The sequence below is a fragment of the Zingiber officinale genome, chromosome 2B (assembly GCF_018446385.1).
Source record: "Zingiber officinale cultivar Zhangliang chromosome 2B, Zo_v1.1, whole genome shotgun sequence".
In the NCBI taxonomy this organism is placed as follows: domain Eukaryota; kingdom Viridiplantae; phylum Streptophyta; class Magnoliopsida; order Zingiberales; family Zingiberaceae; genus Zingiber; species Zingiber officinale.
The window spans coordinates 20,012,103-20,084,191 of NC_055989.1; the positions used below are offsets into that span (position 1 = coordinate 20,012,103).

General features: G+C 37.5%; 3 protein-coding genes and 1 long non-coding RNA gene across 5 annotated transcripts; 2 read left to right on the top strand and 2 right to left on the bottom strand.

Moving 5' to 3' along the window:
* Window positions 1-14,663: 14,663 nt before the first annotated feature.
* On the bottom strand, window positions 14,664-16,231 carry LOC122045454 (heavy metal-associated isoprenylated plant protein 33-like). Its single transcript, XM_042605680.1, has 3 exons — window positions 15,861-16,231; window positions 15,704-15,779; window positions 14,664-15,613 (listed from the first exon to the last, which is right to left on the bottom strand). Exons 1-3 carry the CDS (start codon window positions 15,900-15,902, stop codon window positions 14,898-14,900), a joined length of 834 nt encoding a protein of 277 aa, XP_042461614.1. The 5' UTR covers window positions 15,903-16,231; the 3' UTR covers window positions 14,664-14,897.
* Window positions 16,232-16,848: 617 nt separating this feature from the next.
* Window positions 16,849-36,761, bottom strand: LOC122045453 (serine/threonine-protein phosphatase BSL1 homolog). The gene is made up of 15 exons (XM_042605679.1): window positions 36,692-36,761; window positions 34,226-34,327; window positions 27,592-27,673; window positions 27,342-27,512; window positions 20,802-20,985; window positions 20,489-20,693; window positions 20,246-20,416; window positions 19,936-20,174; window positions 19,013-19,097; window positions 18,837-18,935; window positions 18,571-18,770; window positions 18,393-18,468; window positions 17,701-17,836; window positions 17,481-17,620; window positions 16,849-17,157 (listed from the first exon to the last, which is right to left on the bottom strand). Exons 1-15 carry the CDS (start codon window positions 36,728-36,730, stop codon window positions 17,074-17,076), a joined length of 2,013 nt encoding a protein of 670 aa, XP_042461613.1. The 5' UTR covers window positions 36,731-36,761; the 3' UTR covers window positions 16,849-17,073.
* A 9,972-nt stretch (window positions 36,762-46,733) lies between these two features.
* Window positions 46,734-55,141, top strand: LOC122045455. Of its 2 annotated transcripts, none has more exons than XR_006129986.1 (2): window positions 46,734-49,406; window positions 54,837-55,141. It is a non-coding gene; the product is annotated as an uncharacterized LOC122045455 (long non-coding RNA). The 2 variants fall into 2 exon arrangements; XR_006129987.1 differs by having other exon boundaries at window positions 46,734-49,402.
* Window positions 55,142-65,125: 9,984 nt separating this feature from the next.
* LOC122049026 (protein DMP5-like) lies at window positions 65,126-65,879 on the top strand. Its single transcript, XM_042610524.1, has one exon. The coding sequence runs from the start codon at window positions 65,155-65,157 to the stop codon at window positions 65,767-65,769; it is 615 nt and encodes a 204-aa protein (XP_042466458.1). The 5' UTR covers window positions 65,126-65,154; the 3' UTR covers window positions 65,770-65,879.
* The last annotated feature ends 6,210 nt before the right edge of the window (window positions 65,880-72,089 follow it).

A 72,089-nucleotide genomic window follows, 5' to 3' on the forward strand; every position in this document is an offset into this window, starting at 1 on the left:
CGGCTTCACTCACCGGGACTTTCCACACCGCCTAACATCCCAGTTAGGACTTTCCCACTTGCCAAGCTCCCTGCTTGGACTTTTCCCTCTCCCTCTTGGACTTTTCCAGTGCCAAGTCTCCATACTTGGACTTTTTGCGTGCCAAGCTCCCTGCTTGGACTTTCCCATGCTAAGTCTCCATACTTGGACTTTTCAGGTCAACCAGGTCAATCCTTGACCTAGGGTTGGACCAATAAACTCCCAACCATCTATTCTTGTCTCACATCAAGAATAGAACTCTCTCACGAGTGTCAAACATCAACATGCAACTCAACTAGGTCAACCTTGACCTAAGGTTGCACCGACAATCTTCCCAAGTCAAACATCAAAATACAACTCGAGTCAAGTCACCTCGAGTCGGGTCAACCAGGTCAACCTTGACCTAAGGTTGCACCAACAATCTCCCCCTTTTTGATGTTTGACAAAACCCATAATCAAGTTAGGTTAACCCGATAACCTAACTTAGGTTTTCCAACCATCTTCCAATGTCCAATGTTCTTTCCTTGAACATTCTCCCTGGTTAACCCGATAACCTAAATTGGGTTCTCCAATAATTCTCCCCCTTTTTGACACACATCAAAAAGAATTCCGATGTTCTTTTCTCGAACATTCCTTGACATTCTTCCCCTAGCTTAGGTTAACCCGATAACCTAACTTGGGTTCTCCAATAATTCTCCAATGAACACTCTCCCCTTTTTGACACACATCAAAAAGAAAAAGAAGGGTATCAAGGTCAAGAGTTTCTTCCTAATGAAAGTCCCATACCTTTCATTGAAACTCTTAATTTCCCCCTTGATACTAAACTCAACAATCAACTTAGTGATAATCCCATATCACTAAACCTCAAAAATCTTAAGGAGTAAAAACTCCCCCTAAAAGTCAACTCCCCCTTGACTAATAGGTAAAACTCTCCCTAAAGGTCAACTCCCCCTTGACCATTGCACCAACAATGTCTTGGAGAGTTTCAAACCTTTAGAAACCCGAAACTCAACTCCCACAGCTGAAATTTCATACCACAGTCGAAATTCAGCAAATTCAGCACGCCTGACCTCTCTGGATCGGTCCCCAGACCGATCCAGCCTTCCCTGGATCGGTCCAAGGACCGATCCAAGTTCAGATCAGGCGGTTTCTGATTTCTTCTCGCCCGAAATTCAGAAACTCACAACAAATTCCAGAAAATTCGAAAAATTGTGAAATTTTGAGGATACATTCCTCATACCATATTCTATCAAGGAAAAATAGTTTTCTATGAAAATAGTTTCTATTTTTCAATCTTGATACAAAGTTCAAAAACTTTGAAATAGTTCAAAGTTTAACTCAACTTTGTATCACAATGTTCAATGATGAATGCTATCACTAGGAAAGCTTCATCAAGATTTTTCAAATCAATTTTAAAATACTTTTAAAACCATTTGAATTTAGGACCATAATCTTAGGGCTAGATGTACATGACTTGTACACAAGCTTTCCCTATGATCCTTAATTTCTTGAATTAGGGTCATCTAGGTACAATGACAATGCACCTTGATCCTAACTCATGATCCTAATATCTCACATACATCTAAGGTGTATCAAACCACATTCAAGTCAATTTGATGTGAGATATGGGTTAAGGTCAACTTAGGCTAAGTTCTCATGCATTTTCTAAACACCAATTTGATCTCAATATCAAATTATATGTTTGTCCTCAAATCAATTTCATTGATTATAATGCAAGAGATGATGACATGGCATAAAATGATATCATAAGTAAAAACATGTGCCAATGTCATGATGTCATGGCATAAAGTTTGAAAACTTAAATAAACATGACATATAGATAACCTAAGCATTATCATGACATTTCAAATGATAATAAAATAAATATGATGTCATGGCATGGCATATGGCAACCAATCATGGCAGATTAGCACAAATAAAATACCTAAATTCCCTATCTAAGTATCCTTAGCCTTTGCTAACTTAAAATCTAACCCCTAGATTGCCCATATATCCCTAAGAGAAAACCAAAATCCCAATTATGGTATTTCTCTAGGTTTTCTTAAATTGTGCCAAATAAGATTAAAAATGAAATTTCCAATCTTTAGGCACATTTAACTCTTCAAAGGAGTAAATGATAATTCCATTTCATTTTCAAAAGTTCTCAAAACCTTGAAAATGCTCCTTGAGTGTCAATTTCCTCAAAGTTGGGTTAACTACCCTTCTTATTGGAGTTGACACTCTCTAACCCATTTATGGGGTAGAGAAGATGCTCCTAGGAACCCAATACCTATTTAAGCTCATTGGGTTCACTAAATATTCACTAGGGATGACTTCCCTAGCAACCCTCCTAATGACCCTCTTAGGCTTTGTAGCCTTGGTCGTTTGGGTCTCGTCAAGGTCAACTATAGGGGTGACTCCCCTTGTAACCTTGGTAATGGTCTTCCTAGCCCTAGGTTTTGTTCCATAATCGAATGGAACATTGTGGTAAGTGGGCTTGACCATTTGGGACTTAGGTTTGTGACCCAAACCTTTCTTGTCCTTGGACTTGGGTTTTTGACCCCTAGACCCTAGAGTCAAATCCTCAAGAGCCTTTTCTAGAGAGTCAATTCTTGACCTCAAGACTTGATTTTCTTTCTCTAATACCTCAAGCTTTAATTTATCATTTTTCTTTGAGGTATTCCTAGGCATATGTCTAGATGATTTTGGATTCCTACCTAGGTTTTCCTTAGCCTTAGATGGGCTAATTCTAGGGTTGGCTTTCCTAGTGTTATCCTTATCTAGGCTCACATGTTTGGCACCTAAGCATGTGTATCGATTTCTATAATTAACATGCTTATCATTCTTGACAATAGCAATAAGGCTACTAGCATGCATCCTACTAGAATTGCAAGAATGTGCCTTAGAGATTACCTTAGGGTTTGCCCTAGCTCCCCCTATACATGTGCTCGATCTCTTGTCCTTGTGAGATTGCCTCCCTCTCGGACATTGGCTCCGATAATGTCCCCTTCGCTTGCATTGGAAGCACACCACGTGCTCCTTGCCCTTGCGTGTTGGGACTCCGGCTTCCTTGACCTTTGGCGCCGGTGGAGTCTTTCTAACTCTCTTTGGACATTTACTCTTGTAATGTCCATACTCCCTACACTCAAAGCACATTATGTGTAATTTGCTCGAAATTAAAATGCTTGAGTTACCTAGGTTTGAGGGTGGATGAAAGCTCTCTTCTTCATCCCTTCCGGAGGTAGACGCTTCTTCTTCTTCTTGCTCCGAACTTGAAGAAGAACTTTCCTCCTCTTCTTCTTTAGATGTTGAGTGGCCCTCAACTTCTAAATTCATTCCTTCATGAAGTGAGCTCCTTGGCTCACTTGACTCCTCTTCATGACTTGAAGTGGAGTTCTCCTCATGGAGCTTTGCCAAGTTATTCCACAACTCCTTGGCATCGTTATACCCACCTATCCTACACAAAACATCATTAGGTAAAGAAAATTCAATGATTTTCGTTACCTCATCGTTGATGGTTGATTTGTGGATTTGCTCCTTCGTCCACCTCTTCTTCTTGAGAGGTTTTCCTTCTTCATCCTCCGGAGGAGTGAAACCTACTTGCACACACCTCCAATTCTCAAGATTAGTCATAAGAAAATATTTCATTCTTACCTTCCAAAACGCGAAGTCGTCGCAATCGTAGAAGGGTGGAATCGTGATGTCCTCTCCGAGTTGATCCATCTCTAGTTTGTGCTCCCTCGGGTGTTAATCCGGCGAAGAGCGACCTCGCTCTGATACCACTTGTTAGGATCCTTTGTACGGCTAGAGAGGGGGGGTGTGAATAGCCGACCCCAAATCTCTCGCGTTTCTTCCTACACTTCGTTAGCGCAGCGGAAAAATAAACTAGAAACGAAAGGAAGAATATCAAACCTTAACACAGCGATGTACGAGGTTCGGAGATGATACTCCTACTCCTCGGCGTGTCCGTAAGGTGGACGAACCCTGTCAATCCGTCGGTGGATGAATCCCCGGAAACCCGGCTAAAATATACTCCTTCTGGGTGGAGAAACCTCGCCACAAAATCTTGCAACAGCAAGCAAAGAGTACACGAGATACAACAAGAAATACAAGACAATATGAATGCAACAACACTAGCTTGCCTTCTCGTTGTCGACTGAAGTCCCAGATGAAGCAACAACTTCACGGACGGATGCCAACAAGCAACTCAGCAGCAGCTGATCCAGTCGTGGAATGAAGCTCACGCGAAGCTTGCGAAGAAGAGCTCAACAAAGCTCAAGCACCAGAACAGCAGCTCTGTCGCAGAGAAGAAGAGGAAGAAGAAGTGTTGCAGCAGCAGCTCTCGACCCCTTTATACCTGTGAAGAAGACAGCGAAGAAACTAGCCGTTGCTACGCAACGGCTAGTGCGTGGACCGATCAGGCTGAAGCCTGATCGGTCCAGATCCTCTCTGATCGGTCTTGGGGACCGATCAGTACCTGTGCTGATCGGTCCCCAGACCGATCAGCACTCTTCACAGAGAACTCGGCCAAGTTCTCTGATCGTCTCCTGATCGGTCTGTGGACCGATCAGGGTGCATGTGGATCGGTCCACAGACCGATCCCCTCCTTTTCTCTTTGCCTTCTGTTCGCTTTCTGATCGGTCTGCAGACCGATCAGAAGAACCTCAGTAAGCCACTGATCGTTATCTGATCGGTCACCAGACCGATCAGATACCCAGCGTATCGCTGGATCGATCCACTGATCGATCCAGAGCTTGGGTTTTGCCCAAACCAAGTTCCAAGTCTTCCAAACCAATATCCGGTCAACCTTGACCTATTGGTATCTCATGCTTAGCATCTGGTCACTCTCTTGACCTGCTAAGACTCCCTACCAAGTGTCCGGTCAATCCCTTTGACCCACTTGGACTTTTCTCTTCGTGTCAAGTATCCGGTCACTCCCTTGACCTACTTGACCTTCTCAACACCAGATGTCCGATCACCCTTGATCCATCTGGATTTTTCCTTGCCCGGCTTCACTCACCAGGACTTTCACCTAGCTTCACTCACTAGGGTTTTTACCTGGCTTCACTCACCAGGATTTTCAATCTGCCCAGCTTCACTCACCAGGACTTTCTAACTGCCTGGCTTCACTCACCAGGACTTTCCCACTGCCTAGCTTCACTCACCAGGACTTCCACTTTCACCTAACTTCACTCACTAGGATTTTCACCTGGCTTCACTCACCAGAACTTTCCACACTGCCTAACATCCCAGTTAGGACTTTCCCACTTGCCAAGCTCCCTGCTTGGACTTTTCCCGTGCCAAGCTCCCTGCTTGGACTTTTCCAGTGCCAAGTCTCCATACTTGGACTTTTTGCGTACCAAGCTCCCTGCTTGGACTTTCCCAGTGCCAAGTCTCCATACTTGGACTTTTCAGGTCAACCAGGTCAATCCTTGACCTAGGGTTGGACCAATAAACTCTCAACCATCTATTCTTGTCTCACATCAAGAATAGAACTCTCTCACGAGTGTCAAACATCAACATGCAACTCAACTAGGTCAACCTTGACCTAAGGTTGCACCGACAATCTTCCCAAGTCAAACATCAAAATACAACTCGAGTCAAGTCACCTCGAGTCGGGTCAACCAGGTCAACCTTGACCTAAGGTTGCACCAACAAGCATCTGGTCACTCCCTTGACCTGCTCAGACTCCCTACCAAGTGTCCGGTCAATCCCTTTGACCCACTTAGACTTTTCTCTTCGTGCCAAGTATCCGGTCACTCCCTTGACCTACTTGACCTTCACAACACCAGATGTCCGATCAGCCTTGATCCATCTGGATTTTTCCTTGCCCGGCTTCACTCACCAGGACTTCCCAACTGCCTGGCTTCACTCACCAGGACTTTCCCTTGCCTGGCTTCACTCACCAGGACTTTCACCAACTGCCTGGCTTCACTCACCAGGACTTTCACTTTCACCTAGCTTCACTCACTAGGGTTTTCACCTGGCTTCACTCACCAGGATTTCCAATCTGCCTGGCTTCACTCACCAGGACTTTCACCTGGCTTCACTCACCAGGATTTTCACCTGGCTTCACTCACCAGGATTTTCCATCTGCCTTCCTGATCTAGAGAACGAGCTACCGAGCCCTCTCTGACCTAGTCCGAAGAACGAGCTACCGAGTCCTCTCTGACCTAGTCCGAAGAACGAGCTACCGAGCCCTCTCCGTCTTTCACTTCCGGTCTAAAGAACGAGCTACCGAGCCCTCTCTGACCTAGTCCGGAGAATGAGCTACCGAGCCCTCTCCGACTTCCACTTGCCAAGTTCTCATACTTGGACTTCTCCGTGCCAAGTCTCCATACTTGGACTTTCTCCCGTGCCAAGCTCCCTGCTTGGACTTTTCCCGTGCCAAGCTCCCTGCTTGGACTTTTCTGTGCCAAGTCAACTCACCTCGGGTCAACCAGGTCAACCTTGACCAAGGGTTGCACCCACAACCTCCCAAGTTTCTGTTCTTGTCAAACATCAAGATACAACTTGAGTCAGGTCAACTCGAGTCAGGTCAACCAGGTCAACCTTGACCTAAGGTTGCACCAACAATCTCCCATCAAAATACAACTCTTCTGTTCTCGTCAAACATCAAAATACAACTCGAGTCAGGTCAACTCGAGTCGGGTCAACCAGGTCAACCTTGACCTAAGGTTGCACCAACACTTTATAACGAATTTCTTGGACAACCATACCCTTACTTCCGATAACACCTTGATATTGTTTCCAACTATCAAAAATGTAATCTACATATAGTACAAGAAATACCACCACGTTTCCATCACACCTTTTGTATACACAAGACTTATCCAGTTACTAAATAAATCCATAGGTCTGGATAACTTTGATAAACCGGATGTTCCAAGACCTTTGAAGCTTTGTCTCAGTCCATAGACTGATTGAGCTTGCACACAAGATGCTCTTAGCCCTTTGTAATGAACCCTTCTGGTTGCTTTATATGGATGCTTTCTTTAAGACTTCCATTAAGGAATGCTGTCTTGACATCCACTTGCCAAATAGATAAAAGAATCTGGATAGACTTAAGCATGACTGCTAGTGACAAAGTTTCCTTTTTCATCAAGCCTTGCTTTGAAAGTTTCTACCTTCCTGTCTATCCCTCTTTTCCTATTATAGACCTTTTTACATCCAAAGGCTTTTACACCATTTGGTGGTTCTACAAGCTTCCAGATTTTATTAGAATACATATATTCTAATTCATTTTATTCATTACTCTTTGCCAAGATGCTGCATCTTTATCTTGGAGTGCTTCGTCATATGTCCGGAGATTAGGTTCATGTCCTCCAGGGATCGAGTCCAAAAACTCTCCCAAAACATGAATCTTTTTAGGTTGCCTAACAACCCTCCCACTACGACGAGGCATTTTCTGCAATTGTGTATCATTTGTGATACGTGTTGCAGTTTTCTTGTGGTATCTCATCTTGTGCAGTTGGTACTAGATTAGACATGTCTTTTATTATTTCCTTAAGAACAAATTTTCTTATGGGCACGAGGTTTATTACATAGTCCTTTTCTAAAAATCGATCATTGATGCTAACAATGACCTTCTGATTTTAAAGACTATAAACCTACTTTCATTTCTCTAGGATAACCCACAAACAAGTGAATTCCTATCCAACTTATCATTGTCTCTCTTCAGCATATGTGCTGGACTACCCGAATTCGAATATGCTTCAAAATAGACTTACGCCTATTCAGCAATTCTATATGAGTAGAGAGTTCTGACTTTGAAAGGTATTATGTACACTTCTGTTTCTAGTGTATATCCTTAAAACGAATTTGGTAATTCATCATCAATCTACTTATTTCTATAAGAGTTTTATACCTTCCTTTTTCTACACCATTCTGTTGGGGTGTACCAGGTGCAGTTAGTTGGGATTGAATCTCTACTTCTGATAAGTGACTCCTAAATTCTCCCAAAGAGGTACTTGCCACTACGATCTCACCGTAGTGTCTTGATACTTTTACTTTGACTTTTCTCCGCATCAGCCTTGTACTTTTTGAACTAATCAAAAACACTTAGTCTTGCGGCACATCAAGTAAATGTATTTGTATCTTGTATAGTTGTCTATAAAATAGACGAAATATTCGATACTACCTCTTGTCTGGATAGTCATAGGATCACACAAATCAGAATGAATCAATTCCAACATATCTTTGGCTCCATACCCCTTAGACTTAAAAGCTTCTTGGTTATTTTTCCTTACAAGTAAGACTCACAGGTTGGAAAGATTTCCACTACTAATGAACCCAAAAGTTCATCAGCTACCAATGAATCCTACTCAAGTTAATATAACCTAGCCTTAGATGCCAAAGATATAATTGGTTCATTTCCGAAAGTTGCTTTCTCTTAAAGTTAGAAGATGTATTATAATTTCCATTTATTGCATCGTGAGAGTTATTGGATTATAAATTGTCAACCAACATACCAGAATAGATAACTTCTCTATTTTTCTTGATAACAGCTTTGTTATCAAAATAGACACAATATCTATTCTATAATAGTTTAGAAACTGAAATCAGGTTCTTTCTAAACTTAGTATGTAAAGACAATTTCTAATAATCCATATTTTATTCCTATTAAAGGATAAATATCTCCCACTGCAACAGCTGCCACTTTTACAGCAGTGCCCATGTGGACGGTGTTTTTATTTTCATTTAGTTGTCAGGTTTCCTGGAACCTGCAATGAATTGCGGACATGATTAATGGCATCTGTATCTACACTCCAGGTTCTGGTAGATAACACCACTAAACATGTTTCAACTAATGAATTAAATACACTTATATTGTTCTTTAGTTCTAAAAAGACAGACTACCTTAATATCCAAGTCCTATTTCCAATTATTACAATCGGGACTACTAAGTCTTTTCTATAGTATAACTACTAGGGAATTGACAAACATTTTAAATCCTAAGAATCACAAAAATATTTGGTCAAGATCAATTCCTTAAAATCTCCATGAATTTTGTATGTCACGATAGTGTGGATGTATACAAAATCAAAGAAGAGATTTTATCCATTAATTTTATTATCTCGTCAACTTTACTTTATGACGAATAAAATTAATAGTTGATCTTTCTTTGATCAAATATTTGGTCAAAACTTTTGAATTTAAAATAACATTGATTCCTCAAACAATATTATTTAAATTCACCAACACCTCAAACACCGTGAATTTTGCATGCCACGATAGTGTGGACGTATACAAAATTTAAACATTTGTAAGAGGAGGGGTTTACCCATTAATTATCTTGTCAATAAATCTTTATGACAAATAAAATTACCTCAAACATCGTGAATTTTGTATGCCACGATAGTGTGGACGTATACAAAATCAAACATTCGTAAGAGGGGTTTTTAATTTTATTATCTTGTCAACCTATTTATTTGACAAATTAATAGCTGGTTTTCTTCGGTCACACAAATAATAGCAGTGACTCCGATGGGGAGGATACTATTAGACGTGCCTAAGTGTATACCATTACTTGACACTAAGTCCATTAATAAGATTATGCCCCTTCCGATGGGGAAGATCACACGCTCTTAATTAATTTCCTATAGTCATCTAAAATGGAAGTTTAATCTAGTGATCTGTAAATAAGCTCATCCGATATGGAGGAAGGCACTCAGAGCCAACGCGCAAACTTGTTACATCACTTATAAACCAGTAATGGAGACCGTGGAATTTATTTAAAATAAATCTCTCTCCCACTTAGTTATTTAAAGTGAGGAATTTTGACTATGCTAGTCTACCTAACATGCAAGCACACACAACACAGCATAAAAAGCAATAAATAGAAAAACTAATTTTCAACTATTATGGCTTTTATCTATTGCTGTCCTCCATGTGTCGCCAACCCTAGCTGCTGCCATCTTTGGCCACCGCCACCGGGTCTAGTTGTTGCATCCATCTTGCTCCTTGTTCCGCTGCGCCTCTGGTCCTCAAAAAGGTTCCATTCCTTGCAAGATTCGATCCGCGACATAAATAGAATTTTACATTTTTCGATCCTATATTCCTCGAAGGAATGTACATGTAAAGTAGATCGAACATAAAATAAAATTTACATCCATCGATCCTATATTCCATAAAAGGAATGTACATGTAACTAGATCAAAATAAAATCCTAATAAATATAAAATACAGCTCCTGCTGTATTTTATAATACAATCATGCACACACAATAAATGCCCTTGACATGTCCAAGGGTCCAATCACACATATAATAACTATAAGTCATAATAGTTGGATCCTGCATCCACAAAGTTAGCACATCCTACTATTATCCTGCCTAAATTATGTATGACATGTGCATAATTAAACTAATACCAAATACACAGAGGTAAAACCCTAGCTCTGATACCAATTGTTGGTTGCTACTCGGAAAACCTAGAGGTTCCACTGTACAAAAATTTTGTACAAAGGTCTGAACCTTTTCCTAGCTACCATGTGTTTTTTTAAATTAAATTTTGGATCGCCTGCGAAACTTAACACGTTTGATCCAAAACTTAATTTATTTGTTCTTTTAGGTTTTGACTTGGATCTCCTGCGAAACTTAACACGTTTGATCCAAATCACCTAAGTTATTAATTCCATTAAATATTAATTTCCAAAATTGGTTCCCAGTACTGACGTGGCGAGGCACATGGCCTTCTTGGATATGGGAGCAACCACCACCGACTAGACAAAACCTTTTAAGGAAAGCTAATATTTAATTTCCTAAAATAACTTTAGGTCAACCGAAAAGAACAATCAAATCACAAGGAAAAGAAAAACAAAAGAACACTATATCGAAAACAAATTCGAAACACTAGAATCGTATGCCTGTTGTATTTAGTATTATTTCCAAAAATAACTAGTATGATGCGGAAAGAAAAATTACTAGTTATACCTTTTAGAAAGACCTCTTGATCTTCTACCGTATTCCTCTTCTAACCTCGGACGTTGTGTGGGCAACGATCTTCCAAGATGAGAACCACCTAGGCACCTTCTTCCTTCTTCCTTCAAGTTTCGGCCAAGCACAAGAACTTCCAAAGGATAAAGAATTTTCCACCAACCAAGCTCCAAGGGATGCATGCTTTCTCTCCTTCTTCTCCTTCCTTGATCCGGCCACATCCTCCAAGCACCAAGAGATGATAGATTTCGGCCACAACAAGAGGAGAGAAGAGAAAGGGAAGGGTCGGCCACCACACCAAGGAAAAGAGGGAGAAAAATAGAATAGAGTCCTTAGCCTTGAAGCCTCCTCTACCCCCTCTTTTATAATCATTGGTCTTGGAAAATAAGGAAAATTTAATAAAACTTCCTTAATTCTTTTGCCATTGAAAAGGAAAATTTATTTAATTAAAATAATTTTCTCTTTTCAAATTACAATGGCCGGCCACAATAAATAAAATCTCCAAGCAAATAAAATTTTAAATACCAATTAAAACTTCCTTATTTGCTTCCGGAAATTTATAAAAATTTCTCTAATAATTTTTATCCCTTCATGATTGGTTTATAAAAAAGAAATTTAATAAATTAAAATCTTTCTTTTAAACATGTGGATAAAAAGAAAGTTATCTCTATAAATTAAAATCTCTTTTAATCTACAAATAAGGAAAGATATCAAATCTTTAATCTTTTGTAGAAGAGAATATTTAATTTTAAACTCTCTTTTAAATCATGAACATAATTAAAAAGGAAAGTTTTCTTAAAATTTAAAATCCTCCTTTAATCAACAAATAAGGAAAGATTTCAAATTTTAAACTCTCTTTTAAACATGTAGATGATTTACAAATAAGGAAAGTTTTTACCAAAAATTAAAACCATCCTTTTAAACTATAAATAAGGAAAGAGATTAATCTCTTCTCTTAATCTTTTGTAGAAAGCTATAAAAGGAAATTTTTAATTTTTAAACTCTCTTTTAAATCATGTTATCCACATAAGAAAATTTTAAAAAATAAAAAATCTTTTATTTTAATTTGGGCCGGCCACACCAAGCTTGAACCCAAGCTAAGGTCGGCCACCTTGAAGCACCCATGAACCAAACTTTGACCGGCCCTAGCTTGGTCTCCAAGCTAGCTTGGCCGGCCCCTATGGGATGGGTAAGAAGGTGGGTATAGGTGGGTATAGTACTCTATAATTAAAAGGCTACGATAGGGACCGAGAGGAGGAATTGGTTTTGGTCTCCCGATAAAATTAAGCATCCCGTGCTCGCCCCGAACACACAACTTAATTTTATTAATAATAATTCATTCCACTAGAGAAATATTATTGAACTACCGCACCAATCCCAAATTACATTTTGGGCTCCTTCTTATCATGAGTGTGTAAGTCTCCCTGTGTTTAAGATGTCGAATGTCCACTAATTAAGTAAGTTACTGACAACTCACTTAATTAATATCTATCTCCAAGAGTAGTACCACTCAACTTCATCGTCATGTCGGACTAAGTCCACCTGCAGGGTTTAGCATGACAATCCTTATGAGCTCCTCTTGGGGACATTCTCAACCTAGATCACTAGGACACAGTTTCCTTCTATAATCAACAACACACACTATAAGTGATATCATTTCCCAACTTATCGGGCTTATTGATTTATCGAACTAAATCTCACCCATTGATAAATTAAAGAAATAAATATCAAATATATGTGCTTGTTATTATATTAGGATTAAGAGCACACACTTCCATAATAACTGAGGTCTTTGTTCCTTTATAAAGTCAGTATAAAAGAAACGACCTCAAATGGTCCTACTCAATACACTCTAAGTGTACTAGTGTAATTATATAGTTAAGATAAACTAATACCTAATTACACTACGACCTTCCAATAGTTTGTTCCTTTCCATCTTGGTCGTGAGCTACTGTTTATAATTTATAAGGAACCGATAACATGATCTTCTGTGTGTGACACCACACACCATGTTATCTACAATATAAATTAATTGAACAATTACATTTATCATGAATGTAGACATTTGACCAATGTGATTCTTATTTCTAGATAAATGTTTATATCAAAAATTAGGCTTTTAGTATACATCCTAACACCTATGATATCTTAGGCACCAAATGTATCTTCTTTTATCATGATATTTTCTTAGTTATGTCCTCTGTTTTAACAATTTAGTTTCATTTACCATAATGACAAAGGTGTTGTACCATGAGTATGACATAAATAAATCAAATGTTCATAAGTGAGTTTGGCATAAGATTTGATAAGAACTTGCTAATATTCTTTCAACGTACACAAGGTTAATTAGATGAACAACTCATTAAATTAAATAAATAAGTTTAAATACATATGTATTTAAGTTATTATTTGAGAATGGAGATTATGAACATTTCATGAATAATAATTATGAACAATGCCCATAAACAAAGCTTTTAATTCAAGTTCATCAACAAAACTTTTATAGAAATTCTAAATAAACTTATAAATAAAATAAAAAGTTCTTAAAATGACCACATAAGATTATAATTTACTAACCATCCAAACTGACCAAATAAGATCACTAACAACCCGTACAAGTTCTAAAATGTAAATACTTAAAATGATAAAATAACCTGAAATTAACTATCCAGGTTAAAGTTAAAAGACAGTAAAAGAAGCTTGAATAACTAATTTAGTAGTATAGTGAATTTTAGGTTCGATTTGACTTAATAATATTGTTGAGGTTCAATCAAAATTTTATATTAGAAAGATTTGATAAAAATCATGAGGTTAAAAGGATGTATGATATCTTCTTTGGCATAAGACCTTTTGAAGAGCCCAAGAGTAAAGTCATGAGGGTCTAGGTCCAAAGTGGACAATATTATGTCATTGTGAAGATATATAGACATCCTTTTACACGACAAATAGTATCAGAGTCATGGTCCAAGCCAGATGTCATATGACGCGGCCTTGAACGAAGTTGAGGGTGGGCCCAGAGTAGGTCAGGGTAATCGTATGTTCGCGGGGAACCCGAAGTAGTCAAAGGTGATCAAATGCTTGCGGGGAGGCTTGGAGCAGGTCAGGGTGATTGGATACTTGCGGGGAGGCAAGTAGGTCAGGGTGACTAGATGCTCACGTATAGACCTGAAGTAGGTCATAATTGACCGGATCCAGCTACTTACGGGAAGGCCTGGAGGAGGTCAGGATGACCGAATGCTTGTAGGGAGACCCCGAAGCATGTTAGGGTAACTGGATGCTTGCGGGGAGGCCTGGAGCATGTCAGGATGACCAGATGCTCGCGGGGAGGCGAAAGGTCAGGGTGATTGGATGCTCGTAAGGAGGCCCGGAGCATATCAAGATGACCGAATACCCGCGAGGAGGCCCGCTGTAGGTCAAGGTGATCAGGTGCGGATGCTTGCGCGAAGACCCAGAGCAGGTCAGGGTGAACAGATGCTCGCGGAGAGGTCAGAAGCATAAGAGTAATTGTGATCCTTCGTTTGAGGAGAGGATTGTTGGGTTCAATCAAAGTCTCACATTGGAAAGATTTGGTAAAGATCATGGGGTTAAAAGGATGCATGATATCTCTATTGGTATGAGACCTTTTGGGGAGAGCTCAAAAGCAAAATCATGAGGGCCTAGACCCAAATTGTATAATATCATGCATTATAGAGATATATGGAACATCCTTCGGGCACACCACATGTAAACTTGACTTGATTTAGAGCCCTAATAAATAGATTGTGATACAAAAAAATTAAAGATTTTGCTAATATACTGTCTGATTTTACCAACATGTATTACAATTCTATCATCCTGATTTTGCCAACATGCATCCCCATTTATTGACATTCAAAACTACACAAGTAGCAGTTGAAGCTTTACCACAACCATGACACTAAAACAAGAGCTTTGTTCTGTGTCATCACATAACATAGCAAGCGTTGGCATTCTCTTCGCTGAATATGTAATAAGATCCCGCCGACGCCGTCGAGTACACGTAGCTGCCCTGCTGCACCGGCGACGGGTCATGGATGTACGCCCTGCCGTGGCCCATGACCGGCTGCACTGAGCTATAGCTCACCACGTAAGTCGGCAATTTGCCAGTATAAATATTAACCGCCGGCGAGCTCACAGACCCTCCGCCCTCCACCTGCACGGCCGTCTCAGCTTCATTTCCGCCACCTCCGCCACCGTTGCTGTGTCCGCCCTTCTTCCCCTTTTTCTTCCGGCCACCGCCCCCACCGCCCCCGCCGCCCCCGCCGCCGTTGGCTGCGGCTGGCTCCGCTCCGCCCTGCTTCTCCAGCGCCGGCGGAGCGGTCGCCTCGGTCTTTCCGGGAGCTTCGCTCGGGTTATCTTCCTCGTCGGAGGAGGTTCGGTCGCCCTCAGGTTTCTGCGGCGGTGGCTCGTTCGCCGGGGGGGCGTTACTGCTGCTGTTCTTGTTTTTGTTTTTCTTCTTCTTGTTCCTTTTCTTCTTGCCACCTGCGCCGGCTCCAGCGATGCCTTCTGGCGGCGTCGGCTCTGGCCAGAGCTCCGCGTGCTTCCCGGTCTTGTTCAGCTTCTTTATGAGCGTCTCCGCCGGGACGTTGCAGGTCACCACCACCTTGTGCTGCGGCAAGTCGATGCTCACCCTGTAAACCCCTGAGAAAACCTCTCACGACTCAACATATCTCAGACCATAATTCAGAGAATTCAACAAGGAAAACCAAAAAAGGAACAACCAATTTCTACCTTCGATGTGATGCAGCACCCTCTTCACCTCCCTCTTGCAGCCTTCGCAATGGATCGAGACCTTCAAAGCCACAGTCTGAGGCATCACAAACAAACAGAATTTAGTTCTCGATACATCAAAGGGAATAATCAAGAGCAAGACTGATGAAGCAGCAACCTGATAGTTAAGTGGCTCAGGGACCTGCTCAGCCGCTGCCATGAGGAGAAGAAGAGCAGTGGAATCGATCGAACCTCAAAGAAAGAAAGAAGAAAAACAAGAAGAAGAAGAATAAATAAAAGGGAAGAAAAGGGAGAATGTGCTCGGTTTCTGACTCGATGCAACATGGAGGAGGCATATTTTCAGCACTTCGTTGCCTGAGATCGATTCATGAGGACCACCACCCCGTTGCTTTGTAATCTTTATTGGTCAGTGCTTGATCACTGATTTCTAAAGATAAGTACCGTTACTGGTCCGTACGGACTCCTCCGCAACCTAATAAATAGTTCAGGTATCTAAAATTTACAATCCGACTAATTCCGGTCCATCTAAATTTTCACTGACTATTAAAATAAATCCAAAAGTGCAAGTGACAATACGACACAACAATCCAAGTAAAACAAAATTGGAATGAGAATTTCTTGCTCCTTGAATGATATTTATTGTCCATGTTAATCGCATCGCTTTAACTCCTATCCTTTCCATCCCACCCCATTCAGGTGAGTGGTCAGGGAATATATGTGGGGAAATTAATCATCCTAAAATTTTCAAGGAATATATGTGCAAATAGTGCATGGTGATTGTCCTTTTTCTCCTTTGTTTATCTAAAATAATAGTAAATAAAAACAAAGAGGATCCCTTTGTGGGTGATGATACATTCACATTCCCTTCCCATATATTGTTGTCCCCCCTGGTAGCATCTCTTCTTGGCCAACACAGCAGCAAATTAAAGGAATCCGCTTTTGAAGGAAAATGTGAATAATAAATGGCTAATTGAGATCTTCATATATATTCCACAGGATTTACTAGCTAGCCTGAGAATAATGACGGCAGATGAGAAGAATCACTTTAATCACAAGTTACTACAGGCAGTCATCAGAAATAATCGAAAGAAGAATTTAGTTCCCAAAGAAGCATGATCGTTAATCAGAAAGAGCAAGAAAGAACAGATCAGGAGGGCATGGAGACAATTTTTATATCTCCATCGCCTGCACAAAGCTTTATAATTTAAGGGATGTAAATTCCACCAAAGCCTGTTCGTGGAATTTGGAACAAAGTCATACAAATAAACACGGGATCACCTTCATGGCTTACAGATCATGTACAGATGGTACGCTGTAACAATGCACAATATACGTTAATAGATACGGAAGAAATTTCAACCAAACTGCAGTTAAATGTAAGCCAGAGAACTCCGGTCATTAGCTGATTGGGGTCGGCCTCGAGTTGGAGTCGGTGGCCTCTGAATGTTAAGTTCCTACGTAAGGCACCATTTCAAAAGGGTTAGAATCGATCCAAAGGAATTGTTTGCATCAACAAGATGTAGCATATAGTGAGGGATAATAACAATGGCTTAAATCATGAACGACTTGATAATAAACTGGTGCCTTAACCAATAATTACTAAAGCAGTAGTGTGTTGGTCTCTTCAGATTTGTTACCACATCACATTTAGTTGACATTTGGCTTCATAATGAACAGCTAAGAAACACAAATCAAGATAGTTGTCCCATTGATAATAGATCTAAGCCAAGTTCACTTAGTTAATGATGCATATTAACATAATACTGGTAGTTTGGACCTGCATCCACGTGTCCTCTAGGACATGCTCAGGAGAAGACTCTGGCGATTGAAGCGGTGGCGGAAGTGGATGAATCAGCTTTGGAACAATAACCAACCCTCTACCAACTACAAGTATCGCCCCAGCATTGTTAGCAGTCCCTGATGCGGGTCATGTATCAGTGGGTAAGACATTTTTATTTGCTAAAATCACAGGAGCAAAAAAGTTGAGGTAATGTTACCGCAATAATTAGTTGCTGAAAATAAGGTGATTAGTTGCCCTTGGGCAAACCTTTCAAAGCCATCCATGACACATTCATGAGCTCTTATTATGAGTTGTAACTTGTTTCTTTTGCAAAACTCAGTGACACGGTCAGGCTGCAAGATCAGAAACTTATTCAAATAGCATAAATGAGAAAGAATCCTGGCCAACAGACCAAGCACTCTATTAATTTTCTTAACAGGTAAAAGAACAAGGATGCAAAGACACAGAAATACATTAGTGCATATCACTATATGCCTAGATAACTACACAGGATGAGTACATTTAATAACCTTTTGTTGACTCATACTCAAAACGATAAAGGAAAAGCATGGCTAGCTAAAAACCCAACAAGGGAGACATAACATAGAAGGCCAAAACTGGAAAACCAAAGAAGTTGAAATCCGAAAACACTTCCTAGTTCCTATAAGTAGTAACTGCCTCTGCCAATAAATAAAGATATTCTTCAAGAGTGTATCTACAACTCAACAGACTCCAATCACCAAGGTATTCACGTTGGAAAATTCCTAATATGAAGTATCTGTATGGACAATTTATCATGCACGGCAATCTATTCAATATATTTACTCCGGATTGGTGGCCAGTGTATCTAAAATCCGTTCACCAATGAAAAGTATTAAGTATTTCAAAGATTAGCATCCGTCCATATACCCCAAATGTGACAAGCCCAGGTCCTCTTGCATTTGGTCTCAAACCCTCTATGCTATCGTTCTCTGTGGGATCAGACCTGCAAGTTCAAATGATACACTCAAGATAAAAGAATGATAACCTCATAAGTTACAAAAGCATGACAGGTCATGCATTGCAATTGCACAGGAACTACAAATACCAAAGAAGATCCATTAAGACAATAGATCCAACATCCATGTTAATAGGCCTTTCAAGCTTCTCTATTTGGTCAACAGAATTTATGGACCTCCCAATACCACCATGCATACAGATAATCTTCTTCTCTATGAGAGCTGCAAGTGGAAGGTAGTTGAAAAGTTGATTAAAGCGTGTCCATGCCCATATCCCGTCACTTTCCCCCTGCAAAACTTTCTGCTGAGCAATATCTCATACATAATCCAGAAAAATACTAATCCGTCTTCCTACCATTCTCTCAATGCATTCAAGACGAAAACCAAAAAGGGCATTGATGTCAGCTGCTTCGTGGTTTCCTCGGATCAGGTGAATGTTCTCTGGATTCTCTATCTGTATAAAAGATATCTGACTTACAACACAATATATAGAGGGAAAACTGTCGTGTAATTGAATAGCACAAAGCTTACTTTCAGAGCAAGTAGTAGAGTTATTGTCTCCAAGCTATGCTGACCCCTGTCCACATAATCCCCCAAAAATAGATAGTCTATGTACCTGAAATGCCAACTCTTTATGAAAGGGCAGACTAACACTGTACAAAAACATGCAAGCTATCCATTTACATTGTTAAATATTTATTCACCATACTATAAGGATAAGTGCAACTAATTCTAGTTCCCAGCTCTAGGATTAATAGCATCAATAAGTTTTTCCCGAGTATGCTGTATGAAACAACCAGTGTAAAGCATATGAAAGTACTTGGAACTCGTAGGATAGTAGAACTGACTTTGTCAAAAAACAAGTAAAATATTTCTTTATTCAATTATGTAGAATAAAGCAACAAGTTCCTAGATGAAATGATGATGATGGCACACCAAAGCAGATTAGCCACCTAAGCCATCCTCAGACAGACTTTCACCTTTTGAAATGTATCTCTAATCAGTAGGTGCACACCAAAATCAGCATGCTGAAATCCTTACTTTATTCTAAGTTTGGTTATCATACTGAGCTGGAACCTCAAATATACCAGGATGCAGAATGCTTGTCTGATACCTAACCCATGTTGGTCTAGAATGCTCTTAAGAGTTTCCTGAGAATGCATGGCCGGACTTCTAGGATTCCTTTCTGCAGGTTTATATTGTCCTGAATCTACTTAATACAACGGAAAGTTAACTAAATACTGTCTAAGATTCTGAATCAGAGAGTTTCATTTTTATATTAAAAAAGGCATACTAAAGGCTTATTATTGCCATTGCAATAAAACCCAGGGTTGCATAAAACCCAGGGTTGGATCCCTATCTTGTAATATTGCCATTGCAATTCCTTAATTACACCAATTTTTTTAAAAGATTTTTTTTAAAAAAAGCTTATTACACCAATGTCTGAGTCTTACGTTATGTCTCCGGCGGTTGAGGGAGAGCCATACTCATCAAATAATCTCATAAGATCACCAAATTGACCATGAAGATCACCAAATACTTTAACTGGAGCTTTTAGTTGCAAAACTGTTGGTTCCTGCCTAAAAATCTGTTCCGCGGCATGACAAAGTTCACCAACTTCATAGGAATCAAGGAAAAATCTTCTATTAGCAGGAGGCTTCCAATTTCTTGGTCTGAGCAAATGTGATATAACCTACAACAGAAGAATATATAACAATATCATTTATGTTATAATCTTGAAACATTAGCTAATTGTATGCTTGCCTTCTTATGCAAGCCTTCAGGAGATTTCTGCCTGTTCAAGAACTTTTTTGTTGGATAAGTTTGTTCAACATTTGTTGGGTACATTCTTCTACTCTCATTCTCAAACTGATCCAGTGAAAGCTGCCTTACAAGCCCTCCTAGGTTGCCGACAGTCTCTTTAGCAACCACCACCTGAAATGCTAGAATAAGGATCACTTTTAAAAAAAAAAAACAAAATGGTAAAATGTAAAGATGAAAGTATACCGCTCGAGGATGAAGCCGTACACCTGGCTCAAGGGAGTCGGGAACATCTGAGAGATCATCTTCACCTGACGTTTCATCAATGATAGGAAACTCTGAATCTCCATCATCTGAGATATTTTCCCTTGCAGCCCGCCAGACAGCGCTCACAGCTTCAGCTTCAGCAGCAGAAGCCTGAGTGAGCATTTCAATTGATTTCTGATCCACACTGATAAAAATAAATATTGTTCATCATCTTTCAGAAATCCACTTGGTTTCATAAAATGCATTAAGTACCATAGCAAATAATATGAGCATCAAACTAGAAAGCTTCAACCTGGCAGAGGAAGCTGAATCTTGCTTCTTATTCAATGGTTGTTCAGCAAACTGGGAATCCAAATTGACATTTTGATTAGGTTTGTAATTTACAGAAGGGACACTACCAGAATTGGACATTGAGGAACTGACTTCAGATTGAAAAGTAGAATTTTCAGCAACCAGAAAATCATCAAGTAGAACATCTGCAAAAGGGGTGTGTGTTGCAAGTTCATAATTTGCAAAGAGTAAAGAACAGAAAAAAGATTCAGATGTAAAATAATTAGAGAGATGATGCAATAGGATCAAATTAAGTAACAGAGTTGTTTAAGTAATGGCATAATAAGTGTAATGTCTTTTGTTTACAGGCTTTGGTAGGTGGTTTTTATCCTTTTTTCTGAAATGCAAAGGCATCTCGGATAATGAACTGGACAAGGTATTGTTTTATGAACTAATCTACTCTGGATCTTCTTTCTCTTGCTTCTAACCATCATTTTCTCCAGCCTCTCACCTCTCTTTTCTCTTCTTCCCTGTCTTCCCATTTCCTCTCTAGTTGTCCTGATGAAACAATTAGGGCAGAACCCACTCTCTTCTAACCATCCACTCTCTGGAGTATTTTAAAGCCTAGCAAACCTGAGGAACATTTGGAGGTTATGAGAAACCATGTTGCACGAAGAGAATTTTCCTTGGGAAAATTTTGGTGCCAATGAATGCTAGAGGCGAGCTTTTCAATTTTTCTCCATAGGTCTTTGGCGGATCGAGTGTCACTTATATATAAAGCTTGGACATCGATATCTCTATGTCATTATGTTTTTCTCTCAATATATAAGAGTTAAATTCCCTCCATGGACATAGGCTTACACCAAATTCCGACAAATTGTTCTTATCTCTCGTTGTGTGTTTGTGATACTTTATCAAGGCAAACACTTCATCATGTGCATTTATGAAGGGAGATTATACCTCGTTCTAAAAGTACCAAGTTTGGATCTATTAGTGTGTTTGAGGTTAACAGGAACTAGAAATGTGCTAGAATGACTCCAACCTCATACAACGGTATTAGGGGCATTTGTCATCCTAACAAGGGGTAGAGCAGTCAACAGAGAGAGTATTTGAGGTTGGCAAGGACTTCAACAAGTATAGAAGACTAGCTATTTAGAAGTTCAATGGAAGTACTAATTTCTCTTATCGAGAATATCAATTCTGTTTACAAGCAAAATATGTGAGGTACTCTAAGAAAAGGAAAAATTATCAAATACCATAAAAGTGATTGGAGATTACACAGGCAAAGGTAGTCAGTATCATCAAATTATGATAATGTTATTCATATAATTGCTAGTAAGACTACAACATGTGTGTTTTGTGGCAATTAGGAGCATATTACCAAATCCATCCCATGAGCTGGGTTAGATATGGTAGGTAACAATGATATTTAAACAAATCTGAAGGAATCATATGTACTAGTTTATATATGGTAGTTGGTAGGGATATTCAAACAAATTCCAATGTAAGTGTACTAGTTACAGACAGAGCAATAGAAAGGAAAGTTTTATGGGCAATGATTTTAGTAACATAAATATAGATCCAGGCTCAAATCATCAAAGGATGTGCACAAGGCATGTAGTCACGCTACAAAGAAAAGCCCAGACAATTGATGCTAAGGACATTGCTATTGTGTCTCAAAGGAAAAGAATATGTTGGGACTAGTGTGTTGAGATGGTCAGATACACTACAAGGGGTGAATACTGATTGTACCTACAAATAAGAATTATAATACTCTTGATAATAGTTTAGCAAGGTCACAAATACAAATTATACAGCAGAAATAAATTCATACAAATTCAAAGCATATCAATCTCACACACAAGGATGAAACATGGTTGCCCCCGAACAATGGTGCAATAGTTATGCCCTCCAATAAATAAGCTAAGGTTTAAGTCTCAGTTGTAGCGCACTGCAGGGATTTCTCTTTAGTGAGAAGTGGGCCTAAGAATGTTGGCCATCTGGATGGGCCCTCCATGAGCGCTTCCCAATTTACCAAGATGGTTGAAACTTTCATGGGTCGGTCGATCACCTCCAGGATTAGTTGGATTAAAGGGATTACCCAAAAAAAAAAGGGATAAAACATGGTTCCTCGTTCCTATTCCACAACTTATGACTAGTAAGTCACCCAATGAGTCACAATCTTTCTCCTTTGTGGTGAACTACTACTAGAGGTGGATAAACATCTTACAACATGACCAATTACAAGCACTTAGAAGAGGACGACCTAAAAATACAAGGGAGAAGCTCAGTTAGAATCTAACCAATCATTATTTTTCACGAACTTCAAGCCACCACCTAAGTCCCTTTTTATAACCTTCAATTTCCTTTATTTTTCACTTGTTATTTAGTTGATTTGTCACCAATCAGTCGATTGGATCCACACTTAACCTAAGTCAATTGGAATCCATCATCAATCAACGAAGGCATTGTAGCCCTTATTTCATCTAACCATTGCAGTATTACTTTGTCGGATCAACTGACCCTAGCTCAATCGACTGCTTAATTGATTCAATCGCAAAAACAAACATTTTATTCAATCGTGGATCGCTCTGAGTCAACTCCTTAGTTAAAATCATTCTCCTAGGTACTATCCTCTAAAAATAATGGTTGTGGATCAAAACATTTGACGTATCAGTTTCAGGATCAGTACTACCCTCTAAACCTTTAATCTTATGAGCAATTATGTTATCACCAAAAATACCTACCGTGAAGCCATCCAAGCAACCGATCCCATAGAAACACCAGCAGTAGGCTTTGCCAAACGAAGTGATTATCAAGGAGCCACCTCTGCATTATCAGCTATCCTTAAACAAAACAATACCCAAATTCAGCTTCTTGCCCAAATTATTGAAAGTCTAGGAGACATTCAAACAAGCCTAAACAATATCCTCGAAAATTCTAAACATAAAATTTCCACAACAATACCTGAGAACTTAATCTCAAAATTACAAAACCTAACCCTTGGCAAAATTGAAAAACCTAAAGAGGTAGTGGGAAAACTAAGAGTCTTCCAAGACCCATATCAATTACTAAAACAAGAGCAGGCGAAGCTCAAGAAGTAATGGCGGAACAACAATTAGTAAGCCAGACCACAACTTCTGCCCCAACTCCTCTAGTTGAAGACCAAATACGAGAATACAGAAAGAATCAATGGAGGCTTCATAATACTCAAAGAGCTGCACAACGCATCGACAGAAGAATAACGGGAAGAGCCCCTCTGGTATATACACTTGAGCAACAATTGGATCCACAAGTCCAACTTCAAACATCCATGAATGAATGGGCCTCAATAGTTCCGGCAGAAGTACTTTATCATTCTAGAAGAGACGATGAGCATCATCGAGTCTAAGATCAGAAGAACCGTTACTAGTGATCAATTCTAACTAGATAGACCAAAATTTTATACAAGAAGAAAGTTTTCGTCGACTTCGAAGAAGCCGGATGTAGTATATTCATATTGGAATTCTCCAAATAAGAATACAAACGCTCCACCGACAAGAAGAAGGTGTTCTGGCACTGGTTATTTTCAGAGCAAACCGGTGGATGGGTGATCAAGCTATACTGACTACCATGGAAGTTGGCTTAACACAAGGAAGTCAAATGGTTTATGTTAACACAAGGAAGTCAAATGGTTTATGTTAACACAAGGAAGTCAAATGGTTTATGTCAAATGGCTATATCTGTTTCAAGAATAATAAAGCAATCTTCGGGAGGTACCTCTAGGTTAGGGAGGTTTCTGACTGTTTCTTTTATTTTTTTAACCAAGGCCCAATCTTGGAAATTCATCCGTTTATCACCTGTCGGACTGGTCTTCGCATATAAGGGGCTTAGTAATTTGCCAAGATTAGGAATATAATTTCGATCATAATTTAAAATTCCTAATCATGATCTCATGCCTTTCTTCGTCATTAAGTCTTCATCCTGAAATTCTGTAATCTTGGTGATAATATGCGGTTGTAATTTTATCATCAGGTATAACATAAACCATTTGACTTCCTTGTGTTAAGTCAACTTCCATGGTAGCCAATATAGCTTGATCACCCATCCACTGGTTTGGCTCTAAAAATAACCAGTGCCAGAACACCTTCTTGTCGGTGGAGCGTTTGTATTCTTACTTGGAGAATTCCAATATGAATATACTGCATCCGGCTTCTTTGAAGTCGATGAAAACTTTCTTCTTGTATAAAGTTTCGGTCTACCTGGTTAGAATTGATCACCAGTAACGGTTCCTCTAATCTATGAACATAGATCCGATGATGCTCATCGTCTCTTCTGGAATGATAAAGTACTTCCGCCGGAACTATTGAGGCCCATTCATTCATGGATGCTTGAAGTTGAACTTGTGGATCCAACTGTTGCTCAAGTGTATATACCAGAGGGGCTCTTCCCGTTATTCTTCTGCCGATGCGTTGTGCAGCTCTTCGAGTATTATGAAGTCTCCGTTGATTCTGTCTGTATTCTCGTATTTGGTCTTCAACTAGAGGAGTTGGGGCAGAAGTTGTGGTTTGACTTACTAATTGTTGTTCCGCCATTACGTGAGCTTCGCCTGCTCTTGTTTTAGTAATTGATATGGGTCTTGGAAGACTCTTAGTTTTCCCACTACCTCTTTAGGTTTTTCAGTTTTGCCAAGGGTTAGGTTTTGTAATTTTGAGATTAAGTCCTCAGGTATTGTCGTGGAAGTTTTATGTTTAGATTTTTCGAGGATATTGTTTAGGCTTGTTTGAATGTCTCCTAGACTTTCAACAATTTGGGCAAGAAGCTGAATTTGGGTATTGTTTTGTTTAATGATAGCTGCAGAGGTGGCTCTTTGATAATCACTTGGTTTGGCAAAGCCTACTGCTAGTGTTTCTATGGGATCGGTTGCTTGGATGGCTTCACGGTAGGGTAGAGTATTTTTGGTGATAACATAATTGCTCATAAGATTAAAGGTTTAGAGGATAGTACTGATCCTGAAACTGATTATCGTTAAAAAGGGTAGTTCCTCACCAAGCTAGACTCACACAAGTGTTTGCTTGGACTTATAAGGTCATTTGCCTGTGATGCCAAGGTAAGACTTGTTCTTTTGTTAGCTTAGTTTGCATAATACCAACATTTTAACAATAATAGTTCATGAAAAGAACTAACCTGGAGCCTATTAAAATCATTCTAATGATCAAATCTCACCTAAGTTAACAGCTATCCTCGCCCAGAAGTACCAAGTCTCTTAACTCTCACAGCTCACTACTAGAGCTTAACTTCGTAGCTTAATTTTATCACCAAATCTCTCATTTGGTTACTCATCCATCGAATGCACTGAGCTAATGTTTAAAATTTTGAGTCGTACCAGAGTTTCGATACATGACCGGAACTATACGACTTCAGTATCACACATGAAATTATGACATTTGGCATCACCTATGAAGTTTTGGCATCTAGCATCTCACATATCAATAGGGCTCCGAGTTTATTGGCAAAGGCTAAGGAATAAGGATCAAGCTGAAGGCTCCATATAGACAGTCGAAGTCATGGCGAACAATCTTAGTGGGAGCTCTGACAGAAAGACTAATCACCGACACTTAGTGGTTGGCTGCAGGGGGATCATTGCAAGAATTATGCAAGCGCTAGTGGAAGAGGTAAAGATTGAGCATAAGATTCTTAGAGGTTGTCAAGGTCATGGTGGATGATCTCATTCTCAAAGAGAGATCCAATGTGAGGGAACCAGAAATGCTCAGTTTGGGTGATTGAGAGAAGTTTGTAGAATAGTTGATCTCTTGGTCACAAAGTGTTGTTGTTGTGTTAACGAGGACTAACTATGCAAGTTCAGGGATGAGAAGGTTGGCAGTGGCTTGTGTCAGAAAGGTTCAGGATTGAACTCAAGATTGGGATTGAGAGATTAAGATGGATAGATAGACAAAGCTCCAATATCATATAATGGGTCGAGTTGATCCTCCAAGTAGTCTCCTTTACCTATAGATATTCTTTGTCAATATAAGAAATTATACATAGGTCTCCAGTATTATGTGGTTTTCCCATTTAAGTCTCTAGGTTCATATAAAGGTCACAGTACAAGAAAAGATCATTTTAGTTTAGATCAAACTGAGAAACCTCCCATGTGAATTCCTACAAGAGACATTAGGCTATGACAGTTAAATTAGAAAGGTACAATGACAGTCTACTAGCAACATAGTACCTCTAACCTTTTGCTCAGTTTTTTTTAATAGCACAAATTGAACTACTAAAAATAATCAAAAAAGAGCTATGTTCTTCACGAGCAAAATTTAATATTAAATCAAGGTTAGGAACAAATGACAGTAATGAAAAATGATAACAGAAATCATAGTCATCACAAAGGGAAGAAAGAGGAAAATTTTACATAAAAGAAAAGAAATGTGACCCTAGCCTATATGCTCCAATTAAATAAGACAGACTATTCAACCTACCATATTCACTTATAAACTGAGTCATCCATCATTCAGAACAAATGACTCGTTGCACAGTCAATAAATAATTAAAGCCACAAAGGCCATAGATTCCAGTTTACCTCCCTTTAGACCACCAAAAACATATACTTGAGTCCCAACAGAGGCCAATGCATGCCGACACCTGCGTAGAAGTTCTAAGGAACCATCATTATCAGTCGGTGACTTATGAGTCCGAGTAGATGTGACAACTCCATTTCTGTCCAACCACACCCCAGCAGCAGTGTCCAGAACTGCAAGCAAGAGGCCCAGTTCAAGAGTCTAGGAAAAAAAACAATTTCCCAGTTATGGTATAAGGTAATCAATTCTTACCAGCAATGGAAGCTTCACCTTCAACATTTCGTCCTCCCTTGAGAGCCCCACCAGTAACATGCAATCGAGCCCCTACAAAAACCTAGAACTTGCATAGTCACTCCAACTGAGAAAGAGTGTCAAAAGTACTTGAAGATGGTAAAAGCATGATGGTACCTAAGTCCTATCAAATGAAAAACTAGAGAAAATGAATGAGAAATGAAATGATTACTTCAAAGGAATTGACCTCATTGCTAGGCTATTTCATTTCATAAATGATACATGAGGATTCAGAAGGGTGTTCATTTATGGCATTCAAGAGGCCTTGTCTACACAAAAAATACTAATCATAGAGAAAATAAAGGAACAAATTCTAGAGCAAATAAAGGATGAATTTAAGTTGCATAACCTAGTCTAAACGGGAAAAAAGGACAGTAATTAAAACTTCATTGATCTTTTTTTTTTTTTTTTTTTATGTTATGGCTTGCATAAGATTCCATCTTGTTAATGACTCTGAAATGCGACTTGTGTGGACAAAGATGGGCATGTCGAGACTTTCTTTGACAAGGGACTGTTTTGCACTAAGGCTCCACTAAGTGGAGATAAGCATGTTGAAACTTTCTTTGACAACAGAATGTCATGCGGTGAATCTTCATTGATTGGAGGCAAGCAACTCAAACATCCTTTGTTGAGTTTCATGCACTGAGTATTCATATAGTCAAGGTGAGCATGCCAAAACTTCCTTAGGAATAAGAAAGCATCATGAATCAAGTCTTCATCTAAGGAGGGTGAGCAAATCGAGACTTCTTTTGGATTGCATCTTGTATCGAGCCTTGATCAAACGAAGGCAAACATGCTGAGACTTCTATAGGACTGAATGAAGATAGGAAAGCATCTTTCGTGGAATCTTCATACGATGGTGTAAGCACACCAAGACTTCTTTGTGGTCAAGGGAATAATATGTGAGCATCTTAAACTGAGTGTCCGTTGAGTGGTGAGCATGCCATTATGCCAATTTCTTTTGAATTGAATGTGGATAAAAATAAGTCTTGCGCCAAAGTCTTCATCGAGCAGAGATGGGAACGGCAAAAAATTAATTTGAATCAACTGATGGCAACACAACATATAGTGACTCATCATCAAGTCATTGCAGAGACATGAAAACTTTAATAAAAGAGTTTGGACAGAATATTTTGCGCCATGTTCATTGAGTGAAAGTAGGTGCACCAAGATGTATTCAAATAAAGTGAGAATAGGTCAATGTCATGCGTTAAATGTTAGATATTTTTTTGTCCTATTTAAATTTTTGCATCATAAATTACCTTTTTTCAAATTTAGACAATTGCTTAAGGAACCAATATTTTAGGTTTTGAGGTTTGAGTCAAAAGCAGATTAGGTTTGGATGAAACCCATCAAGAAGACATGGTAATCGGCATTCTATGGGTCTATACCAAGCTTGATTTGGACTCATTTTGACAAGCATAGAATTAAACCAAATTTATATCACTTTTTGGTTTAGTGGAATTTTTGGGAGGTTAGAGATTATTTGTATTCCCTCTCTTTCTCTCTCCATGTATCATCCCTTCTGATCCTTCTCTTCTCCTCCTCTTGTAACATTGTTGCCCTCACATCCCTTCTCTGTGCACACCAATCACCCTCAACCACTATCATCGACTAGTCGTTACTCCCAATTCCCTCTTCGCCTCCTTCAGCAACTTTCCCACTATTTTTTCTTTGTTGCTGCAGACTGTCGATGTCACCTGTGCACCACAGCATTGACACCAACACTTGCACGACCCAACACCATCACTGTTTGCATACCCTAGCACCAACATCGATACTTGTAAGCCTTGCATATCAAGTCACACTATCGAGGACCCTTTTCCCACAAGTGTTCTAACCTGGCTACATATGTCACCAATGTGCTTGAGCACTAGCATTTGACCCTTGCATGAAGCATCGTTGCCCTAACGTGAGCTGTCACTTCCCAAAAGGAAACATCAACAGTCAATTTGGAGGTAATAAGGATTCAAATAGTAATTTCCTTATTGGTATTGGGAAATGATTGCCTAATTTGGACTAATAATTAGGTGTTATTCAGGTTTGATTGATCAAAATGTTTCACATCATTGAAGCATCTACTCTGTTTCATCAATTAAAGGGAATTGCTAGGTAAGAAGTTGTTTAAAATGGTCCTTCAAATAGGATAGTTGTCCTTAAAATTGAGGTATAATGAGGATTAATGGATCAAGACTAAATCCATTAGCCTCCGAAATAGATGTTTGGATTTAATATTTATATCACATATTAGCTATGTTTGGATTGTTTTAGGGTAATTAGACTAGGGCTGGATCCATTAAGCTTGAATTTTGATTATTGTGTTATTATTGTGTTTAGTTTATTTTGAGCTTTCCTAAGTTGTTCATCCATGTGTGTTTGTAGATACACATGCAGGGGAAGCACACAGCACACTGACATTGTAAAGATTTGAATCTTCCTCAATACATATTTGAGATGGGTAAATTTATCTGAGATTAACTTATAACATTGTGCGTGAATTAAGTATGCAAATGAATATTTATTGTGCTACAACTATTTGAAAAGGAGAATAAAATAACACTAAACTAGTAATGGGTTGGTTCTCAAAGAACTAGATTATTGATACTTCAATAAATGATATTCTTATATTGTTATTCACATATGGGTTATCATGGGGCAATTTAGAGGGGTTATTTCAAGAACAACAAACTTAAATAAAATGTGAACCAAAGTAGAATAATTGTTAGGTAAACAACAACTATTATAAATTGTGAAAATGAACACTAAAAAGTGAATCCGAGGTTGAACCTAGTTGTACCAGTGTATCTAACCACCCACATTCACGTGGTAGCATGAGTCGCTCACAGCTAATATCTATCTATGCAAGTGTTATATTGTTGTTTATAACTAGTGAGGGATTTAGCCCACATATCATATCATTATAATAACCTAACTCCAATGATTCCCATTTTAGCGGATATGCCAGTGATGAACAAAAGATGATAGTTAAAAATAATAAATGATGAAAATTAAATGGATTTACTTGTGGAGAATAAATAATGATAACTGAAATGACTTGTGATAATAAACAGAAATTATAAATAAAATGATTAGTAATAATAAATGGTGAAAATTAAATGGCGTAAAAATAAGAGCTGACTTTATATTAAAATAAAATCTCCAACTTAGAACTTTATGATTACTTATATGATTTTTGAACTGTTAAAATTAAAATCCAATTTCATTATTACTTGGCAATTTGTGTTTATTCCCTGCTTTCTTAACCTCTACGGGCTCTAGTTTTATCGGTATGGATTGATGTTAAAGCCTTGATTGATTTCAATCATTATAAGATCCTTGAGAAGTTCAAAATCAGGTATAATTTTACTAGTTTTACTTTTCGTTCAATTCATTTGTGTTTTTGTTATTGTACAATAAAAGGAATGAACATGGTTTAAAATTTCATTCTATGTCGGGCAAAACAAGCGAAATTTACCGTTCCGCCCGCCTACCAACACCGGCATCGCGAGCCGCTGCATGGTCGCAGAGGCGTTGCGATCCCGCGGCAAGCTCCGTGGGGTCATGGAGGTCGCAACGGGGATGCCCACAAGCACACAAGGACTCCACAGGTCACTGGGTAACACTGAGTGAGTGCACGGGTTCATGATGGGGACACCCACGGTAGCAGCGGAGACTCCTGCTAGTCACAGCGGGGGGCATTGGGTGCATTGGGCGCGCAAGTAGTGGCAGGGGTGCCACGTGGACGCTCGGGTCGCGTGCAGGAGTGCATTGGGTGTGATGCAAAACTTAGATTAATAATTAAACTTAGGTTAATAATTTCAATCAATTGTTAGTATAATCTAAACAAAATTAATCAAACCCTAATAAAAGTATCTCATTAATTTAATATATATATATAAAGGCACCGTGATCTTGTATTTTTCCCTTTTTAATACAAAAAATTATTTTATTTTTTGTATTTTTAATTTTTTTTAATATTTAGATTAAATTTTTCATTTTTATTTAATATATTTTATATTTAAAAATACCAAAACTATATCAACATGACACGATACGGTAGTGAAACTATATCGCCTAGTCATACAGCGAATCTCCGACACGGATTGATATTTTAAATCATAGGAATAAATATATTTGTTGGATACCTCTAATTTAACCTGAGTTATCTACTGTTATAACTCTCAATTACCTTTGGTAAGTTGTCAAGAAGTAGGGTATGTATTGGTAAGTGGAATTACACCCCTAGATTGTGACAGTAAATTTGTTCCTTAAGCAAAGATGAGCAATATTGATCTACAGGTGATGTTGAAGGTCGTCAACTGGGATAAGATCTCTTATCTAGACGACCACTAGCCTATTCTAGCAGTCAACAAACCTGTGAGCATTGAAGAAGGTGTTGCACTGGCAATGCACGCATTAGAGTGGACTGTATTAGCATTGAGGAAGGTGTTGCACTCAACAATGCACTCATTAGAATGGAATGTGTTGGACAAGGATGATCACTTGGTGTATAGAAAAGAGTGCCATAGTGATTGCACCGGATGACTAAAATGTTATATAGACAATAAAGGCTCAAAGGGATGCTTCAATTCACTTTGTGAACTGGTGTCACAACGGCTATAGAGGATTTCTTGTATGTTCATATAGAAATTATTCTTTATTGTACATCTCGTCCTCTAATTTTGTCAATGCTTCAAACATAATTGAGTTCTGGTGGACCACCTCCAGTGATTGAGTGCTCACTACCTTGTTTGTTCTCCCTCATAACCCGGTCTTCTTATCACTAGATGGAATAGCACAACCATTATGATGTAAGATTTACATCTCAATGTCCCATCGAATATGAGCAACAAGCCCTTCGATAAAACTACTTTTGTCAAGTCATGAGTTTGGTTAAACAGTTGCAAAAAGCAACTATAGTATTACTATCGTGATTTGATGAATGCTGGCCAACTCGCCATCCACATTATCAAATGTAATGGGTTGATAAAAGGATGAGAACTCCATCTACAAACACCTCTCATGATAAAAGCTCATGGAATCACTTGAGTTAATTATACTATTGGATGGCGTCTCCTTCAAGGTTCACAGAGGTAGGTTCGACTTTAGAACTATCTGGTGTGTGATGAATTTTTTTTCTATGATTTTTTTTATTCTTGAGGATGGTGAGCCCTCATAACTCCAGAGTGAGGCCACCTCTAGGTTTGGTGTATCTTGTAGTTATGTACTTAAGGTTGTCTAGTTGATTCTTTATTACTTTTAATGCCTAAGTGATGCTTTCTGAAGAGTTTTGAAATTGCTCAAATTAAGTTTCTTGAACTAGGTTCAAGATTTTGTATCCCACTTTGCATCTGGTTGATACCTACAGGAATGTGCTAAGATTCCTTCTCATTTTTTTCTTTGCAGTGAATCATGCACATGTTTTGCACAATATTTATTTTGTATTGTCATAACAAAAATAAATCAATAAGAAAACTTTAAAAATGACAGGTGCAAAAGATAGAATCATTTATTGGATTATGGTGGGACAATAACTTCACAAGCTAGCAATGGACTTAATGTAGCAGTAGTGGAAGTGGAAATGACAACAATGTTGGAAACAAGGTATTAAAAGGTGGTTACAGGTGCTAGTTGGTCAGTCCAGTACCTCGTGCATAAGCAGGACCCAAGAATTCAATATTAAAAGAAGAGAATTATATTAAAAGTTACGAATACTTATATATAACAAATTGTGTCCTTAATAATCAAAAGGAATTTACAATCATAAACAACCGGCTCATAGTTGATAATTTAGCACTAAACCAACAAACAAATCACAACAAAATATTTCATTTCACATTCAACCAAGAAAATAAAAAATCCCAATGTAGCATAAAATTCAATAAATCAAACACAGATTCAAATTGAAAAAAAAAAAATCATATAACAACAACCACCACCAAGCCTTATCCTACTAGGGTGAAAATATCATAACTAATTTATAATTACTGTCATACTATAATTCCAAAATATAAATAACTAATATCAAATGAATCGATTACATATTAAAAACTACCTATTTTTTCTCTTGAGACTTGTCAAAACTAAATATATGAATTACCGGGCCGCCTAAGTAGTCTGCCTAAGCCACTTTCAAAAAGAATCACCTAATAAGGGACACCTTGCAAATAGGTGAACCAGCCCCTTGATGAAATTGGCTACGTGGTGGCCTGCCTTTTATTTTTATTTATTTGTATTTTTTTTAGTTGACACCAGATATTTAGCTTACGCCGACTAATCCTGGGGTTGCCTACCTTTTTGAACTATGGTTGGAAGGGAAACAAAGGTAAATCAAAGTAATCAAAAAGATCCATAATACCAAGTAGATGGAAACCCAAATCCAATCAAGATGGAGAACTAGAAAAAGGTTAAGGGTAAATAGTTGATCACTTGAAAGGGATCAACCTCCAAATTGCCAGTAGTAGGATATTTTATTTCATAAATTTGGAGATTTCCAAAGGCTTTTATTTCTAGGCATGAAGGAGGTTCTTTGTCTATGATAAAATAATTAATTCAAGAAAAATAAAGGGAATAGCTATTGACTTGAATCACTTACTGCTGCATGCTGATATCTTGGAGATGGTGACACACCAGGAGCAAGGGTCCACTCCCATTTACCATTTGTATGCATAAGCAGTCCATAAGCATCAGATAGAGGCTGCAAAAGAATTTAGCAGGTTTCTTAAGCAGCATTCTCTGTAAAGTAATCCTTTGACTGTCTTGTTGCTTGTAGGTACTTAGCAACAGAAACCAAGTTTGAAAAGCAGACAAAAGAACATATATCACTTAAAGAACAAACCAATGTGAAATCAAAGCAATAAATACATGTTTAGCTCAAGTTACAAAATCTCAATTCATGCTGAAGTGTCCGACTTTACTGGAATATGATATTGTTTTGGGTGCCATATCGATGTTTCAATGTATGGTGCTAATGAAAAATTGGATGGGGAGAAGGAAAGAGATGAAAAAAAATAAGAAAAAAATACATCTATATTCCTAACTCTCATACAGATTTCACACAATTTAGACATTATATTGCATGAACAAAAGCTAAAATAATAACAACATCCATTAACTTAACGCATTTTGTAGCATGCCAAAGGGTGTTGAATGTAGTATGATAGTATACTCATTGGCATTATTGATACAATAATAAGCGAGTAGTTTCGAGTTTTGATAATTTTTCAGAACAAGGCTTCGACTGTACCGCCCAGTACAATACATTACAGTATGAATAGAAAGCTAATGCAGTACACCAGCTCATGCCAATTTGTTACACAACTTTGAAAATGGGAATCTTTCAAAGGCTTTAGTGAAATTGTTTGCAAATTGATGCTTGGTGAAGATATGAGGAATCACAATCTTTATAAAAGAATTTCAAATTAACAATCCTCCTCAATCTGCTTGGTCATGAAACAGTACTAGCAACATAAATAACTACTTTACTATCAGAATGAACAAAAATAAGCTCCAAACAAAAATTGCCAGAGTTTTCAATAAAGGTCTTTACTCTTTAACTATTATCTCTGGAGCACATTAGGTCATAGTAACACTCAAAAGAATGACATAAGTCCACCAAAAAGGATGACTTGGTGTATGAAGTTGCCATCAATAACGGTATTATGAGGGGAAAAAACCATGGGAAATCATCCCTTTATTGCAAGCAAATAGGTTGCTCTGTTTTTTTTTTTTTTTTTGGGATAAGTAAAAGTGGTGATATATCAATATCCAAAGTGTACAAAAAGAGGTTTTAGGATCAATTCATGTCTGATGAAGTATCATATCTGAATAGATGCCTAAACACATGTATACATGTATTTGCACGCTCCTTAATATTCTCTCCACATCTAACTATTCCTCTCCAAAAAAATTATGATTTTGGGCCCTCCATACATAACGTATCAATGATGACAAGGCATAATACTGAGCCTTTGTCACAACCCTACTCCCACGATAATGTTGTCCAAAGACACGAATCGTCCTTCGATAGGTGGACATCTCTAGGTGCATATGAAATCAGCCTCGAATCCTCCTCCATAGGTCTACAATAGGCAGACATGCCCCTGTGTCTCCGGCACATGCCCGCAAAAGGTGTATTGTCGATCCTCCAAATAATCATGTCAATCTGTGTTGGGAAGCCTCCGTTGTGCCAACACCTAGAAGGTAGTCGCATGACTTGGCTGAACGTAAGACTTTCACACTATTTGGACCCATGGCACCCTGGGACTAGGGCATCTAAATAAGTCATAAGCCCGAGCTACTCCTCCCTCCTATAAAAATCACACTGTCAATCTTTGTCTAGTAGCCTCAGGTGACCTGACGCCTCCAGGATGAGATCATGTATGTATAGCAAGCGCTTGATCAGCGGAGAATCTGAATGAGATGTCTGCCATGTTCTTGGTGATCAAACCCTTGACACCCATGTCACAAATAAACAATCTTATAAAAGAACAAGAGCTCACTATTGTCATACTGCAGTTCAAGATTTTATTATAAGAGATGCATCTTCACTTTCCTGCCAACTTTGTTTGGGGTTTATATTGGAACCAAGGACAGTAATTTTGTACTGCACCTGTGAATATGGAAAAAGAATTTCTGTCCACCGAGTTCCTGAGCTAATATACATAACTGACTCCATTGAGCCAATGTCCATCAATAATTCTAGGACTGACATCCCTTCTAATTGCATCTTCATTTCTTGGTATTTTTCATCAAATTTATGAAAAGATCCTTTGATCTTTCAAAATTAATAAACGTTAGCATGACTTTAACACTGCTCTAAGAAGCTACAAAATAAAACTTCCTTTAGTCGGTGATAATTCAGTAGCATAAAAATTGTTACACGCCAATAGTAAATCAACCAAGATGATGAGCTTCACGACATCTTTAAGAGAAAGCATCTGATCAACTCAAATATTAACCAGGCAATCTCAGTAAGTTAACCTAATCAAATTATTCAAAAAAGTGCAGAACATTAGAACTGTAGATTCAAAGAAAAATGACATATAAGAACAGTTCACACCATTCCAGAAGAATCTCTCCCCCCACATAGCAAAAGCATGCCATCAGAGCGTGCACTTGCAGTGGCATACCTGTGAATGGATGGGGAAAAAATGTCAAAACATAGAAGCCAAATTGAATGTGTCAATTTAAGATAACATACAATGTGGCATACACTCATGCCAACTGATTTTATAGAATAGAGGTTCTAAATCAATTCGGATCACACCTCAGATAAATGGTAACTTGATGTGGGCGTGAGTCTCTAGAGTAATGTAAAACTGAATGCATAAAAGTTTGACATATAATAACAAAACACCATTACAAAGGTCAAATTGGTCTCTTATACATAGAATTATTAGTTTCTAGATGTTATCAACATTCCTTACAACAAAAGCTACTTGAAATGAAAGAAAGAGAAGACCCTCAACTTTAGGAGTGGGATATTTACTAAATTGCAATGAGAAAAGAAAAGAAAATTTTTATCTTTTATTTTTCTAATTTCATCCAGCATAATATAATTCAAAATTTTATTGTTTTTGGTTTCTAGAATTAACAAATATTGTAATTTGCTACTGCATTAAGTGATAGCTATACTTATTATTGTCTCATATTAGAGACAAAAGTGTAGGTATTACTTCTTCTCTGATTCATAAGTATTGAGAAAAGAAGCAAAAGTTACACATGACGTAGAGGGTCAGCTTAACATATATTAAAATAACTAAGGATATGTACAAGGATGTAATGACAAGAACAAAAACTCTAGACAGATTAAAAGAAGTGTTTCTAATAAAAATGAGGTTACATCAAGGATTAGCTCTCATATATTTTTACATTAATCATGAATAACTTCACAAGACACACCCAAGACACGTTACCATGGTGCATATTGTTTGCATATGACATTTATTTTATCAATGTGACACGTGAAAGAGTAAATGCTAAGCTTGGTTTTAGACTTAGTAAAGTAAAAAAATATATATATGAAATTTAAGTTAGTAGTACTAGACGTAGCAAGGCAGATGACGAATTACCCGTAACTAAGAGCTTTAAATATCAAGAATCGTTTAAGTATTAAGGATCATTTTTGCAAAAAAATGAAGGGGTTGACAGAAATGTTTTATATATGATACAAGCAAGATAGCTGAAATGGAGTAGGGTGTTTTGTGTTTTTTATGATAGTAAAGTACCTCTAAGACTTAGAAAATTTTAAAAAAGGCAATTAGATCTAGTTTATATGGAGTTGAAAATTAGGCTATTAATCAAGCATGAGCAAAAGATTAGAGTCATAACAATGAGGATATTAAGGTAGATAAGCAGATATACGAGAATAGACGGGATAAGAAATGATAATATTAAAACAAAAGTTGAAGTTGCGTCTAGTATGAGAAAACTCCGAGAGGAGCATTTAAGATGCTATGTACATCATGATTTAAAATGTCAATATGTGTCAGAGTTTCGGTTTATGACCGAAACAATATGATTTCCCTACCGTATTATGCCATGTCGATATAGTTTCGATATTTTTAAATATAAAACATACTAATTAAAAATAAAAAAAATTAATCTAAGTATTAAAAAAATAAAATAATTTTAAAAAGGGATCGAAGCACCTCTATATGGTAAATAAATAAATAAATGATTTATTATATATTTTTGAAATTAAAATTAATAATATATATATATATATATATGAAATTAATGGAATAATTTTATTAGGGTTTGATTAAGCATCTTTAGATTATCCTATTTATAGTTAGGAGTTAATTAAAATTATTAACTTAAGTTTAATTATTAACCTAAGTTATACATCACACCCGTGGGCATCCCCGCCATGACCTGCGAAGGTCGCAACGGCCTCAGCAACCTAGCGGAGTTCGTCGTGAAATCGTGGTGCCTCCATGACCCTATAGCAGCCAGTGATGTCGGTGTCGGGTGGCAAGCAAAACAAGAGATTTCGCATGTTTCACCCCAGACGAAACGATATTTTAAACTATGATGTACATATAGTTAAGTGACCAATAAATGCCGTAATTAGGTGATGTGAGTTCATCGCAAAAACGCCCATTAATCGTGGAAGAGGGACATCAAAGAAGACTTGATTATCAACAATAAAACACATAAAATTCATTTAAATAATATAGATTAGGATATAGTAGGGGATCGAGCCCAATAGCTTAAAAGCATAGAAGAATGCATATAGCTAACCCCACTTAATGGAATAAACACTTGGTGGTTGTTGTTATTATTGTTATTATACTTATTGTATCAAATTATAGCAATGTTGCAATAAGTAGTAATATCAACACAAAAAGGCACCGTATAGCAACTTAGCGGGAACATCCTTGATGAAAATAGTATTCTTTTGTGACGAACTTTACGACTAAGTTTGAATGTTGTAGAAATTGAATATTTGTGACTAACGTCACTTGATCTCATGAAATGGCTTTCAAAACCCTAGATCTTAATCTTCATTTTCTTTCTTCCTATCAGCACCAACGCCCTAACTCAAGCCCTCTAACAAGCAAACACTCAAATAAGCCTCCTCAAGTACTTCAGTAACTTCTACTCCTCAAATAAGCCTCCTCAAGTACTTGTAACTTCTACTCCAAACCGCCCCCCCCCCCAAAAAAAAAAAAAAAACCCGACACACAACTTTATACCAACATTGTATCATTGGTGTCCACCATATTCCAATGCTAACATCCTTGCAAATCAAAGTGAAACCCAATAGAGGCAATTGCCCCTACTTAGTTTCTCAAGTAGAAGAGATGATACATGTAATTGTATAAACTAACTGTTAGAATAATTATAGGGGTATTTTTATCTTTTGGTGTATATCTTCTTTCCTATATAAAGACCTAACTCGTGGTTCCAATACACGAGAATTTAGGGTTTTACTTTGAACATGGTATCAGAGCCAAGTTAAAACCCTAATTTCTTTCCTCCTTGTGCCGCCGTAGTTCTGCCCGTTCACGCCTTTCTCCTCCCCTTCCTCTCTGTTTTTTCCCCTTTTCTCCGTCGTTGTCCCTCAAATTGCAGGAGGGGTTGCGATCCAGTTCTCCGGAACCCTACAACTCCCTAGTTCTTCCGTCTCTATCCGATTCCGAACGACGGGTCCGTCTCGCGCCGCCTTCAATTTCGTCGGATTCGCCTCTCGAAGGATCGATCTAGGGTTTCGTCTCCGATCGATTTGAGGGAACTTAGACCCGGAAGGTCCCCCTCGTACGTTGCGATCTGCTTCCGATTCCCGTATTTTGGTTTGTCGGTGCCATCCACTCGAGTGAAGGGGCTTTAGCTTGGAGAAACTTTTATCCGTGCAGCGTCAAGAGGAGATTGCGTCTTCCAAGCGGCGATCTAGGGCTCTTTTGTCATCTTCTGCGGATAGATGACTCTGCTGCGTCCACCGTTCAGCCCGTACTAGAAGGCGGTCTTTTGTACTATTTTCACTCGGCGTTCGAGATATTCACTCGGCGTTCAAGACAGACCCCTCCCTTCCAGCATAAGCAAGCTCACTTCGTATCTTCCAGCAGCCTGGTTCACAATTCTATTCATGGCTACATCTAGCGGCGCCCCAAAGCCAGATACCTCAATCTTTACCAATTATATCACTGCACCTCTTTCTTCCGAGCAGTTGGATGGTAAAAATTATATATCTTGGGCATCTCACATTGAGCTTTGGCTTGTTGGACAGGGTTATGAGACACATCTCACTCAAACTGAAGAAGATGTTCAAGTCGTCGATCGTCCTCTGTGGAAGAAGGTTGATGCTTAGTTGTGTTGTATTATCCGAGCCACCATCCATCCATCTCTTAGGAGTGTCTTCCGTACTCACAAAACCTGTAAAGCTGTTTGGACACAAGCTCAACAACTCTTTACAAACACCTCTCGGCGACTCTATCAAGTTTGTGAAGATCTCATGATCATCCTCAGCACCCATCAGATTAAGGATTCAATGTCAACTTATCTGGTTCAGTCTCTAGCCTTCTTTGTGACTTTAATGAACTGCTCCCACCTGCGGCCGATCCTGTTGAAGAGTTTGAAAATCGGAAGAAATTTTTTATGTCTCTGGCTTTATACGGTCTGCCCACAGATTATTCTCATGTCCGTGACCAGATCCTGGGCAGCCCTACCGAAGCTACTATGGAGAATACCTGGGCGACTCTTCTCTGTGTCCCGGCCAAAGTCTTGACGTTGCCTTCTTCTGTTCCTGTCGACTCGTCAGCTTTGGTCTCTCGACACAAAGGACCTCCACCTCGCAAGGGTGGCAAAGGCCGCCCTTGGTGTGATCACTGCCACTGACTGGGACACACGATTGATAAATGCTGGAGTCTACATGGTCGTCCTCCTCGTGCTGCCCAGGTCGTTCAGAGTTCTGTTGCTTCTTCAGCTTCCACTTCACAGTTGACACCGGATTCAACTCCAACACCTTCCTATACTGACTTTCTGAAATGGTTTGAGGATCGTCAGGCTTCGGGTTCCACTGCTACCATTGCACACGCTGGTACTTCCTTTGCTGGCATATCTCGTTCTTCGGGTCCTTGGGTTCTTGATTCTGGGGCCACCGATCATATCATTGGTAATAAATCCCTATTTTCCTCCCTCAGTACTTCTGGTAATTTGCCAATGGTCACCATGGCCAATGGTTCCCAAACCCAATCCCAGGGTATTGACATTGTTCATCCTTCTTCATCTCTGTCCATTCATAATGTTCTTTATGTTCCCGGCGCTCCCTTTAATTTATTATCGATAAGTCAACTTACTCGATCTCTTGATTGTATCATTTCTTTTACTAATACATCTGTTTCTTTACGGGACCGGAGTACGGGGAGGATGATTGGCTTTGGATGTGAATCTCATGGCCTATATCGACTTCAACAACCCTCTTTTGTTGGTTCGGCTGCGGCATCTCCACTACTTATTCATGCTAAGTTGGGACATTCAGGTCTTAATAAGTTAAAACAGTTACATCCTAGTCTTTCTCACTTAGAGTCTTTATCTTGTGAGTCGTGTCAATTAGGTATGCATGTTCGTAGTTCTTTTTCTTCTTGTATTGAGAGTCGGGTTATGTCTCCTTTTGCTTTGGTTCATTCTGATGTTTGGGGTTCGAGTCGTGTTTCTTCTACAATGGAGTCAAGGTATTTTGTTACTTTTATAGACGATTTTTCTCGTTGTACATGTTTATATCTAATGAAGGATTGTTCAAAATTGTTTTCTATTTTTGAATCTTTTTTTCTAGAAATAAAAACTCAATTTGGTACTTCCCTTCGAACTTTGTAAAGTGATAATGCACGCGAGTATTTATCTACTCAATTTCGTATCTTCTTGACATCTCATGGTGTGTTGCATTGCACGTCTTGCCCTTATACCCCTCAACTGAATGAGGTTGCAGAACGCAAGAATCGTCATCTTCTTGAGATCACTCGGACTCTTCTTCTCCATTTTCATGCCCCTCATCAGTTTTGGGGTGATGCCATACTTACTGCATGTTATCTCATCAATCGCATGCCTTCATCCACTCTCCAGGGTAAAATACCTCATCAGGTACTTTATCCGCATCAGCCTCTTCATCCTCTACCACCTCGGGTCTTTGGTTCTATATGTTTTGCTCATGCTCTTGATCCCGACATTGACAAACTTTCTCCCCGGTCTCATAAGTGTGTCTTCCTTGGTACCCTTCCGTAAAGGGTACAAGTGTTATTCCCTACTCTTCGTCAGACTTCATCTCTGCGATGTCACATTGAGTCGGTTTCTTTTTCGTCCTTCCGCTCACAGCCGAGGTTTCTCCCTCCACCGCACCAAGAACTATCTTTTGTCCTCCTGAGGCGCCTATCATCTCCGCCTCGCCTCCTCCTTCAGAGTTTATCATCGCCGCCTCGCTCTACTTCGCCACCGACCAACACCACACCCGGCCAAGCACATCTGGAGCCAAGTCCTTCACCGCTTCCTCCCGGTCCCATCTTCGCGGTGATCTAAAAGAGGCTCCCCAATTCGCGTAACTCGACATTAGGATTCATGGATCGCCGATCGCCTCGAGTTTAACATTCCTATTTCTTCCGAATATTCATCATACTTCTTTTGGGATATAACGATCCCATCTTTAGACTACGCCACTTCTATCCCTAGAAAATATTCGAGTTCACGAAATCGGAAATGTTCAAAAGATGTTTACTCAGAAATCCCAAGACGATCATTACCGCGATGACAATATCATCAACATAAACCACTACATCGATGCAACCAAGAGACGAGTGGCAATAAAAGACAGAATGATCAGCCTCGCTTCGAGTCATGCCAAACTGTTGAATTACGGTACTAAATCTACTGAACCATGCTCTGGGTGACTGTTTGAGACCATATAAAGATTTCCGCAAGCGACATACAAGACCAGAAGACTCCCCCTGAGCAACAAAACACGGAGGTTGCTCCATATAGACTTCCTCGAGCAGGTCACCATGTAGAATGAAGGGGCCATTGGCGAATTGCAGAAATAGACAGGAAAAGACGCATAGAAGATATCTTGGCAACAGGAGAAAAGGTGTCTCCATAATCCGATCCAAATACCTGAGTATAGCCTTTAGCGACAAGACGAGCCTTAAGTCGATCAACCGTGCCGTTTACACCAACTTTCACTGTAAACACCCATCGACAACCAACCACTAACTTCCCAGGAGGTAGAGGAACTAGGTCTCAAGTCCCACTACTCTGTAAGGCACTCATTTCATCAAGCATAGCCTGTTTCCATCCTGGATGGGCAAAGGCATCACCTGCATTCTTTGGAAGAGAAACAGACGACAAGGAAGACAGACAATAATAATAGAATGGGGAAAGACGATGGTAACTCAAAGAAACATAGTGAGGAGAAGGATTACGAGTGGAACGCATACCCTTTCGAAGTGCAATAGGAACATCAGAGGTAGAAGATGGGATTATTATATCCCAAAGGAAGTATACAATGGATATTATGGAAGAAACAGGAATGTTAAACTCAAAGACAGTCGACAATCCCATGGATCCTAATGTCAAGCTCCTGCCAAATCAGGTGAGCCTCTTTCAGATCCTGAACGGTACAGACGATTGGTAAGGAAACTAAGCTACCTTACTGTCACTCGTTCGGTATCTCATTTGCAGTAATTGTAGTAAGTCAGTTTCTTAGCTCTCCGTGCAAAGAACATTGGGATGCCGTAACTCGCATTATTCGATATATCAAGGGTGCACCAGGAAAGGATCTTCTATATGAAGACAAAGGACATACTCAAGTCGTGGGGTATTCTGATGCAGATTGGGCAGGATCTCCTCCGATAAGATCCACTGGATTTTATATATTTGTCCGAGGTAACCTTGTTTCTTGGAAAATAAAAAAGATCCAGTGCAGAGGCAGAATATCGAGCTATGACTATTGCTAGTCAAGAACTTATATGGTTAAAACAGTTGCTTCAGGAACTAAGGTTTGGAGAGGTTACACAAATGTCACTCATATGTGACAACCAGGCCGTTATGCATATTGCCTCAAATCCAGTCTTCCATGAGAGGACAAAGCATATTAAAGTTGACTGTCACTTTGTCAGAGAGAAAGTCATATCTGGAGAAATATCTACTAGTTTTGTCAACTCAAATTATCAGCTAGCAGATATATTTACTAAGTCACTCAGAGGTCCTCGAATTGACTACATATGTAACAAGGTTGGTGTATATGATCTATATTCTCAAGCTTGAGGGGAAGTGTTAGAATAATTATAGGGGTATTTTTGTCTTTTAGTGTATATCTTCTTTCCTATATAAAGGCCTAACTCGTGGTTCCAATACAAGAGAATTTAGGGTTTTACTTTGAACACTAACATTTCAATTAATGGCATCTCTACATTTGTACCTGCTCTTGCTTATTGATCAATTTGGCAAACCCATAATTCAAATTTCACCTCTTAAATGTTTAAATTAGTTTAATTTTTATTTATCTTCCTCAAATATTTTAAAACCTAATTGCTAATCTGTTGATCATAGCCACAACTTTATCTATTTAGCATCATTCCTACTCTCTCTTGTTCTCATCTCCTACTTCTCATGGTATTTCTCGTCCATCATTCCTGTCATCTCTCCAAACATTTGTTTTCTAAAAAACAATCCTATGCAACATAGACAAATCCAAGCACCTCAAGTTATAAAAACTTTGGTGAATGACTTCTATTTAATAATAAGATTAACTTGGATCATGAATTATTAATAGCATATAGCTGCTGTGAATCGTATAGTTTCCTTTCTAAATTCATTTTTTCACTACCTCCATGGTAAGTTTCAATGTCATCACCCATCCTTTTTCTACAGTTATTATGAAAGAAGTCATAGATGCCAACTTGGAAATATTGCACCAAGCCTTCCCTCCTCTCACTATCCTGTTTGCTTTTCTTCTCTTACCAGCTTTTCTCCTTAATCTTCACCCTCATTCTGGATCCATCTTTGTCTCAACTATTTCAGATCTAGTAAATTTTTCTCTCCATTGAGCTCTATATAAGAAATATCATTACTAATATTTAAATAAATTAAACATTTCTTACATTTACTAATTTTTTTCTGTTCTCCCTCTACGCCTTGCGCCTTCAACTCTAAAAAGATATGTGAATCCTTCAACTCTAATTATTTGTGTATTTTGTACTGAAATGTAGGATTCTTAAAGTCAAATTCAAAGCTTAGACCAAATTGGGAATTAAGTTCAACTAAATTGTCACATCGAAAAAATCACCATATCAATATCTTTTTAGATATCATATACCTTCTGAAGAAGGTCGATGTTATCTATACAACAATTTTTGCATGGTTAAAAGTGGCAGTTCCATGTTTATCAAAATCAATAAATTGTCTGTATTGGACAGTAGAGGATCATAAATTTTTATACCATTGTTTGTGTTCTGATTACTGTGTTCGAAGTAAGAAATTTCAACTCATCTCCTAATTTGTTCTCTAAGTGGTATCTAAGATTTGGAGAGGTTACACAAATGTCACTCATATGTGACAACCAGGTCGCTATGCATATTGCCTCAAATCCAGTCTTCCATGAGAGGACAAAGCATATTGAAGTTGTCTGTCACTTTGTCAGAGAGAGTCATATCTGGAGAAATATCTACTAGTTTTGTCAACTCAAATTATCAACTAGCAGATAGAGTGAGGTCCTCAAATTGACTGCATATGTAACAAGTTTGTGTATATGATCTATATTCTCAAGCTTGAGGGGGAGTGTTAGAATAATTATAGGGGTATTTTTGTCTTTTGGTGTATATCTTCTTTCCTATATAAAGGTCTAACTCGTGGTTCCAATACACGAGAATTTAGGGTTTTACTTTGAACACTAACATTTCAATTAATGGCATCTCTACATTTGTACCTGCTCTTGCTTATTGATCAATTTGGCAAACCCATAATTCAAATTTCACCTCTTAAATGTTTAAATTAGTTTAATTTTTATTTATCTTCCTCAAGTATTTTAAAACCTAATTGCTAATCTGTTGATCATAGCCACAACTTTATCTATTTAGCATCATTCCTACTCTCTCTTGTTCTCATCTCCTACTTCTCAAGGTATTTCTCGTCCATCATTCCTGTCATCTCTCCAAACATTTGTTTTCTAAAAAACAATCCTATGCAACATAGACAAATCCAAGCACCTCAAGTTATAAAAACTTTGGTGAATGACTTCTATTTAATAATAAGATTAACTTGGATCATGAATTATTAATAGCATATAGCTGCTGTGAATCGTATAGTTTCCTTTCTAAATTCATTTTTTCACTACCTCCATGGTAAGCTTCAATGTCATCACCATCCTTTTTCTACAGTTATTATGAAAGAAGTCATAGATGCCAACTTGGAAATATTGCACCAAGCCTTCCCTCCTCTCACTATCCTGTTTGCTTTTGTAGAAAGCATGTTGATTTGGAGATAGATTTATTTTATGGTTTGAACCTTAAGCTTATTGGATTAATAAGTTAATCTAATTAAATTTGGACTTATTCGATTAATGGGTTGGTCAATTAGATCTTAAAGGCTTATTGGTTTAATGAGTTAATCTAATATTCTTGTTCTTTATTTTAAGCCCAACCTAACAAGAAAGCCCACTACAAGAAACCCTAATGGCTAGGTTTTCTTTTTGATCTTCATCTTAAATAGTCATCTCTTTAAAAAGGGCAAGAAGGTGAAGAGTTAGTAGGAACGAAAAGGGGTGTGAGACTCTCCAAATTTTTGAATTCGTGGGAGGAACGAAGAACGTGCTTGTGTGGATGCTGTAGAGGTGCGGACATTCTGATCGCGCTTAGATTGGTCGGACTAGCAGTCTTGTAAGGGTTGTTCATGCATCAATGGAAACAATCCTATTCGCTAGAGTAGTTTTGCATTCGCATGGATCTCTAGAGGGATCCATTTCTGCTGCGTTTTAATTTATTTTTCACTATAGATCCCACAATGGTATTAAAGCCACTTGCGAATGCGTTCTCCGCCTTGTTTTATATTTTATATAAACGAATGAACATGTGCTTATTATGATTTGCTTGGAATGATTCATGGGTGGCTTTGACAGGTGTTGTTTTGAATTGATTGGAATGAAATAATTTGTGTTTGATCAAAATCAGTGATTGTGGCATCTTCATGTTAAATATGAATGTGTGTTACAATTCGGTTTCATTCGACGAATCATAAATCCTTGGGCCAGGACCCGTGTGGTTTCGTCATATAAATCATTAATCAGAATTATAATAAAATGATGTCATAGATCTGTTACATGTGATGTTTGTTATGGTACATGGTTATGACCCATTACCTAATTTGATTGAATTATGTGTATGTGTTGTAAATTCATAATACGACCTGCGTGTTGTGCCTTTTCACTTCATACTTCAAGTTGTAAAAGGATTTCTCTTCTCACCAAACTCCCTTCGAATATAACTCGAGGTTTCTCTTCTTTATAATGTACAAATTAGAATAGTGCTAGTATAATATTGGGCGATGATTGAAAAGGAGGCTAACAATACATCACAACCAAGGAAGCACTTGTAGAAGATGTAATTCCCTAGGTTGACTTTTCGATCCTCATTGGCTTGAGAAGATCGTAATAGACGGGCCATAACTATGTCACATTTATTTGCTTGTTTTGCATATATGTTAATGTATGTCATGCTCTAATGTGATGCATTTCTAATTAGTAGTTTTACCATAATTAGGTCAATTTAATATGTCTACTAAAGTTTGATACTCATTACTTTCTTGATCAATTATATACATGTTTGCTAAAGCAAAGCAACTCAATTTAACTTAGTAGAGTGCTACAGGACAATCGTGATGTCTAACTATTGAACTTTGGGTGCGACTTAACTAAATTACCTCAATTGGATTGAGAACTTAGAGGCATATGATCATTCAATGAGCAAAATAACAAATAGTCATGTTCACTTAACTATCCAAGAGTTGTATACGATGCAATTGATAAACATTACTTACCCAAATATATCCAAGTCTTGGGCGATTAGCCAAAGCTAACTTAAGATGCGGTATAATATAGATCTTGTCCCACTTGAATGTTATTGTTATTGGAGTTTGTAGCTAGTAGTGTGGGTAAACTATGGTTGTCCACATTCGTGACTTACTCCTACCAAGCTTTACATTTTAGTAGAAGAATCATTTAATTAAAGACCTAATTAAGTGATTTAAATATGATACTTATTTTTGCGTTTATTATTGTTGTAGATAACCATGTCAACACACACGTTTAATACCATCTCATTATGATCTGTTCTTGATAAGGAAAAGCTCGATGGAGCTAATTTCCTAGACTTATACATAAACTTAAGAATTGTTCTCAAGTAAGAAAAAAAACTGTACGTCCTAGAATAACCTATTTCTAAAACACCTGCCTCTAATGCTACTCGTACGGATAAGGATGCTCATAAGAAACATCAGGATGATGCGTTAGATGTATCATGCCTTATGTTTAGCATCATGAATTCAGAGCTTCAAAAGCAATATAAGAACATGGATGCTTATGATATGGTTGAACATCTTAAATAACTATATCAGGGGTAGGCAAGACAAGAGAGATTTGAGGTATCTAAGACTTTATTTCAATGCAAGATGCAAGAAGGAAGTCTGGAACTCATGTACTTAAAATGATAGGATATGTTGAGAAACCTTGAAAATTTGAGATTTCTATTGGGCCAAGAGTTAACCACTAACCTTGTTCTACAATTGTTGCCAAAAAGCTATAGTTAATTTATCATGAACTATAACACGAACGAAATTGATAAGTCGTTGCCTGAGATGTTAAGCATGGTGAGAACTGCAGAACTCAATCTCAAGAAGACTAAGCCTAATACCATATTGATGGTGCAAAAGGGCAAAAGCAAACGAAAACCCAAAGGTAAGGGTAAGTTCCAAGCTAAAGGTAAGGCCAAGTCTCATGCACTGAAACCTAAAGGTGGGGTAGCTAAGGAAGGAACTTGCTTCCACTGTGGTGCGACCGGACATTAGAAGAGGAACTGTAAGTTGTTACTGAAGGAAGTAAAAAAGAAAAGAAGTGAGCCTTAAGTATATATATTATAGAAATTAATCTATCTATTTTTCTTTATGGGTATTAGATATCAACTGTGCATCTCACATTTGTACTAATATGCAGGAGCTAAGAAAGAATATATAGTTGACAAAGGATGAAGTGGACCTACGAGTAAGCAATGACGCAAGAGTTGCTGCTATAGCTGTAGGTACATATTGCCTATATTTGCCCACTGGGCTTGTTTTGAAACTTGAGGAGTGTTATTATATGCCTGGTTTGACTAGGAACATAATATCTATTTCTTGTTTGAACAGGAAAGGGTTTCATTTATAATAAAGGACAAATATTATTCTATTATTTAAATGACACGATCTATTATAGTGCACAACTAATAAATGGATTCTATGTTTAGACCTTGAAAACTCAATGTATAACATAAATACAAAACGGTTAAAATCTAATGATTTAAACTAAACATATCTATGACATTGTCACTTAGACCATATAAATGAGAAACATATATCAAAACTTCATAAGGATGAATTTTTGGACTCATTTGATTTTGAATCATATGAGATATGTGAATCTTGTCTACTATGCAAGATGACAAAAACTTCTTTTAGTGGACATAGTGAACGAGTTAATGATTTGTTAGGACTAATACATAGTGATGTATGTGACCCTTTCAATTGAGTAACTAGAGGAGACTATCATTACTTTTACTGATAATTATCTACTTAAGTAGATATGACTATGTGTATCTAATGAAACACCAATCATAATCTTTTAAAAAATTCAAAGAATTCAGGAATGAAGTACAAAATCAACTTTGCAAAAGTATTAAGATACTTTGATCGGATTAAAATAATGAGTACCTAAGCCAAGAATTTCATGATCATCTGGCTGAGTTTGGGATAATATCCCAACTCCACGTGGCACAGCACAATGGAATGGTGTTTCAGAACAAAGAAATTGTACTTTATTAGATATGATACGATCAATGAGTCAGACATATCTTCCTTCTTTTTGGGGACATGTTCTGGAGATGGCTACATTCACTTTTAACCACGTTCCGTCTAAGGTAGTTACGAAGACGCCATATACGATATAGATTGGGAAGAGTTCTAAGATGTTTTTTATGAAGATTTGGAGTTATAAGGTTTATGTTCGACATCAAATCTAAGATAAACTACGAGCCAAATCAGATAAGTGTTATTTTATAAGCTATTCCAAGGAAATGAAGGATATTACTTTTATAATCCCACACAAGGCAAAGTGTTTGTCGTCAGAAATGATGTTTTTCTAGAAAGAGAATTTATTTCTAGAAGAACTAGTGGGAGAAAAGTAGATATTGAAGAAATCCGAGATACACAAATTAACACTGAAGCCTTGATGGTTGAATTGGCACCACAAAGTATTGTGGATCATGAATCTGTTACATCACAAGAAGTTGTGGAGCAATAACCTGTTCGAGTAGAATAAGCTCTACACAAATCTAATAGGATAAGTCGTCAACCTGAGAGATATTCATTTCTCCTATCTGACCATAATGATTTAATACTTGTTGATTTGAACGAATCTACATCATATCGGGAAGCTTTGATAAGCCCAAATTCTGAAAAATGACTAGAAGCCATGAGATCCTAAATGAAACCTATGTATGCCAACCAAGTATGGACTATGATTGACCCACCTGAAGGGATCAAACCCATTGAGTGTATATCGGTTTTCGAGAAAAAAACTAACATGGATGATCCTGTGCATACCCATAAAGGATAATTAGTAGCTAAAAGATTCAAGCAAATTCATGGTATAGACTATGATGAAACATTTTCACCAGTTATAATACTTGAGTCTATTCGGATCTTGCTTGTTATTGCAGCTTATTATGATTATGAGATTTGACAGATGAATGCCAAAAATACATTCCTTAATGAAAATGTACTCAAGGATATGTACATGGCACAACCTAAGAGTTTTGTGGATCCAAAGGACGTTGGAAAGGTATGTAAGTTGCAAAGGGACATTTATGGATTAAAGTAAGCTTCTAGAAGCTAAAATCTTCGTTTTGATGATGTGATCAAAAAGTTTGGTTTTATTAAAAACAAGATGAACCTTGTGTCTACAAAAGGTTAGTGGGAGCACAGTTATCTTTCTGATCTTGTATGTATATGACATGTTTCTTATTGAAAATGATATCTGTGTCATACAGTATGTAAAGATTTGGCTTGAGAATTATTTCTCAATGAAAGATTTAGGTGAAGTAGCATATATTTTAGGCATAAAGATCTATAGAGATAGATCTAATAGATTGTTTGGCTTGAGTCAGAGTACATATATTGACAAAGTACTTAATCGTTTTGCAATGCAAAATTCTAAGAGTGGATTTCTGCCAATGTCACATACTGCGAGCCTTTCCAAGGCCCAATGCCCTTCTATTAAGGAGGAGAGGGATAACACGGATAAGATTCCTTATGCATCTGCTATTAGATCTATCATGTATGTCATGTTATGTACTCGTCCTGATGTCTCGTATGTATTAAGCATGATGAGCAGATACCAGTCAGATCCGGGTGAAAGTCACTAGGTCGCGAATATTCTTAAGTACTTGAGAAGATCTAAAGATTATTTCTTGATATATGGAGGTGATGAGGAGCTTGTTGTAAATGGTTACAACGATGTAAGCTTCCAAACCGACAATGATTATTCAAGATTGCAGTCAGGATGTGTTTTGCTTAAATGGTGGTGCTGTGAGTTGAAAGTGTTCAAAGCAGAATACAGTTGCTGATTCTATCACAGAGGTTGAGTGTATTGCTGCTTCTAATGCAGCAAAAGAGGTTATTTGGATGAAAAAGTTTATCACAGAACTTGGTGTGGTTCCTAGCATCTTTAACCCAATAAACCTCTATTGTGATAATAATAGAACTATTGCATAGGCTAAGGAACCCATGCCTCATCGACAATCCAAACGCATACTTCGGCATCTCCATCTTATTCAAAAGATTATTGATAGAGGAGATGTAATGATATATAGAGTACTTAATGATGACAGCATTGCGAATCACTGACCAAGGCTTTAGCATAGAGGAAGCATGATGGTTACACTAGGTCACTTGATATTAGATACTTCAGTGATTGACTCTAGTGCTAGTGGGAGATTGTTAGTGTCAGCCATAAGAGTCAATCATAAGTTGATTGACTTAGGACATATTGTATCATATTTATTAATAAAAGACAATGTTTTGGTTATTATATTTGCTTCATATTTATGCTTGCTGAATAAATATAATAATGCTCTATAATAGTAGATTCTAATGTACAACATATCAATTGGTTGAATTGATTGTAGGAGACTGTCGATATATACATAGAACACTTCTTTTAAATATTCTTAGTCAAGTGTTAATAACAAGGGTAATATTAATGCGTTGAGACTAGCATGTAGGTCAACTGATGACTCATAAGTTATGAATATCAAATATTAAGTTGACACATGAGTATATTTTAGAGAATATGGATTGAATTGATCCGCCATGAGAAGTTTCATGGATCGTTATATGAGTGCCATAAACATTCTCATAGTGACCATTAATTTAATAGTCCTTAGACTTGAAGTTACTACGATTCTCTAAATAAGAAGTTGTGTACTTTGGAATCGACAAACATCACATGTAACAAGGTGAACTATAAAGTCGTTATGCAATAAGTTATGCAGAGGGATATAAGTGATGTAGATGGGATACGGAAGAGATATCTGTAAGTCCCTTGATTGAGTAGGACTATTGAAATGCATGACCATACTCAAATAAGTTAATATGAGATATTAAACTTATTTAGTTAAGTGAATTTACTTTGATATCAAGAAATTGATGAGAGGATGATACAGTCTATGCCTTATGAATCAATCTAAATATCAAAGACAAAAGGAATGAGTTATACAAGATAATGATCACAGACAGGTTAGGTCGGATCTCAACATTCTCATCACTTGGGTAGCAATGATGCATTGCTAGATGTCACTCATTGCTTGTGTATCTAAAATAATTTTAGAAACACTGCCAATGTTATGAGAACCTAATGGGTCACACAGAGCATGTTGATTTGGAGATATGTTTATCTTATAGTTTCAAACCTTAAGCTTATTGGATTAATAAGTTAATCTAATTGAGTTTTAGACTTATTGGGTTAATGAGTTAATCCAATTAGATCTTAAAGGCTTATTGGTTTAATGAGTTAATCCAATATTCTTGTTCTTTCTTTTAAGCCCAACCCAACTAGAAAACCCACTACAAGAAACCCTAATGGTTAGGTTTTCCTTTTTATCTTCACCTTAAAATAACCATCTTTTCAAAAAGGACAAGAAGGTGAAGAGTTAGCAAGAATGTGAAGAGTTAGCTTCTTCTTTGATTGCCACCTTAAATAGTCATCTCTGGCAAGAAGGAAAAAAGGTGTGAGACTTTCCAAATTTTTGAATTCGTGGGACGAATGAAGAACGTGCTTGTGTGGATATCGTAGAGACACGAACATTTTGATCGCCCTCAGATCGGTCGGATTAATAGTCTTGTAAGGGTTGTTCACGCATTAAAGATAACAATTCTATTCGTTAAAGTAGTTACAAGAATAGTTCTACTTTGACATGGATCTCTGGAGTGATCGATTTCTGCTGCTTTTTTAATTTTTTTTCGCTATAGATCCCAACATTACTATCCTTCGTTATTCATTGTGGGTTTGTTATTCGTTAGCACAGTTTAGCTTATGATGTGTTTGGAAGTCAACAAGAGATTCCATTGATAATTTTAGATTCTTTGAAACAACTCAATGAATTTATTAAATCCTTTTAGGAGGCTCTTAATGACCATAGATCCCATTTTTACCATGGTTGGCTATTCACGGACTAGTTGGACCTACCTTTTCTTTTTTGGGTCAATATTTGCAATGCAGTTGATCCAATGAGAAACCTAATTTGAATTATAGAGCTATGACAATCAAATCCAAATGAACAAAATGTTGAAACGAATCATTCGGGGTGGGAGCAACAAGGTTAAACCCTTTCCAATAATTTTGTTATACAGATTCGAACTCCCTTTGGTGGGAAGCCCTCCAGCTCTATCTCACTTACCACTAAATGAACTATTGGTGACATTGCATATTGTTATGATTGTTAATGAATACTGATGGCAATTAGAGTTTTTGGTTTAGATAGAAGTACTTTTCTTCTTACTATTGTCACTTGAATCTATTGTTCTGTTCGAAAGATTACTTAATCCTTTGCAGATATGAACCCCACCTCCATGTACTTGCAACACTAGTGGCTCTGCACAATTATTGGAAATGCTAACCGTACATACTACTCGCTAGGTGTACACGTTGACACAATGCTGTAATTGGTTGACAGAGTGTTCCATATTATTATTATCTCGATATACTGTTTATGCTAAACTTGATTATTACTATAATTTGGAAGTATAGTTTCCAAACACTTAGCAGACAAATCAATTGTGCGTGGAATATTTGGCCAATTTTTCTGGCACAAAGCCAGCTACTATGGATGAAGCTTTTCTGCATATTGATAATATTGTGAAGGTCTCCTACTCCACATTCATATATATTCATAGTTATTAATTTGATTATTCTACAGATACAAAACTGTTGCTGTGTCGAAGAAAATGGTTGCAACTCTTGTTTCCCTGTGCCAAATCAAGAATTCAAGATCAAATCTGGACAAATCAAATGTGAGTTCTGTGACAGTGCCTGCATCTCTCTTCTTCCATACTGAACACCATCCCAGCTGTAAATATGTAATATATGCTACAGCATTTTGATTTAAACAATAGTTTTCCTGATTGAAATGTTGTTACTTAATCAACAACCTTATTGGTAACTGGATGTTCGTACATTTCTGGAGAAGTAAATGATTCATTTCCAATGGGAAACTCTGGAATATTTATCAAGTGTTTATTGCTTTATTGCCACCTGCCAGATCTTAAGCTGCAGATTTTGTCTGTTTAATCTATTCGTCGAGTTTTAAGTTGTAATTCAGTCATATAACATCTCTAAATTTACTGTGTTGGTTGTCTCACACAGGAAGTTGAGAGACAATTCATTGAGTATTTGAAGGACAAATCAGAGCCACTATAAGGTTTTTTGACACTGTAAGGTTTATACATGTTTTATTACTTATTTCCTTAGTCTGAACTCTGAATTGAGATTAAAAGTATTATGTTTCTCTGTTGGATATCTTTAGCTATACATTAACCCTAACTTTCGTATCTTGTTTATTATGTTCTGGTTAAATTGGAGAATGCCATTCATCTTGAGTGCATTAGTTTTGTGACTCTAGTTTAGTTGTTTTGAAAATGGGACCATTCGACTTCTAGGCTACCTAGTTAGTTCATATGCCAAGGAATAGGATCTAAGATCTAAGCCCGATCTGTTTGACGAACAACAGATGAATTTAGCTGATTATTTGCTCTAGCCCGTGTCACACGGTTCTTGGTTGTGGGAGAATGTTTTGTGCGTCTTCACCCTCGGTGACATAAATAAATTTATCTCGCCCTTTCTTACCAATTTGAAAGGCTTTTCGACAAGTTACTTCTCTTCAGACTTTGATGGGTTGGCTACTAATTCTCACAATATTCAAGAGTATATGAGAAGTTATTTTTGGATAATTCAGGTGTCCAGTTCTTGTCCAATTAATTTTGGATGAAGACATCCCTCCTAATTCAATTTATATATATATATATATATATATTAGAAGCCGTTCTCTAGAATATTCATTCTTTCCTTCGAATTCTGATGTTTTTATTTATCCACTATACCACACACATGAGGGCGCTTTCATTCATCTTTCATTTGACCTTTAAAATCATAATTGTGTTTCACCTTGAAGGATTTTCCTTTGAGTTGAGTTTGATGTTATTTTTACATCTCTTGGGAGGCTCTTGCCTCAAAGAGGGAGAATATTTGAAGCTTGATCCTTAGAAGAAAAACCTTATCCCAAGCCTCTAATTACCAATAAATTATTATATAAATCTTGAACCTCAGAAGAAAAGCCTTATCCCGAGCCTTTAATTACCAAGAAATTATTATATACCATGGTTCGAAAAAGTAAAAAAAATGCATTATTCAAAGTTCTTACCTCATGCTCTTGCCTCCGAAGGTTTTTCCAAGCAATCCTTTCCTCATAGTCTTACATTACAAATACTTACTCATTTCACCATCAAAGTTAGTTAACTACTGATTAGTCTCAATGATTTCTTTATGCTTTGCTCTGCCAATGAAATTCGATCCATAGGTGGTCGTTATCATCTAATTGCACTTGCGTGATGCTCTTAATTGTGAAAAATCCTTTATAATGTCCACGAAAGTGTGTGTTTGAATAAGTTCCTTTGAAAACACGTATCCTCACGTAATCATCTATGTCACCAGAATACGTTCGGAATTAGTAATTAAACGCACATATATAAAAAAATACAAATACCAAGTCTTCTCAGCAGTGACACCTACTCCCTTATCTCAACATCTTATTTTTATTTTCCCCCAAAATACGTGACGCCATGAAAACAATGCACGTAGTTATTGTATATTCCAATTGAATTGTGGTAGTATTAATAATTATTCAATTTTTTTCTTCTTTGAACTAGGGAAGGCATTACCTAATAATAATAATCATGATAATTCGATTCCTCTTGTTCACGTCATATACGTTGGAAAATTGGAAGGGGTTGAACCTGACGTTGCTGACGTGTTTAAAATATATATTAGCAAAAATAAAAGAGCACCTTATGTTTTAGAATTATGAAATGAGCCTCTCTTTTTCTTATTTTATCACAAGAATATCCCACCTTCCATTAAATGAAATGACACAATTATTCTCAAATATACTATTTAATATTATTATCTTTTGTCATAGGTATTAAATTCTAAACTAATCGATATTTATATGTATATGATAAGTTTATATTGTAGTAACTACGAAATTATAGCTGTTACAAATGTTGTAGCAGCTGTGTTTTTATAACTATTACATTATAAATGTTGTAGTAGTTATGGGGGTGTATTCAATCAAGTTTTTTTAATAATAGACTTTTGTGGAGTTGATAGATTTTTATTAACTTTTATAGAATTTCATTTAGTTGTGAAAAGAATTTCATGGAGTTTTATAAACTTTTTTACTAGACTTTTATAGACATTTATAAATTTCATGAAAACTTATGGATTTAAGAGGGTATATTCAATCTTGGAAAAGTGTAGGACGATATTTATTTTCAAACAAAATCTAAAATATCTAATTAAATTTATTTTTTTAATAAAATAATAAATAGCATACTTATCCATTTAAAAACTTTTTCAATTTTTTTTATACTTTTATCTTGTTTTGGCTAAAAACAAAGAGAAGATAACACCTCACTTTAAAAAAAATTAATAATATAATTTTAAATTAATAATATTATAATAATTTTAAATATTTTTATTTATAATTTTGGTCTAAATTAACCTGAAATGTTGGTCAACCCTTTAATTGGTCAAACTTTTAATAAAATGTTAAATTGATAAATTTGATTAGTAATAAAATTAATATTATTATTATTAATTTGATTAGTAATAATATTATTAAAATAAATAAATATAAATATATAAAATTTATTTAGGAATATTTAAAATTTAATAAATTTTAAAGAATATTTTTAGGTTGAATTTCATTAGACTTTATTAAATTATCTATTAATTAAGTTGAGAATTAATTTAATTTATTAATATATATTTTATATTAAAGCCTACTGTCTCAAGTTTCTCTTTCCTCTACACACAGCACCGCTGTCTAAATCAACTTCGACTTTGACCGGCTCACAAGTAGCCGACGGAAGCATCACCGGTCGCCTCAAACAATTTTTCTATTTGTTTTCCTCCTTTCCAGCGCACCGCAGGCTTCAGCGGATGACACTCATTGTTTCTCATCACAAGCAACGGGAGAAAAAATCTCCACCTGTAGCCCGCCACCATGAGTCACCGCCGAAGAAAAGGCTGCAAGCGGCTGCTGTTCCGTTCCAGCCGTTCCTATCCATTCTTTTGCTATTATAACGTCGAAGAATGACATTTCAGAGGACTCTCAACTTCGCATGAAATACATGCTGAGAGGATGATGCAGACCGCTGAGAGGTTGAATAAGGATAAGTCCTTTAAAATCAAAGAAAAAATTAAAATCGAGAAGCGGGAAGAGAAAGGACTTATTTGTAAAAATAGAAATCTCAAGGATGAGGAGAAGAATTTTTATTTTATTTTTAAAATTATACCAAGTGTTTTGGAGAGCTTTTATTAGTTAAAATTTATATCCAAGGATTTCTAAAAGAATCCATGAAAATCTATTGAAACTTTGGATAACAAAAGATTTTTATAGAGTTTTAAAAAGTCAAGTTTGAATACCACTTACTTTTTAAAACTCTATAAAAATCTAATTTGAATACCACTAGATTTCTATAAAGTTTATAAATGTTTAGATTAAATACACCTACACTTTTAAAATCCATAAAAATCATTTAAAGTAATTAAAAGTCCAACATTGAATACACCTCCCCCTTTTTCTTGTTTTATCACAAGAATATCCCACTCTATCCGTCCTTACATGAAATGATACAATAATTCTCAAATACACTATTTAATATTATTATCTTTTGTCACACGTATTAAATTTTAAACTAGTCGATATTTATATGTATATGATAAATTTGCATTGTAGTAGATACGAAATTATAGCTGTTACAAATGTTGTAGCAACTATGTTTTTATAACTATTACACTGTAAATGTTTTAGTAGTTATGGTCTTGCAGTTGCTACAACTTGAATGTTGTTGAACAAGACAAGTTTAAGTTGTGGCAGTTACGGTTTGTAACTATTACAATGTGAATGTTGTTGAACATAACAAGTCTGAGTTGTAATAGCTATGGGTTCGTAGATGCTATAATGTAATGTTAGGTGAACAAGTCAAATCCGCATTATAATAGCTATGAAATTGTATCTGCTACAACATGAATATTTTGTGAACAAGTTAAATATATGTTATAACAGTTATGAAATCATAGTTGCCACAATGTGAATGTTGGTTGAATATGTCAAGTCTTCTTCGGTTCAGGATTAAGGATGGCAATGGGTTGAGTTCAAGTCGGATTTCTTATCCTTCGTCCTCATACCCATCGGGTATCGGATATCTATCCTCATACCCATATCCATACTCATTAAAAGATCAGATATCTTATCATTCAATAAAATTATATAGTAATATTTTTCTTCTTTTCATCCAACTATCATCATTCAATAAAAGCATATAACAACAACAACCAAACCTTATCTCATTAGGTGGAGACAATTATATGGATCATTTTATGTCATTGAGCTCTATCTCCTACTATATCATCATTTATATTTAAATAAATTTTATCTTATTTTATTGTTACTTACTAAGTCTTTTTTGGTCTTCCTCTTCCTCGTTTGATATGTGTATTTGTCATAGTTTCACATCGCCTAACTGGAGTATTTATTGGTCATCTAAGTACATGCTCGTATCATCTTAAACGTGTCTCTTGGAGTTTTCCTTCAATAGATGCAATTCTGACTTTCTCTCTAATGCTCTCATTTCTTATTATATCTATTCTTGTATGTTCACACATCTACCTTAGCATTTTCATCTTTGCAACTCTCATCTTTTGCTCATGTGTTCGAGTTGTTAGGATCCTTCGTACGGAGGCTAGAGAGGGGGGTGTGAATAGCCGACACCAAATCGTCGCGTTTCTACAAACTAGGTTAGCGCAGCGGAAAATAACACGTAGAAACGAAGGAAAAGAAGACAAACCTCAAACAAACCGATGTAACAAGGTTCGGAGATTAGGGCTCCTACTCCTCGGTGTGTCCATAAGGTGGACGAGTCCAGTCAATCCGTCGGTGGATGAGTCCCCGGAGAACCGGCTAATACAATATACTCCTTCTGGGTGGAGAAACATCGCCACAATGTTTCTTGCACAAGCAAGCTAGGAGTACAACAAATACAAGAAAGCAAAAGACAATATGAAACACTTGCTTGCCTTTCTTGTTGACTGGAGTGATGAAGCAGCAGCTGACGAGAATCTAGTCGAGAAGCTCACGCGAAGCTTCAGCTGCGAGGAGCTCAGCAAAGCTCTGATAGCAGGTAAGAGCAGAAGCTCTAGAGCACAAGAACAGAAGTTCTAAGGAGGAAGCAGTAGCAGCAACGAAACCCTGTAGCGTCTTTTATACCTGCGAAGAAAAGCACGAAGGAATCTAGCCGTTGCGTCGCAACGGCTAGTTCCCTGATCGGTCCACAGACCGATCAGCGCTTTCTCCCGAACTCCGCTAGCTACTGATCGTGCTCTGATCGGTCTACTGACCGATCAGGGTATGGCCTGATCGATCAAGGCTTATTGAGTGCGGTTCCTCGCACTCCTCAAGATCGTTACCTGATCGGTCGGCAGACCGATCAGGATATCGCCTGATCGGTCCCCAGACCGATCAGTAAGCTCACAGAATCGATGCGTGCCTTCTGTTTGTTATCTGATCGGTCACCAGACCAATCAAATACACAAGCGTATCACTGGATCGGTCTGGTGACCGATCCAGAGCTTGGTTTTTGCCCAAACCAAGTCCCAAATCTCCCAAACCAATATCCGGTCAACCTTGACCTGTTGGTACATCATGCTTAGCATCCGGTCACTCCCTTGACCTGCTAAGACTCCCTACCAAGTGTCCGGTCAATCCCTTTGACCCACTTGGACTTTCCTCTTTGTGTCAAGTATCCGGTCACTCCCTTGACCTACTTGACCTTCTCAACACCAGATGTCCGATCACCCTTGATCCATCTGGATTTTCCCTTGCCCGGCTTCATTCACCAGGACTTTCCCACTGCTTGGCTTCACTCACCAGGACTTTCCCTTTCACCTAGCTTCACTCACTAGGATTTTCACCTGGCTTCACTCACCAGGATTTCCAAACTGCCTAGCTTCACTCACTAGGTCTTTCCCCTGCCTGGCTTCACTCACTAGGTCTTTCCCCTGCCTGGCTTCACTCACCAGGACTTTCTCCAACTGCCTGGCTTCACTTACCAGGACTTTCCCTCGCGCCAAACTCCCTGTTTGGACTTTCCCCGTGCCAAGTCTCCATACTTGGACTTTCCGCGTGCCAAGCTACCTGCTTGGACTTTTCCCCGTGCCAAGTCTCCGTACTTGGACTTTTCCAGTGCCAAGTCTCCATACTTGGACTTTTCGCGTGTCAAGCTCCCTGCTTGGACTTTTCCCCGTGCCAAGTCTCCATACTTGGACTTTTCCAGTGCCAAGTCTCCATACTTGGACTTTTCGCGTGCCAAGCTCCCTGCTTGGACTTTTCCCGAATCAGGTCAACCTTGACCTAAGGTTGCACCTACAATCTCCCAAACACCTATTCTTGTCAAACATCAAGAATACAATTCTCTTCTCGTCAAACATCGTCAAACATCAAAACACAACTCGAGTCAGGTCAACTCGAGTCAGGTCAACTCGAGTCAGGTCAACCAAGTCAACCTTGACCTAAGGTTGCACTAACACGAGTCATAACCCACTATTCAGCTCCATATATCATAGCAGGTCTAACGGCGGTTTTGTAGAATTTTCCTTTAAGTTTTAGAGGTACTTTATGGTCATATAAAATACTTGACACTCTCCTTCATTTCTACCATCCTGCTTGTATTCTATGTAAGACATCTCTCTCAATCCTATCATTTTGCAAAAATGATCCTTAATATTTAAAGCTCTTGGTTCTAGGCATCTCGTCATCTCCTATCTTAACAATTGTCTTATTATGTATAATATTGCTAAACTTAAATTCTATATATTTTATCTTTATTCTACTAAGCCTAAAACTTTTCTCTTTTAGTGTTTCTCGCTAAGATTCTAGTTTAGCATTTACTACTTCACATGTTTCATCTACCAAAATAATATCATCTGCAAATATCATACACCACGGTACTGTGTCTTGAATTTGTACAGTAAGTTCGTCCATAATTAGTGTAACAAGATAGGGACTTAGAGCTGATCCTTGATGTAACTCTATCTTTATTGGAAATATTTCAGTTACTCCGCCTGAAGCCTTTACTCTAGTCGTTACATCCTCATCTATATCCTTAATTAATTCAATATATGTTACGCTAACACCTCTCTTTTCTAGAATTCTCCATATAATTTCTCTTATGACTCTATCATAAACTTTTTCTAAGTCAATGAACACCATGTGTAGATATTATTTTTACTTCCAATATTTTTCAATTAATTGTCTAAGAAGATGTATAACTTCTATTGTCGATCTTCCAAGCATGGACCCAAATTGATTTTCGGTCACCGTGGTCTTTTTCCTTAATCTCTTTTTATTACTTTTTTTCAAAGTTTCATGGTATGACTCATTAGTTTAATACCCCTATATTTTGTACGTCTCCCTTGTTTTTATATAAGGGAACTAGAGTACTTATTCTCTATTGATCAGATATTTTTTTCGTTTTCAATATCATGTTAAATAATTTTGTAAGTCATTCAATACCTTATTTTCCTGGACACTTTCATACCTCTATCAGAATATCATCTGGTCTAACGACTTTTTCTATTGTGCATCTCATTTAAAGCTTGCTCTACTTATGAAGTTTGAATTCTATGATAAAAAAATAAATTCCTATGCTTATTTGACCTACTTAAATTATCTAAGTTAACTTGGCCACCTAAACTTTCATTAAAAAGTTGATGAAAATACTTCTTCCATCGCTCTTTTATTTCTTCATCGTTTACTAGTACCGTATTATATTTATCTTTAATACATTTTATTTGGATAAGATCTCTTGTCTTCCTTTATCTCACTTTAGCTATTCTATAAATATCTCTTTCTCCTTTTGTATCCAATTTTTGATATAATCGCTAAAAAATTTTAATCTTTGCTTTATTCACTATTCTCTTAGCTTCTTTCTTGACCATTATATATTTTTTAAAGTTTTTCTCGTTCTTGCAAATATATAATTCCTTATCAGCTATTTGTTTTTCTTTCACTTTCTCTTGTATTTTCTCATTCTACAACTATGATTCCTTACTTAGTGGTGCATGCCCCTTTGACTTACTGAGTACACTCTGCTACTATTTTTAATTTTGATACCATCTTATCTCATGTCGTATTAGAATCATCGTATATTTCAAATAATACTTGTACTCCTACCTTCTTCTTAAATATATTTTATTTCCCATCCTTTAACTTTCACCACTTAATTTTAGGAGTCATATATATTTTATTTTTATTGATACTATGTTTAACGCATATATCCAATACTATTAACCTATATTGGGTAGTTAAGCTTTCTCCAGGGATGACCTTGTAATCTTTATAAATCTTTTTATCCTTCTTCCTAACCATAAGAAAGTCAATTTGCGATTTATTATTCACACTTTTGAACGTGACTAAGTGTTTTTTTTTTAAAAAACATATTAGCTAATATAAGGTCATATGCTATCGTAAAATCTAATATAGTTTTCTCTTCCTCATTTCTCATTTCAAATCCATAACCCCCCATATACCCTCTCATATTCCTTATTTTTCACTCCAGTATGTCCATTTAGATCATCTCCTATTAAAATCATTTCATTTGATAAAATGTTTTATAATATTTCATCTAAGTCGTCCCAAAATCTTGATTTGGTAGCTTCATCTAATCCTATTTGTGGTGCATATACGTTAATTATTTTTAGAGTTTATTTTTCCACTATTATCCTAAGTGTTATAATTCTATCCGTTTTTCTAACTATTCTTACAACTTCATCCTTTAACGAACTATTTACAACAATACTCACTCTATTTCTTACTTTATTTTTTCCCATGTATCAAACTTAAAACTCGAGTTCTCTATCAATTTTACCTTCTCGTCTACCCATTTTGTCTGTTGTATACATAAAACACTAATTCTTCTCATAATCATCGCATCTACTTGATTTATCAGTGAGCGTTCCTATGTTCCATGTTCTAAATTTTAGATTATTAATTTTTCTATCATATTTGTTCTTATCCAACCTATAGTATGAGAACTTATTTAACACTATATTCAAATTCTCATAGAGATATAGCGATCATTGTCAATATGTTATAGTCAGACCCTGCAACACGAACTTTTGCATATTTAGTATTACACCCGAGTTCTGGAGATGTAGCAGTTCTTGCCGAGATGTTACAGTCGGATCCTGCAATCGGGGAACAACCTAGCATTAGCATAATAGTTTAATGGATCTATTCATTGAATATTTATCATAGTTTTAACGCTGGCTAACAACCTAACATAATCTTTTTCCTTTATGTAAACTTGAGACTGATCATGACTGATTCGTCATGAGCGGAATTATCATTCAATAAAAGTATATTAAAATTAATATCATATTAAAAAATTATATATAATTAAAAAATAAAATACATCAACAAAAAATAATTATTAGATTTTAATTTTTTTTAAATATATTATTTAATCAAATATTCAAATCGAATATTAATAATCTTTCTAAATCTTCCTCTATTTAAATTGAATATCAAATCCTCCATTAAATTTGAATGAAATTATCATCCTATTCTAGATTTAAATTTTAAATCGACCAGTTAAGAAGTTAAAATAAATCACGGTGAAGGTAAAAGATGAATACGTTTAAAATATAAAATAAAATAATATAAAATAAATCAAACAGTGCACCTAAGAGCAATTGTGTAATTTTCGCAGAGAGATTGGTTGGTGGACGGTGTGACCTTTGGATTAAAAAAAAAAACAGAAACGTCCCATTTGAATAACAAAGACGCCTGCCTTTTATATTTTTATATATATATATATATATATATATAGTTGAACCGGTAAATATTCCAACATTTTGCCCCTCTTTTAATCGAACGCACTGTCAGTTAGTCCCCGTCCATGGCGGCTTCTCCTTCTTCAGCCTCCTCCGCGTTGCCGGCGAGCAACAAGACGCTGTCGGTGATAGCCAACCTCTCCCAGCTTCTGCCTACCGGCACCGTGCTCGCATTCCAAGCCCTCGCCCCCTCGTTCGCCAACCGCGGCGCCTGCTACACCTCCAACAAGGTCCTCACCGCCGTCCTCATCGCCGCGTCGGCCGCCTCCGCCGCCTTCTTCTCCTTCACCGACAGCTTCACCGGAAGCGACGGAAAGCTCTACTACGGCATCGCCACGCGGGGTGGCTTCTACGTCTTCAACTACGCCAGCGACGGCGGCGGCGCCCAGACGGCGGAGGCGGCGTTGGGCGATCTGAGGCGGTACAGGCTGCGACCGGCGGACTACGTGCACGCGTGCTTGGGGGTGCTGGTGTTCTTGACGGTGGCGTTCAGCGACGGCATGATTCAGAGCTGCTTGTTCCCGGCGGCGGGGATTAACATGCGGGAGCTGGTGGTGAACCTGCCGCTGGGCACCGCCGTCCTGTCGACTCTGGTGTTCACGTTGTTTCCGACCACGCGACGGGGGATCGGGTATACCAATACGACAAAGAGCAGGAGCAGAAGTATCGAGACGGCGTGATTGCATTTGTCAGCTAAATTCATATATCAACTAAATAATCTAAAGAAAAACAAAACAAAATAACAGATTTGATTCAACGTAATTAGACTGTATTTTCCTTTCTAAGAAAAATAAATTTAATCCAGAATATATCTTATGCATACTCAAAATCTAATTTCCAAAATATTGGATTCAAACTCTGATTTTCTTAATGAATTGTTCTTAATTCTAAATACTTTATTACTATACTACACCAAATCCGTGGGAGATATAGTTCGATCCTTTTGGATACATCACGGGAGGAAGGTTTAATTAGAAGGATGTATGACTTTTCCATTCTCTTCGAACTGACATGGAGAAGGCTTGGAAGTTGAATGTCGGGCTCGAGAAAAACACTTGCAATAAGCTGATCTCGCATAAAAGAACAAATTAAAAGAGTAGTGTTCTATGAGAAAACTTCATCAAGATGTTAAAAATACATCAGAAATAACTAGGATCAAGAGAAAATTTAATAGAAAGCATACCTAAATCAATAAAGACAAAAAAAAAAAAAAGAATTAAAATTGATGAGTCTTTCACGTCTAAAAGGTTGGAAATAATGTGAATGAAAAATTGGTGGGGAAAAAAGATTTCATTGTTAATGAGATTTTAGTCACAACGATTTCATTGAAAAAAGTTTTATAACAATGAAGTTGGTTTATAATGTCACAACGATTGGAGTTGTGAATATATACATAAGGAGAGACTCTCTTTTACATTGTGAATGTGACTTTAGTCATACATTGGAAATTTCATGACAATGAGGCTGATTTATAATGTGTCACAACGATTGGAGTTGTAAACATATACATGGGGAGAGACTCTCTCTCACACGCATCCACGTAAAAGGTGCAAATCCAGGATCCATATTGCACTGAACCAAAGGTACTCGTGTGTGAGCACATTGTGCAGGTCGAATGCCGGATTGATCAAGGTAAAATTTGCTCAAATAGAACAACAAATATTTTACTTGTTGCTGGAGGAAACTAATGGATGCATTAATGCGATTAATGTAGAATCAATAATCACATACTGAAATGGCCGACCAGTGGTTGATGTTTCAAGGCTAGCTAATAAAGACAATGAATGACTTTTTTTTGGTTGTTTGCTACAACGAAGGTTTGAATCTCCTATCTAAGAGGTCATGACTTTGAGCAAAAAAAAAGAAGAGCGGACGTAAAGAGAAACTCCAGCCACTATTGTTTCCTCTTGTTTCTTTCTCTTCGTCATGCATTTCACACAATGGTCTACTCGTGATAGCATTCAGGTACGAACTCAGTTTGTTGCGATTGACCAGTGTTTGGTGGTGATCGTGATTTGTCATTATATCCTAGGAAATAGACGTCCTTCATAACCTCGAAGCACAACCGGAGGGAGACAAAACTGTTTTAAAGAAATTGCATCAAACGCTGACCTCGTCATTTCCTTTCCCGACTCGGAGTCGCTATCTCGACCGGTACAATGACCCACTCAGGCTTGAGCGATATTCAGCAGTCAAGCTATTTGGTTCCCTAACTTGACTTTCTTGATTCTGCATTTGACAACTCAGCATTCTACAACTCGGCAACACGGTAACATTCGGCATGGACCCAGAGGCACTCAGCTTCAACTCAGAAGCATTCGACTGACTTGACACTCTGTTGACCTGGCACTTAGTGACTTGGCACTTTGCTTGCCACTCAAACTTGGGAAGTACTTGGGAGCATTCATCATTCAGCTGACTAGGTGCTCGAACTTGCGGTACTCAGTAACCTGGTCGGGAGCAGCTTAACGACTTCCCACTCGAACTCGGGAAGTACTCGTGAGCAGCTCAGCGATTTCCCACTTGAACTCGGGAAGCACTCAAAGTAGTTCGGCAGAACCAAGAGTTAGTCTAATAGTTTGAGATTATCCACTCAGGTTATTTTGGAGATAAGTTTGAAGTTGATTTATAATTTAAATTCATCAAAGTTCTCCTTACAACTCTGACAATAATCTCTAATAGATTGTGGAATTAACATACAATCGTCTTAAAACAGACTCATTCTGTTGAGATAGCCACGAAGAGTGTTGAGGTGTAACAGATTTATCACATGAAGGTCTCCTCCATCCCAATTGAAAATGTTCCAATCAATCATGGGGCAAAATCAGAGAAGTTCACTGGGTTGAACTTTTACTTGACCATACTAAATTTGGCTCGATTCTTGACAGAGAAACCTCCTAAGTCTATTAAGGATGCTACGAATGTCCAGACTATTAATGAAGTTGAAGCATGGAACCATTCTGAGTTCCTATTGATGTGTAAAAATTCACAAGTATACAGAAGTGTTATCAAGTAATAAAAGATTGAATCCACAGAGATTGATGATCGAGTACTAGCTTCCTACCCAAATTTGATAATCTAAACTAATCATGGATGTGGAGTATCAAGAACAAGAAATAGTGAAGAGAAGAGAAGGAAAGAGACAGAATGCTAAGTCAAGAGGGCAGTAGAAGACAGTGGAAGGCAGTAGGAAACAATAAAAGGCAAAGGAAAGGCAGGAGAAAACAATCAGCAAAAGCAATTCTAGAATGTTGATTTCACCACATTGTTAGTAAACACTTGATTTTTGTTTGAAGTTCTATTTCTCAATAGTAATTAATGTAGGTAGACTAACTTATGATATCCGATGTAAACTTTATGAACTACACCAGGGTATTAATTCCAATTATCGTCTACTTTCAGAATGGTCGAAAATAGAGATTGCTTACTAAGGAGACCCTGTCACAAGATCTCACAACCTCCAATTGTCTCCTCTCCTACTATATGATAATGAATTAAGATTGATCCGTTACACTCTATATCAACCTAGGGTTCCTCATGACATGTCAGTCTATTCTTGTAGCCGACTCTCCGTATCTTGGTTGTCTACAGGTTGGAGGATCAGGTTCTCCTCTCGGTCCATCCCCGAATCGTCATGGGATACAAACTTTGTGCCTCTTAGCATCGAGATCGTGTTTACATAGTAGATTTGGATCATTAATCAATAATTCATTGAAATAGAAAGATCAAACATGCATAGATTAAATGAAATAGTATTTACATCACAAAGGGCTAATCCCTAATCATAGAATCAAGAGTTTACCCCCATAGAGAGGTGTTACAATCACAAAATATGTTCAGATTGATTATAATACGAATCAAATTCAGAAATTTAGAGGAAATAAAGAAAAGCTTAGGCTCGATATGAAGAATCCTCCTCCAAGCGGCTCTCGGTCTCCCTTCCTTATGCAAAGGGCATTGGATCTCCTCTAGAACACCTCGTGGAGCTTCCTTGGGGTCCTTGGACGATCCCAGATCGAGATCCCTAATCAAAGAGGTGGGATCAACTTAAATAGGCCAAGGAGTGATCGCTCGACACGAGTCGTGCTCATGGACACGGGTGCCCATGTCGGGCATAGCAGCTTCATCATAATGGCAACCATGGATTGTGCTTGCAGACATGGGTGCCCATGATAGGGCACCCGAACGAAACATGACCCATGTCTCTGTGCACGGGTACTCGTGGCAGGGCACCCGAATGAAACATGACTTATACTTCTGGGCACAGGCACCCGTGGCTGGGTGAAAAGGCTCAATTCTTAATCTTCAACTTCTATTTTCGCTCCGTTTCGCGCCCTATTACAAATATATACGAGAGCAGTATTCTGAAATAGGAAAATATCGAAACAAAGTATAAATATATAATATCATGAGATTTATGCATCTAAAGTAAATTAAAAAGTGCATCAAACTGTATCTCCTATATAAAATATGCACATCAAAATCCCCCAGACCAAATATTTACTTATCCTTAAACAAACACAAATCTAAAATGCATGTGAATATCCCTCTCCAAAACTTCAATAACCTCATCTAATCCTATCAAATAGTATCATCTTAAAGCGGAGGCATTCAATCAGTTTCACCAAGCCTACAAGCTAGTTATGTCCATAATGCATGGTTTGCTCCTAAAGTTTCAAATTCTTTCTTAGTCAAATTGTCACTCTATCGTGTTCTCAAGGTTCCCACGTTAGACACTTACATGCCATATGTGATGTTCGCCCCCCCCCCCCCCCCCCCCCTTCCCAACATAAATTCTCAAAGGCATGTATGGTATTGAGAGAAATGGATAAAGATTTTTCAGTAATCTAACTCAGTCTCTAAGGGACATTTTATCCTTCTCACCCATGACAACTATTTTCTATCTCATTATTTTCTATCTCGAGAAAATCATTTATAACTTGCAATAAGCTCTCACATAAAAGAACAAAAAGAGTGTTCTATGAGAAAATTTCATCAAGATGTTAAAGTTACATCATAGATAGGATCTTCAAATATTAAATTATTAAGAAAATTTAATCAAAAGTATACCTAAATCAATAAAGACAAAAAAAAAAAAATTGATGAGTTTTTCATGTCTAAACAATTGGAAATAATGTGAATGGAAAAATGATGGATAAAAAAGATTTCATTGTGAATGAGATTTTAATCCTGCATTGAAAGTTTCATGGCAATGAGGTTGATCTATAACATGTCACAAAGATTGGAGTTGTAAACATATACATGGGGTGAAACTCTCTCTCATGCGTGCCACGTGCAAGGGGTGCAAATTCATAACTCAGATTGTACTGAACCAAATGTGACTCGTGTGCGAGCATGTTGCATGGGTTGAATGTCAAACTTATCGAGATAAAATTGGGTCAAATAGAACAACTAATATTTTGCCACCTGAATCATTCTTTTGCTTATTGATTGAGGAAACTAATGGACGCATTAATTTAATTAATGCAGAATCAGTAATCACCGACTGAAACGGTCGACCAACGGCTGATGTTTCAAGGCTAGCTAATAAAGACAATGAATGACTTTTATTTTTCCATTTGCTATAGTGGAGGTATGAATCTCTTATATAAGGAGGTCATGACTTTGAGAAAAAAGAAGAAGAAGAAGAAGAAGAAGAAGAAGAGCATACATAAAGAAAAAGAAAACTCCATCCACTATTGTTTCCTCTTGTTTCTCCCTATTTGTCATGTATTTCCTTGGCGGTCTACCTAGACCTGACCACGGTTCGGAACCGACGGTTCGACGATTCGGAACCGCCGGTTCGACGGTTCCAGACAGGTCGACCCTTAACCTTAACCGCCCAAGACGGTTACGGTTCACGGTTCAGAACCGCCGATTCACGGTTAGGGATGGCAATTTTCCCCGCGGGTTTGGGGCCCCGCGGGGAAAACCCGAAATGGGGATGGGGATCCCCGATTTTTCGGGGATGGGGCGGGTTTGGGGCGGGTATGGGAATACTATCCCCATCCCCGAATCCGCCCCGAATATTATTATTATTAATATTAATAAATAATAATATGATTTTTAGAAATTATTATTATTAATAATATTATTAATATTGATATTAATATTAATATTATCAATTGACCCAAACAAACCACAGACACTAGAATAGCTCATGCCAGGTCAGATTACATGTATTAATATTAATATTAATATTAATATTAATATTGATGATAATATTGATATTAATACATGGCAGTTAAACTTTCACCTCCATGGATTGCAATTGATGATACAGTGGCTACCATTTTGGTGTTTCTGTGTCTGTGATTTGTTTGGGTTAATATTCTACTGTTTCTGGTGTCTGTGGTTTGTTTGGGTCAATTTGGAAATGGGGCGGGGATGGGGAATCCCCGAACCCGTGGGTTCAGGTTCGGGGAATCTCCGAACCCGAAAAAATAAGAATGGAGCGGGGATGGGAATGACAAAGCCGCCCCCGCCCCGCCCCATTGTCATCCCTATTCACGGTTCGGTTCACGGTTCGTCACAGTTCGTCACGGTTCAAGATTAATATGTTAAAAAAAATAAAAATTAAAAATTAAACATTAAACATTAAAAATTAGAAATTAAAATTTATTAAAAAAAAGGGCTTGCACTTATTTAAGTTGCCTACGTATCCCTTTAGGGGAATCAAAGTCCACGTAGTTCTTTTACATTTTTATCCTTTTACATTTTCATTCACTTCCATTTCCTGTTCCTGTCGTATTTGTTCCTTCAGTATCAAAATCTTCAACTTCGTCATCTGAAAGTTGCATTCCTTGGATTCTTTTCTCCGCTCTGGTCCAATCGTCTAGTAATGCTTGGGCTTCCAATAAGTCGGGAGACAAAGTTGATCGTCGTTCATCTAATATGTTGCCGCTAGCGTTGAACGTCTGTTTCATAGCAACTATTGACACTGGACAAGCTAAAATTTCTTTGGCGATCATAGAGATGACAGAAAAGTTTTGAGCCTTCT

Excerpts from the sequence above, each read along its gene's own strand:
- LOC122045453 (XM_042605679.1), bottom strand. The coding sequence starts at position 36,730 with ATGCTTTTGCTATGTGGGGGGAGAGATTCTTCTGGAATG. Across the intron at positions 34,328-36,691 it reads GGAGAGATTCTTCTGGAATG|CCTCTATCTGATGCTTATGG; the intron begins GTGTGAACTGTT and ends ATTCTTTTGCAG. Across the intron at positions 17,158-17,480 it reads TAGAGGACACGTGGATGCAG|GAACTTAACATTCAGAGGCC; the intron begins GTCCAAACTACC and ends TGCCTTACGTAG.
- LOC122049026 (XM_042610524.1), top strand. The coding sequence starts at position 65,155 with ATGGCGGCTTCTCCTTCTTCAGCCTCCTCCGCGTTGCCGGCGAGCAAC.
- LOC122045454 (XM_042605680.1), bottom strand. The coding sequence starts at position 15,902 with ATGGCAGCGGCTGAGCAGGTCCCTGAGCCACTTAACTATCAG. Across the intron at positions 15,780-15,860 it reads CTGAGCCACTTAACTATCAG|ACTGTGGCTTTGAAGGTCTC; the intron begins GTTGCTGCTTCA and ends GTGATGCCTCAG. Across the intron at positions 15,614-15,703 it reads GGTGCTGCATCACATCGAAG|GGGTTTACAGGGTGAGCATC; the intron begins GTAGAAATTGGT and ends AGGTTTTCTCAG.